We start from the raw sequence: 72,089 nt of genomic DNA, 5'->3' as shown, positions 1-72,089 counted from the left end.
CGTTTTCTCAAAAAAAAAAAATGGTTGTAATTTGTTTAAATGATATGATTTGAATGTTTGTAAGTTGTATTAATCTGGTGATAGACCATTTCCTAATAATGATATTTTTTTTTGCACAATCATTAGCATCATATAACACACTATGTATTATACAATATATATGGTACTGAAAGGAAAAAGATTGATATCATATGTGTATCAAAGATTGCATATATTGTACGATCTATATGTGTATATCGTATGAATTGTATTGTATCATTATATTGGTGCATAGTCCAATTTTATTTTTTAAAAATAGAATTATTTTAGGCCACTGTAAATTTATAAGATCCACATGGATTTTGTTGAGCTTAATCACTAAAATATATAATTATTTCTTTCCAAAAAATATATATAATTATTTAATCAGTGTTTTTAGGAAAATAGCTAAAAATATGTACACATTTAAAAAAAATGAAATTAAATAAATAGTCCATTTGTCTCATTTCTCGTCATCTGTTTTGTTTTGTTTGAATATATTTTTTGTCATCTCCTTTTGTGATCAGGGTTTTTATTCTTGAGATTTACGAGACCACAGCATCGCAATCAAGTCATAACTTTGTAGCTTGATCAATTTGATTGTAAATAGTAAATACTATAGATAAATTTTAATTAAAATATTTAGTTTGATTTATTAAATATTATTGTATAAGTGATGATACAATAAATTATTGATTGAAGATGTTAGGGTCATATTTTCTATGTATTGACTTATCATTTGACGAAACGCATTTTACTTGTAATTGAGTAGATCTAAGTTGAGTTTAATATATTAAGAAGTATGTAAAATTTGCATTCTAAGTGATATCGTTAAAGACATGAAGATTGATCCAAGAAACAAGTGAATAAAAATAGTTTCAATATTTCTCGACATTTGTCTCAACATTAGCATCTATCGAGATTTAATGGAGAAGCTCGACACAAGCTCGATTTATCGAAATTTACGTTTTCAGAATTCTCAAATTTGAATTTTGGCTCATGATGACTTGGATTGCAAGGGTTTCGTTCTCCACAACCCTAGACCATATAAAAGGCTTATTTTAAAAGTCATCAAAGACACAAATACTCAATTAGAGAACTTATACACTCTGTGAAAAGTTATTGCATTTTGTGTGCCTTAGGCTTTTGTAACCAAGTGCTTTTAGATCTTCAACATGCTTTGAAGTGAAGAACTTTGCAACCAACAATAATCATTTAGTTGTTTGGAGTTAGTCATGTATTGGGATCCGTGTATGCAAAGAAGTCTTCCACAAGATCAAGTCCAATTGGGTATTGGAGTAAAAGTTTAATTGTAGGTTGGTATTTTGGAATAGTCTAGCGTAGTAGTAAGATTCCTTATACTTATAACCGCTTGTTCTTGATTAGTGGATTATTAGGAGTAGTGATCTGAAATTCACCCAATGAGATTTTTGCCTTGCGAGAGGCTTTCCTCATTTGTCAACAAATCATCATGTCATTTAATTTCCGCTTCATATTAGTTTATTTGGTGATTTGTTAGTGCCTCCACGATTTGTTTGTAATTTGACCTGATTAATCAATTTGGGTAATTGAATTAATTAACTGGGATCAATTTATACCCAGTAAAAAATCTCCTAAGTTTCTAACAAATATACCCTAAATATTTATATATTTTTAATAAATTTATTTAATGTCCATATATCTTACGATATACTAAAATAAAAAATCAATTCATGATACAATTCACATTCTAACAATTATGTTTTTGTGCATTATAAGTACACTAGTGTGCATTGCAAAAAAAAAAAAAAGTACACTAGTGTGTAACTCTGTGCATATACATGGGTACAATTAAAAACAATCATAATTATACTATTCAAATTATATATTTTTTAGTTAGAAAATATTGAAATTATACATGGTTAGCTCACAATTTTTTAAAACAATGATTTCAAAAATATGTAATGGCTTCTCATTATATATATATGATTTAGAATTTAATTAAATTTAGACTTTTCAGTTTCACCCAGTAATATACTTGTCACAAAAATTGAGAAATTAGATGGACATATAATGCAAAATTAGACTTCAATTGAAATATAATTTAGAATCTAATTGGATTTGGACTCTTTGATTTTTATATTTGATAATTCACTTGGCATAAAAATTAAAAATTAAACGGGACACATGATGCACAATTGGATTCCAATTAAAATTAAATTTGGATTCGAGCTTGAATTTATATTAATATATATATATATATATATATTTATATATATTTAACTTGGTACAAAAATTAAAAATTAGATAGAATATGTGGCGCAAAATTGAGAATCCAATTGAAATCTAATTGAATTTTCTCTAAGTAATGTATATATATATATATTGTAAGGACTCAATTTGTAACGATCCCAAACTGATATTGGGTTCGTACGATAGAGGCCCAAACAATAGAATTTGTAGAGAGTGGGCTGAAAGGCTAGGCCTTGATCACCGGATAGTGGTTGGTCATGGCGTTCATGGTAATCGCACAAGGGTGAACCGTGCTTGTCCAAGAAGTCTTTCTCCTAGGCACGGACTGGGAGGCTCTGCTTCTTGGCCTTTTTTCCCAACCCCTTTTTTACTTGATTTTTTCTCCTTTTATACTAGCTTTTAGCCTCCCTCCAATGTCCACGTGTAGGTTCAGCTTTCCAGGGTTAATACTTGTCCCATCAGCCCATACCCAAAGTGGTTAGGGGTGGTTGTAAAAGCTGAAAAATATTGTTCTGTCAGGCGCAGAATACTTAATCGCAGTAATGGTAGCCCTTCCCTTGTCCTTTGTTGCCACACTGTTCAGGGGTCATTTTCCCATCAATGCAGAGGTGTTTAGCTTTTCCATGAACTGTTCATATACCGTACTTCCCCTTTCTTCCAGGAGCGCTTTGGGATGCCGAGGACTCGGTTTTATCTTTAGGCCATTTGGACTTTCGTTGCATGTTCTCGGCAATATCTTTCCTCAGCTCGGGCCTTGGGCCCTAATGTAAAGTGGGCCGGGGTCACAAATTCTCTGGCCCCACATATATATATATATATATATATATATGTATGTATTACTCTCATTTTGATTGTAATTTTTTCAAATTATTTGATTTTTTTTAGAAGAAAATTATTTGATTTAAATGGTCATAGGTTGTATTAATCTCGTGAGTGGATATATGAGTTGATGCTAAAATAAATGGTCCTAAGTTTTGACGCAAACTTGATTATAACCCGAATCCGATTCATTGCTAGGTAGTAGGGAGTATCTTATATCATTATATGAATACATTTTTTTTATTTTTATTTTTTTTAATGAAATTATATGAATACCTTTTAGTGAATATTTCGCAGTTGGATCATTTGATTGTCCTATGTATCAATAGACCATTAACCGAAACTATTGCAAATACGAAATTGGTCATCAACATAACTTATCATAATAAAAATACCAAAATATTCTCTATTAATAAAGTATAGGAATTGGGGTTTAGCAAAAGAAAAGAAAAGAAAAGGAATTGGGTTTAACTTTTAAGACTTATTAGGGAACTGCCAAAGACTAGTGACCTTTGCTGCGGTCTAATAGTTTCATACTGATTTTTTTGATGAAATAGTTTCATACTGAATTTTTTTTTTTTTTTGCTAGGTGATTGCGGGGCTAGAACCCCCGAGCATCAGGTCAAACGGGTACCTGGGTGCCAATAGGCTAATGAGGCCAATGGCAGTTTCATACTGATTTGGTTGTGCGTGTCATATACATTTTTATGTCAATTATCTAACTTACAAAATGAAAATGATGGGACTGATTTGTATATGTGAAAATATCCAAGTGTGACAATTATGACTACTGAAAAAGTTGACAAATTTCTGGCAGAATATGACATTTTTGTTGGTGAGTTTACACATCTTGCGAAATTTTCATGAAAGACTCATTTTAAGGCGAGTTCAGGATTATATCTAATGATTAATGAACTTCATTTACATCCCTCATTTTTCAAATTACAACTTAAGATATTGCTGTTGAAAATACTAGAACGTGCGTTCATAATTTTTAGGTAAAGGATAAATTAAATAATTTAAGGGTAAAATAAAATATTTATAGACAAGTCAAGGACAAATGGGGAATGTTATCACTTGATCAAAAAGATAAGTTAGTGAGTAAAATTAGAATAACTAGGATAAAAATGTAAAATGAGAATTTTAATATATTTGTTATGTTTATCTCAGAGTTTGAGGTGGAGACTTTCTTTCGAAAAAACTTTGGCATGGTTGTTGTAACAAAGCACAGTGTGTAATTTTCCAAAAAGGAAAGGAGGGCGGGGGTGGGCGAATAGCAGACACGTATTTCTAGTTCCCAAGTTGTTTACCAAATGTGAACAAAGCATTGCAGTGTTTGTACTATTTATTTAAGCAACTAGCCAAGTAAGTTGACAATAAATGCAAGGAAAATGCTAATGAATGCTTTAATCCATTTAAAGAAAGTTTTTATGAGAAAAAAAAGTAATTAATATTTTGTCAATTTTTTTCATTTCTCATAAAAATGGTGTTAAAATTTTTTTAAAATAAATTATTAACCAATGTTTTAATAGCACTCGTTAGCATGGCTCTACAACCAAACTTTGTTATAATGTTGATAGTGATGGTTCACCATCAATTTCATACAATTGTACTTGATTCTCGAAATTTTTTTTTTCATACAATTGTACTTTTTAGGACTCAATTTACAACGTTGATGGAAGTGTATAGTGTATATGATTATGATATAGGACTATGAAAATATAAATATCTTACATAAATCAATCAATCAATCTGTAAAAGAAGAAAATTAAATCAATCAATCTTTAAAAGAAGTAAATTAAGTCAACTACTTGTAATACGGTAACGAGCTCTTAGAAACCCACACATTCTCTCTCTATCAATGAGGGATTTAATTTTTAAACCTCAAAGAGTTTGAAGGTTTTATTATTATTAGGAAAATGTTAATGAATTTTTTAAGAGTATTGATTTAAGAACTATTTTTAGAAATATTTTATGAGTAAATGATAAAGCAATTAATTTTTTTTGACAATTTTTAATATTTCTCTAAGGGTAGCAATTAACATAACCCTTAGTATTAATATTATTATTGTTGTTGTTGTTGTTGAAAAAAGAGAGAATACAGATCATTAAAAGGACTATTTAGCTAGCAAAAGACACCTATATATATATATATATATATATATATATAAAATCCCATGAATTCTCTTCTTATTTTGAAAAGGCAAAAAAAAAAAAAAAAAAAAACCTTCAAACCTGTGGACTAAACTAGTAAAACTACTGAAGTCCCAAAATATGATTGTAATTAGCCCATGGAGATAAATGAAAAGCCGAATACGAATCCAATTCAAGTCAAATGACACGAAACTCAATTTTGATTGGGTAATAACAGAAAGACAACCTAGGCATCGATCTACATATAATGGCCTGAGAATTATTTTCCATCAATTTTGACAGAAAAAGCCCACCCCAGAAAGTTTAAGCAATAAAGGAGCCCACCCTCCACAAACTTTGTGGACAAATAGCCACAATATGCTTGATGACCATGACTATGATGTATTTGGTAGCAACGCATTATCAAGCATCATTTCAACACTAATGGAATGATCTATCAAATTTTACTAAAACGAAGTTGCAAAGTTTCACTTTCAGTGGAATAATAATTGCACAAATTGCAACAATAGCACGCGATTGTAAGCCCCACACCAATCCACAGGAGCCTAAGGACCACGCTTTGCATGTGGTGTGTTCAAACTGAGAGTGCTTCTTTCCATTTTGGTGAAATTAGCAAATGGCTCTTGCTCATGCCCATGCCTCTTCAAATTGATTCATCCAACAATGCATGTGATTTCTTTCTCCTGGCTACACAGGTCTCATCAATCATTCTATAATTTGCAAAAACTTTAGCCTAAGATAAGTTATGAAAAATATCTAAGAAACAACCGCTTCTATGAATCAATTGGGGAAGAGTAACTATATAGCAATTATCGTTTTCAATGAATGAATTAGAGTAACTATATAATAAGTGGAGGAATGAGAGAAATGTACTCGTAAATTCTCAAGTGTTTGACACAATTTTTCTATCATAGTGAGAAAGCAGCCAAAATAGCTGCAGTTCACTGCTGTGCTATATATAGATATGCAGCAACCACATTCCATTTCATAAACCCTGAAAAGGATATGAATGAAATATGCAAAAAAAGATTAAGATTCTGAACCCGGAAAAAGGATATAGAATTTACATAATGGTTAAAAAAATAATAATAATAACAATATTTCAAGAATCACAAGTATAATTGCTGCTTGGCTCAAGGCATGGATTCAATCCATTACCATTGCTGGTCCCGTATCATTGAAAGGCAGCAGTTAAAACCAGCCACAATATCCATAAGCAGAGAGATTATTTCAGTACAATTATTGTTGCCATCAACATAGTGCAGAGAGCATTCCCTGTCAATTCTTTTAATGACTTAAGCACCAAGTACCAATTCTTGTCTTGCATGTCACTAGTAAGGTGATAATCATGATGAGACTAGTAGTGGCAGTAATGTTGTACAAGAATAGAGCCCCATACCCACATCTTATTAGTGAAGGAATTTAAGTGATTGAATGCAGATTCATTGATTCTGCTAGGCACTGTATGACCCAAAAAGTACTGGGAGTAAAGTTTGTAGCTAGTACTCTCTTGACATTCAACTTTCAATCTACCCCCAGATTAATTTAAGGCCTAAACAAGGGCACACATGCCACAAATTTGCCTTTGTAGGTGTATCCCCTCTGTAATTCCAAGCATTTATTGTTGCTGCAAAGAATTCATGTAAACATAAAATTTTCATTTCACCACATTTTCCTAAACATCTTGAAAAATGAAAAAGAAAAAAAGGCATTGATGCTACTATATGAACTTTTCCTAGATTCCGCTAAGGTTTGATTTTGGGTTTTAGCCACTGAAAATCCTCTTAAATGGACTTTGAAATTAGTCTTGTGTTGAGGAGGTATGGTTTAGAAAAGAAAAAAAACAAAGCAACAATGAACCTGTTAGGATTAGTATTTGTTCCAAACATAGGAAGAATCAATGCAAATCAAATTCGAATCTGACCAAAAGAAAGAATTTGATGCATGTGAGTTCCAAAAGTTCAGTTGATTTAACAAGATTTATAAGTTATAACCCCATTAATTAAGCCTATTTCACAAATTTGGCCCATTAGCAGATGTTAGCTCACCTGTCTATTTCCTCAACGGCCCAGCCACAAGCCCACCACTTGATCCTCCACCTAGTATCATATTCATTTTAGCTAAACTAGCGTTAAAAAGTTAGGATGCAGTAGTGTAATTCTTTTAACACAGACCATTAATTCAAAATGGCATGAAGCCATTGCTACTTAAATGCTCATTAAGTGTATCTTGATAGAATACTAGTTTTTTTTTTTAAGAAGAAAAACTAAGAACTTAATTAATGAAAATTGGCTATATTAGCCTGAAGTATATTAAAAAACTGAGGGAGAACTTCCTCCATCTGGACAACACAATTTGATAGAATAATTAATAGTTGAATGATTTAAATTCATCATTTTTTATTAGTTTAAGCTTTTATAGCAAACTTTGAAACTTGAAATGGTGGAGTATTATAAATTTTATAATAATAATTAAATATATTCTTTCCTACCATATATCTTAGACTTTTATCACAAGTGTTGAGTATCAAGAATGGATAAGTTTCATCCACTCATTTTCTTCTATACTTTATATGTAAGTATTTAACACACACACACATATATATATATATATATATATAAAGAATATTTATATGAAAAAAAGAATGCAATATCCAAATAATAAAAAAAGAAAAGAATGCATTATCTGATAGAAATCATAACCGAAAAAGCAATAATAGTCAATAAATATTGCAGCACCAACCACATGGCACAGGCGACAATATGAATGTGAAAGAGTTATGATCTGAGAACACACAAAAAAAAAAAAAAAAAAAAAAAAATGGAGATAGGAAGGTTTCAGGTTACTTGCTTTATGATCTGATAATCTTTATTGAAAGAATAAATCTGCAACTTTTTCAATTCTGTGTACCACCCACCCCATCAGGCGAAAGGTGGCCTCTCACATCGGTTCCTGTTAATCTGTTAGTAGTTAAATTGTCACGATCTTATTAATTAATTAAGGCTGATTAATGAAAAATAGAGAAAGGGAAAAGAATGTAGCAATGGGAAAAGAAGGATGAAGAATAAACGAATGCAGTGCTGCAGCAACTCACTATACATACATACCAATCTGGTTATCTGCATCTATAAAATAAACATCTTAAGTTCTTAACCATGACACAAGTTGAGGAAAAAAAAGAGTTTAATTAATGGGGTGAGAGAGGCTCGAACTCTCGACCTCAGGATAACTCGAAGCTATGAGACCTACGCGCTAGCCAACTGCGCCACCACCCCAGTTTGACTCCAAGAAACACAATATTGAATATAATATTTCGTACAATTTTGGGCTCTAATAAATACAAGAAGGAGCTCTTTACCCTTTTAGACTTCTTCGTCGTGGACTAGTCTAGATTCTAAGACTTTTGTTGGACCTCTTTTTGGATGGGGCAATATAGGCCTGATAAGGTCTTGGGTTTGGTACTTTATAAAGGTAGTTATTCGGTTCGGCCTACTCAGTACGACAATAAGAGGGACCCTCCATTTTGTGGCACTAATGAAATTTAGCCAGCTCATACTTCCTGAAAAAGTACAGATTTTGATAAAAAAAATACTTGCACGTTTCGTTGGAGCGCTTTGGATATGTTGGGCTTTGTGGAGTCTAGTTGTGTTTGATTCAGTTGATGGCTCGATTTGACCTGAATAATATTGCGTGGTTTTTAATGAGAAATTTATTGAGGCTTAGTTTATGGAGCGGAGGCCCAAGCCGAATTTTTTTTTGGGCCTGTTTTGTGTAGAAAACGCAATATGGTTATTAGGGTTTTATTGTGGGGTTGCTGTGTTTTTAAAAGTGAAGAAATATTGTAGCCGCACTTTGTACTTTTCCATGATAATAGTGAAATCTTTGCAACTTCGTGGACGTAGGCAAATTGCCGAACCACGTAAATATTGTTTTGTACGTATAATTATTTTCTTTAGCGTGTGTTTTCTTTTTTTTTTTTTGTTTTTCACAGGTTGGAAATTCGGGTTAAATTCCCTACAAACTCATGTTGTCAAAACGTGCTTTTTTTTTTTTTTTTTTGGGTGTTTGTAAAATTTCATAATCATGCTTATTGTGCGTTTTTGCACAGCCCCCTGAATAGTAATTCCAAAATCACAACAAAAACTTAATAATATGAGCTGTGTTGCTAGTAACAGTAAGGTTAATCTATTTTGGCATTGTCAAACAATACTAAATTATGTGTTTTTTTTTTAATTTTAATTTTTTTTTATAAATTTTTATTGAGTGTCTTAAAATTGTAATTAAAGTTTAAGTTGAAGACATAAAGTTAGTTTAAGAAGCAAAAAAAGAGTGCATTTTTAGCATGTACTTTGATAACTGGCTCCATATCTCTCAATCTATCGAGATTCCCGTTTCAGTAAAAATCAATAAGGCGAAAAAGTTTACAACTTGTCCGTTTGAAGCCTGATTTGAACCAGTATTTAGAAGATGTTATAAGTCATCTATTTGAAGGCTTTTTTAGAGAGAGAAATAGTGTGTTTTGTGTGGCTAGAGCTTTTGTAACCAAGTTCTCTTAAATTCACCATACCAAAGAGTTTTAAAGTAAATCTAAAGTTCATTTGGTGAAGAAGTTGAAGTTATAACAACCACCACAGACGGTGCTGTGAAGAAAACCTTCAAGAAGTTCTTGGAGTCAATCAGATGTTTAGGTTGTGATTATAGGTGCGTCATCTGTCAATACGTATATATATTGAAAAGTTTAGAGTTTCTGATGCGGTAGAAAGTTTCTACTATAAGTTTGGGATTGTAAAGTTTAGGGACAAATGTTTTGTACTAGATCTTAAATTTATCTTTATTATAGTGGATTGTTTTTTGATAAATCTAATTAACAACTTGACTTTAAAACTTGTTAATTCTATCAATTGAGATCTAAATTTCCCAACAGTAACAAACGAACTCACCTTGTTGGACTCGCCATGCCACCTTGTGCCTTGCCGAACTTGTCTCGATATCGCTACATCATGCCTTGTTGTACTCTCTAGTTGCAGCTCTCTTTCACTCTTTTGTCTTTTTTTTTTTTTTTTTGGGTGATAGATCTTTCCTATAATTACTCAATTTGTATGAGACGGAAGAATTATATTCACTTGGAGATTAATCAGGTGCTCTATGAATCCTAATTAAACGACACAGCAAAAAATTTCAATTCAATATTCAATATTTTCAGTGAAAAGTCAGCCTTCAATTTTTAATTTGAGTAAGTATGAAAATTTAGACCCACCCCCACTTCCACGAATCACACTGCCACTGGAAACAATAATTGGGCCGACGCCGAAGCAGTTTTTTAGCAAATATGAAGACCGCTGTCTTCGAATGAGACTTATAGGCCGTCATCTTAGCCATCAACAACATCTCTCAAGAAAAGTGGAACTTCACATATGTGAATGAAGATAGTCTCTCTTATTTTGATGTCTGATCTTTTTACTACCAACCAACAAAGTAACAAGAACTCAAACTCTTTAACCCACTTTGCAGTAGCTTGCTTTTGCTTTTGCCCAACAGCCCCCTCCCATGTCCCCTTATCCTTTTGTATGGGATGGATTGGCCCCTTTGGGATTTATTTATTTATTTTTTTTAATTTTTAATTTCCAATATCAAAAGTAACGCACAATATAGTGGGTCATGTATTGGTCAAAGGAACGCACAATAACAAATCATAGGTGTTTAATTGTTATTAATTATAATTTGAAACCACTATTGACATTACTTTTTTTTTTGTTTGGTTTGGAGTGTTATGACTGTTACCACCTAGCCTAGCATAGCTTGTGTAGCTCAAATTTGATTGTATTCCTGCTTTGTCTTCAATAAAAGATCTCTTAACGGATTCTTAAAATAAAAAATAAAGTAAAATCCCACCATTTATTTAGAAAAAAAAATTAGGTACAAATTTTAGAGCTTCTTGTCTCTTAACTTATGAGCTATATTGGGTCCGCTAAGGGCACATTCTTCTTCCAACAGATTTTACATATTCTCCTCCTAATAGGTCCAGCAATAGCTTTAAGCCCATAGGCCCAAAAGAAAAAACAGAAAGGCTAATAGGTACATAAACCATCCACCCCCCATTATGCTAGACCTGCTGGTGAATAGATATTCCGTATTCGCTTTCAGTCATGTTCGTGAATAAGTTACACTGTTAAAAAAAAAAAAAAAAAAAAAGGCTCATGCATTCCCTTTCAGTCATGTTCATAAGTAAGTCACAAATTAATTAAAAGGAATAAAAAAATTAATTGCGATTAATTGGCTTACTCGTGTGACTCCATACTCAACAATATAGCTATAGTGATTAGTCTTAGAATGAAAGATAGATAGCAATGGGCTTTAGAGCAATGTTTTCCATCAAGAATTTCCCATTAAAATTTTTCACAAGACCTTTTTTATTTTTTATTTTATTTTTTATTTATATATATTTTATTTTATTTTAATTCACAAGACTTTTTATTTATTTATTTATAATTCACAAGACATTTTATTAACTTACTACTTTTGGAAATTTTGTGGTAAGTTAGGCAAAAAATAGATGGTAAAATTTAAGTAAATTAATGTCCGTTTGATAATATTATTCTAATAACATTGTTTAAATATTATGGAAATACGTGTATGTAAAAAATTATTATAAAAATACGTATGTTGTTTAAATAATACAACCAAATAGACCCTTAAGCATTCCCATTTGACTTCGCAAAATTCTCTATTTTAGACTATTAAAATGTTAATTAATCGTTAGGCTTTTAATTAATTTATTTTTTATAGTAATTTTTATTCTTGTTATAACTTTTATTTTAAAATTTAGAATAATGTCTCGAATGTCATAGGACATCTCCTAGAGATCATAAAATTTAATTTTGCAACTTTCTTAATTTTGCATTTTTTTGGGGGCAATTTTTCCTATTTTCAATCTAATTTTGTGCTTAATAAAAATTAGGGTTTTCTAGCCACTCTAAAAGTGTTTTAGAGTTTTTTTAGCACCGCTCAGCAATTCTAAGACTCGTTTTCTATTTAAATGCATTATAGTCTCTAAAGGCAAATAAAATTTTAAATTAAGAAAATTTCAGAGAAATTTTCACTATTATTTTTCTTGATGGATCTTGAAAGTTCACCATACAGATTCAAGGGTTATTATCTTGAAGTAAACATCACTACTTCTTATGGCTTTACACGGTTACACCTGCGTTACTTCCAGTTTTACAGTGTCAACCAAAGGAGGGAAAATTGATGTTTTTCATCCAAATTTTGCATACTTCTTGTTTTCACTCTAAATAAACAAAAACTAAGAGACATAATCATGGGAAAAGGGAGCATAGATTCTATGAAAGAGAAATATTTCAGCTTTGTGAATCATCTCATGGCCAGGGACTCAAAATCCGAAGCAAAAAAAAAAAAAAAAAAAAAAAAAAAAAGAACTACTACTTTTTGTGATACGATAAATGTAACATGAATGCCATAAGTGGGGAGAGTTTGAGGAAGAATACTAGAGACTGCTTTATTTGGGGTTGGCAAAGGAATTGGTCTCCAAAGAAACTGTGAAGCTTTAAATAGTCATTGATTGGTGGGTATTGGTTGATGGAGCCATGTATAAGTGGGTCGCCCTAAACTTGAAAGTAAAAACTAAAAAGAGAGAGAGAGAGAGAGAGAGAGAGAGAGAGAGAGTCCTAGGGGTAAAAGAAAGTAGATGGAAATCCAGCTCATAGTTCTCAAAGAGTCATAGGACCCCTCGTGGAAGGGACTGCCAGTTCACATAGTTGCAGGGTTTCATAAACTACAGGTCCTAGCTGTCTCATGGTCCCTATAGCGCTGGCAATAGGACATTTCTTTTTTTCACATCCTCTTCGCGTGTGTTTGTTCTTATAGCCTCGTAAGGGTTGTTATTGCATAGCCTCAGACTATGCTCCAATCCCTCTTACAGAAAGGTAGGTCTTATCTATTATGAGTCTCACTCTTTTGTAAGAGAGAAAAAGAGAGTATAGTCTGAGAATATACAATAATTTTTCGTCTCACAAAATCATAAAACTAAAAACTTATTAAAAGAAATTAAGAGAAAGTTAACGTACGTGATAATTTAAACTAGGATTTTACATGGCAAATGACAATCATGTATATATGAATGTGGAGGAATGCTTTAAAGTCATAAGCTAGGCCTTGAGACTTTGTGGCCTCTCCCAATGTATGTACTGTCATGTGGTTATGGACAAGTTAATGGTCTTCCATTAAGCATAAAAATGATTATAAATTTGGCTTCACATTATATGATTTTTTTATAATGTGATTGACTAGGGAATGATTCCATGTAGTTAGATTTTTGTTTTCATCGTAGCCGCCCAAGGCCTCTTTCACGTGATTTTCTATCACCACTTATTTGAGTTTTAAAATAATCTTGATTTTGTTGTTGTTGTTATTATTATTATTATTATAATTCGTTGGGGTTGGAAGTTGGGTTTTTACAGCTTCTGCGAGAGGGTTATGAACGTGGGCTCATGTGGGGGAATTTGATAATGAAATGGGAAAGGAAAACAGTAGTACTATGATAAATTTAGGTACAAAATATCTTAGATTCTTTAATTATATTTAATAGTAGTACGTCACAAGATTTAATTCAATCATCATTAAAAAAGAAAACATTTTTTTTTACAATTAATGAATTTAGTTGGAGAATCTTAATTACAACACCTAAATAAATCTACCTAAATTTTGTCCAAAATATTAAATTTATAATTATTTTCTAACGGTCTACATAACAAGAAACGAGAAGTGTGCAGGGAACTTTGGAGCACTAATGGAGCTGTTTTATTCAAATAGTTTTTTTTTTTTTCCCCAGAGAAGCAAACGTGCATTAGTATAAGAAAACTACCATGAGAATCAAACGCAGAGAGCCAAAAATTGAAAATTTGTGGTCCATTGATTAAAAAAAATAAAATTGACATCTTATCAAGCACCAAGCCAAATTGCTCCTGAGAATCATTAAAAGTGTGCCAACAATCACATCCGTTATTATTTTTAATTTAAAGTGTCAATCTGACGATGATCGGAGTGCTAGTATGGAGCATAAATGTGGGGGCACATCTTGTATATTCAGAAACCTTGTATTATATTTATATCACTAAGGGGTACGTTTGGTACATTGAATGTGGATTACAATAGGAATGGTAATCTTTATTATCAGGAATAAAATGTGTTGTAATAGAATAACTAAACCTATTCATTAGTTTGGTTGTGAGTTGTAACATTAGAATAAAATTTATGATCTATCTTAGAAAATATCTCATTTATACAATTATATTTCCTAGAAAATAATATATTTTAAATTTTAGAAAGATGAGTTATTTTTTGATAATTTTTTATTTCCATAATTGTTAGGTGGGTATAGAAAGTTTATTTATTTAGAAATATATTAATATTAGAAGTTATTACATCTACTAAAGAATAACTATTACAACCCTTTTAAAGAGGAATAGTTATTCCTTATTTTAAAGAATAGTTATTTATAAGGAATGACTATTCCCTGTAATAAAAATATAACCAAACTATTGAATAGCTAAACCATAGGAATAACTACTACATTACAATGTTTATTACAGTCTACCAAGCGTGCCATAAAAGATAAAAATAGTGTGCTATGGTACTGAAATAAATAGGTAAATATTTGTTCACTTCCTTTGCATACACAATATTTACAACTTCATACCCGATACACACACTTTGACCGTACACGTTTAAAATGTGAAAAAAAATTATGTATATAAACAATGTAAAATAAATTGTGTGAGAGAATCATTATCCGATTGAAATTAACAACATAAAAGAGATTTAAAATGTGAAAAAAAATAATTATGTATACAGATAATGTGAAATAAATTGCAATTGAGAGAGAGAGTCGTTACCTGATTGCAATTGAGAGAGAGAGAGAGAGTGAGAGAGAGAGGTGGGGGAGGCCAAGCTCAAAAGACAACAATGAAAAAAAAAAAAAAAAAAAAACGAGAGAAAAGATGGGAGATGATTATTGATTGGAGGGTGGGAGGTTATATTAATGCAGAGACAGAGAGGACAGGCACCAAGTGCGTTAGCCACGCAGCTGTCATTCATTTCTACAAAGCCCAACTCCTTCTTCCTCTTTAAGCCAGCAAATTAGCGTTTGCAGCTGTCGGATCTTTCTCTCTCTCTCCACAATTTTTTTTTTCTATCCTCTTATAATTGACCTAACCCCACTGTTCCAAACAACTCATCAAACATATAATAACAACAACAGCAACATCATAAACTATATCCACCTCTTTCTCTGTCTCTCTGGCCCTCTTTTAATGATTCTTCTGCTGTAAAAAATACAGGGTGGGGATGGAGGTTGAGGCACATATAGAGCTCAAAGCAAAGAAGATGAGGAGGTGGAAAAAAAGATACAGCTTAGTACTCCACTCTTGTCAAGCACACAAGTGATCGATACATACCAAAGACTTCATGCACACACAAGATACCCAATATTTGACTGATAATATTCATGATTTTGATTCCATGGCTTACCCTCATTACCGTTCACAGTTCGGCGACACCACGTTTACCAAAGTGTTTGTTGGGGGACTAGCTTGGGAGACACATACAGAAGAAATGCACAAATATTTCGAGCAGTTTGGAGAGATTCTTGAAGCTGTAATCATCACGGATAAGAATACAGGAAAATCTAAGGGATACGGATTTGTAAGTACTTCTCTAGCTAGCTCCCCACATTGTAATAATAACATTCTCATATGACCAAATAGCTATATGATGAGGTTATTTTTACATTTATTAGGTGACTTTTCGTGACCCTGAATCGGCAAGGAGGGCTTGTGTTGAAGCAAACCCTGTGATTGATGGGCGGAGAGCCAACTGTAATATTGCTTCGTTGGGACGACCACGACCTACACCGCCCCGAGGTCCATACGTTTTGTACTATGTTTTTTGGGAATTATTTTCTTTTATTACATAATAATATGTTGCATTACACTTTGGGCACGTGTTTAACTGTTGTTCATATATACAGGAAGAAATCAAGGTGGTACTAGTTCTTATAACCAAGGGGGTGCTAGTGTACCACAAGGTGCACCACCCTATGGCGGAATGGCGCCGCCCATACCTCCCCCACTGCCGCCGCCACCACCTCCTGTCGTTTACCCACCTTACGGGTGAGTTGCTTTCTATTTACTTATGCTTTTAATTGATTGTCATCATTATAGGATATATAGATGGTCCATACCATAAACCAAATGGCTATATATATGATGTGATGTCTATTTTTTTGGTACAATTATTATAGTTGGTATTAGTTTGTAAAAGGGCACTAGATTAATTATGATTATTTTAGGACACATGTCATGCTCATATTTCTTTTAATCCACAAAAATATCAAGGTAAGCTAGGTCTTTATCAAGAATATTATATTGTTTTGTTGATGTGCCTAATCTTACATGTGTGTGGGAACATGTACCTTGAATGGTAGACCCACACATCTTTTATGTATGACATACCTTAACCATGTCAAATGATCATGGACCTTTTAGATAAATCATTTTTTCATCGCAAAGAATGGTATTTGTAAATTTAGCTATGGCAAATTGTCCAATAACCTTGTCGTAAACGAATGACGAAGATGAAAGTATTATTGCCACTTTGTCACTATCTTAAGAAATTAATGGAAATGTGCTGGCTTTAAAAATTGGTGATAAAACATCCCTTCTTATAAACAATGCATTTGAAATTAAATTTTGTGTTTTTTAGAATCTTGACTTTTGTGGTTTTTTTTTTCAACTTTAATTATGCTTTTAACAACAAATTATATGTGTTAGATAAATTAAGTGATAACTTTCGAGCATTGACAAGAAAGAAATTGACACTTATGTCTGTATGCGCGCAAAGTCAAATTTAACTTATAAAAAAAAAAGTCAAAATTTATATTGCAATAAAGAAGACCTTTGAAATTCGTTATATTTAGTTTTGTGATATGGTTGCATATATCAACAAAATTAGGCTACCAATATTGTATTTGTATTTTTTTTTTCATCTTAGGACCATCTATGTGTAAGCTATTCCTATAACTAAATAAATAATTTAAACAAACCATGTAACATGATTATTAAATAATTTCCCCAAACCAATTTGACAATTAGAATGATCAAGTAGTCACGTAGTAGTGGTACCGGTAGAATTTCCCCAAACCAATTTGACAATTTGCAACAAAATTCTGTCTTTCATTGCCGGCCTAACTATATAGATCATAGATGGGTAATATTTTTATTACTTAAATTTAATAAAGCGTGTATGTTATACGCGTGGGACCAATTATTTGTTGGGCAATGGCTGATCCACAATTATATCACTCTGACATATATTTCATCCAAAATATATGGAGTGGGTGGAGTTTGTAAACTTATTATAATTTGACCCACCTTAACTAACAATATAATATTGTTGCTAAAAGTTACTATCACTGTAGGACCCAATGTTGGCATTACAATAAATTCATCGTGCTACCTACCATTCCTTAACTAGAGAAGCATTCTAAATTGAGCCATTACTTCTCATGGAAATAAACATTGAAGTAACATGTAATAATAATTTTCTCTCACCAGTACTTATAAATGAAACTCCTTGTGCAGGTACCCAACCTACGCAACTCCTGATTATGGCTACCATCAAGTTAGTCCCTCTTTTGTGTGTATAATTTAAGGACACGACATGTGATCGGTGTATCAGTATATTGAACATATTGAGATACGGACTTGTGTTTAGTGTAACCGAATCACTGGACACAAGCTCTTCCCATAATTTAATACATGCATTTGAATGAATATAATTATAATAAAAGGTAGTTAAAGTTATGTGACATTTTTGTGTCTTGAATGGACAGGCATTGTATAACCCACAAGTACAACAGCCACAATATTACCAGCAATTGTATGGAACATCTTCTTCTACCATGGGCTCTCCCTATTACTATGGTTATTCTTTTCAAGCCCCAATTAGGAGTACATATTCTACTACACCACAGCCACAAGGGCAACAACGCTTACCCGGATCATCATATATATACTATCCTATGCAAATGGAGGGATCCTTCTCCACCTATCCTCCTCCACCTCTTCAAACCACAAGGCAATCCTTTCCTTCTTCTACAGGTAACAAATTAATTTTCTCTACTCTTTTTGTTAGTTTGATATTTTGAAAATATTCCTCACACATATATAAATTACTCTTGCACATATACATGTATAAACAATATGATATATATATATATGATGAATAATGACAATAACATACTTTTTATTATAGACTCATTGTATACAAAATGTCACATGGACTGAAATCGTGTTTTAGAAACACAATTTCAAAATAAAGTTTTTATGAAATATGCTATAGCGAATGTGAAATAAGATTTTTTCCCACGTATAAATATGATGTACCTAAGGATTTTGTATGACATGAGACTATAGAGGGGCCACATAAGCAAAAAAAACCCAACCCATATGAATGAGCTGTCTAGACTTATGTACACAAAATGTCCCATAGACAGAAATTGTGAGACTATATATAGTTTTACCATATATAAATATGGTGTACCTATTAATTTTGTATGACAATGAGAGTCGTGAGACTATATATAGGGGGGCCACATGGGTGGAAAAAAAACCCAACCCATGTGAATGAGCTGTCTAGACTTATTCTATGACCCATTACATGGGTCAATGGAAAAGTAATGACAGGAGAGGCTCGTGTAAACTAATAGTGACTGCATGTGGTTTCAGTATGATAGATAATGGTTGTTTCTGAAGATACAGTCAATAGGTCGATGAAAAGCGGCCCACATTGCATGTTAGGGACTGTCATCCCTTTTAAGTACACTTTGATTTTATTGGAAAAAAAAAAAATATAGCATAAGAAGGGGGCAAGAGATCATGTTGTTGCGTCATTATACTTCACTAGTTAACATGCATGAAATTATGATTTGGTGGGAATGAGTACAACTGATCAAATTATGTAAAAAATAAAATAAAAATCCTATTTTTTTCTTCAATATTGCCACTTTATATATGTTCTGCAGTCACAATCTCTCATACATCTTTTATTTCCCCCTTTTGTTTTATAATTCAAACACGTGACATCTTGCATTGATAGAACATTAAAAAAAAAAAAAGGAAACATTAAGAGTTGGACAAAAATTTTTGCATCCTAAATTAACCAATATATATATATTCATGCATGGCTGTGGTTGAGTTGTCATTTCTTAAATGTGTACAGAAAAATCCTAGTAATAATAGCCTAATCTTTATTGGAGCATTCTCATTGGTTATGCATTATCAATAAAAATGCAAAATATATAACATATTCACCAAAAATGCACAAAAAACACCCACATTCGGTGATTTAAAATGCAAAAAAAAAAAAAAAAAAGTTTTCAACTTACTATAGTACTTTTGAAAATATATACAAACATTATAGTAAGATATAAAAATATTTTATTTTATTCTCTATCTCCTCTCATGTCTCACTTTCTCGTTCTTCTCTCTTCCACTATTATAACATTAAAGTAGAATTATTTTAATATGATGTTTTGTAATTTTTTTTTTTATTATTAAAAGAAGAGATATAGGATGCATTTAAAAGTGGTTAAATAAAATAGAAAAATTGAATTTTTGGCAAGATAAAGTGCAATTTTTTTCTTTTACACAAATTGATATAAATACTCTAAGAAGCATGAAATACTAACTTTTCTTAAGCAAGCAATAGAACACATCACTGTTTACTTCGAGTAATTATGGACCAGGTGAGGTTTGGGTCCAGCGTCCAGTTGCACTGGACCCGTTGAAATTATAACACGTATTCACTTTTGAACACATGCCACCATCTTAATGTATTTAGTGCATTACATGCACTGGACCTAATCCTCACCCTTATGAATCCCCCTTATTTAAGAAAAACTCCTTCTCTCTTTTTAATTTTTTCAACACTTTAGAACAACTTCAATACTTCATGCAGCAGGGCCCGCGGCCACTGCTTCCTATGTTCATAGAAAAAAGAGAGGGGAAAAAGAAAAACAAGAGAAGCGTAGTAATAAACAAATAGTACCGAATTTATGTGGTGTTTTGCCTGGGCATTACGTACCATTATCATTATTTGAGAGGTTTCCTTGCCATGCAATATGAAAAATGGTGTTTCTATGCATATTATATTAGAAAAAACATTTTATGTACGTAAAAATTGCGTATTCACTATTCACTAGATCACTATGAGCACGGGTCGAACGACTAGAATGGTCCCACTGTACATGACTCCAATATGATTAAAACAGTACTACTTCTGCGTATCAAAATAACACAATCCATGAACCTACTTATTTAGCTGGAAATTAAGTAGAGTTTCAAATCTTAAAATTAAAATAACAATGGTAGTGAAAAGTAATAACACATATCATAAAGAGTTTGCAGCTAGAAATTTTGATGCTTAATTTGGCTAGAAATAGTGTTAAAACTGTTAAAACTTTAGACTCTCTCTCTACCCCAGACTATTGCAAGTGCTAATAACAATTTTTAACTGTGATGGTGTGCTTCAGATTCACAGATGCCACAGCAAAATACCTCCACAGAAACAGAAGCTGCAGTTGTTACTTCAGATAGTCCAAATACCTAAAAGAAGAACTTACCAATATATACATGGCTTGGATATAAGTTTCAATTGTATAACCTTGACAAATTTATGTCAATCAACTCTCTTTTCATTTCTGAAATTCTCAACAGCTTATATAATTCTTTGGTTCAATCAAAGCTGTAACATAAGAACTGCTTCGACAGACTAACTTTGTTCTTCTCAGCTATGGCAGGAAAAGATGGACTATCAACTACCTATGGAGATTTTTTGCCCCAAAAAATAATTCTTCTATTTTTTTTCATAGGTTTTTATTTGATTTATTTATTCTTCAAGTATAACAGCTTAACATCTTTCACAAAATGTATGAACAAGAGGGCAGTCAGCCCCTCTAAGAAATTTTGAATTTTAAACGTGCCCATCTATGAATTTTTTTTTCCCTCTTTGTTAAGGGGAAATTCTATGTGGAATTTACATAGAATTTATGCTACAAATCATTCACTGTCAAGCATTCTCAATTTCAGGCCTTTCTTTTTTGGTTTGAAATTGCACCAAACCAACAATCCAAAGAGCCAGGAGTCTCCAATTTTTCCTACTACGTTACAGCCTGATGAAAACGAATGAGACCTCTGGTGGTGGTGCACACGAAAAGCCAGTGTCTAAGAAACTCCCATACGCACAAAGAATAAGAGATAATTTTTTGTTGATGCCCCAATCGGTCTCAATGGGGGGCTCATATATAACTACACTTCATTATGGCCATGCAAAGAATAATGCCTATGCATTACTCCATTTGGATGTTGCAAACTTTGTGGAGTAACACCTCAGATGTTACTTCATTTAATCTTGGCATGCCTAACTAATAGTTGCTCATAACCATTAGCATCTCCCACCCCAACACAATGGGCATGTATCCGGCCATGTATCTCTCAATATATTCTCTCTAATGTTCATACTAGTAAATAGACTGCAACCATCGAGCACCTTCGCACTAAAATTTTGGTAGCATTACTATATATATATATATATATATATTAAAATCTTCCCAAAAAGACTAGCATATATAATAACATCTAAAGTGTCTAATTATTCCTAGACTTATTGATCACATTAGATATATAAGTATCCTTTATTCCTCTCAAGGTCAATACTCAAAGCAATGTTTGACCACCCAAAGATATCACGATGTACTCACAATTAACTCATCATCGTCATAGAATGCCGGCCATAACCTGCATCAACACAAGATAGTTGTCAAAACTCCATGCGCTATTCATCTTGACCATTTCTTGTCCAGAGGCTTATTGAACTAAAAAAGAAATAAGTTTTCCCTTTACTGGTCTCCACAAATTATACAACATTGTATTCTTAATTTGCCTCCACATTAAACATTCAATGTGTCAATAAGTTTGAGATATATATATGTGGGGCCCAATAATTCGTGGGCCAGGCCCATTTATTCGTTGGGGTCTAAAGGCCCAAGCCGAGGAAGGTGATGGCCCAGGCTTGGCAATACAAGTACGAAATAGCCTTGGGACACAGCCGAGGACGATTCAGTCCTCGGCATGTCCGAGATCTCACAAGAAGAAAGGGCAAAAATGGTATAGAAACAACTTGGGAAAAAATCTAAAATATCTGTGCCAATAGAGAGGGGTATGCTGGAAAGTGTAACGACCAAGGAAAGCTGCCCCTACTGCCATTCAATACTCTGCACCTGACAGAGCCATACTCTCCAGCTTTTACAACCACCCCCAACCACTCTGGGTATGGGCTGATGGGACAAGTATCAGTCTTGGAATGTCGATCCTACACGTGGACGAAGGATAAAAAACACAGGCTAGTATAAAAGGAAAAGTAAGCAATTCATAGCAGGGGCTGGGAAAAATGGCCAAAAACCAAAGCCTCCCAGCCCGCCTCTAGGAGAAAGACTTCTAGAGCGAGAATGCCTTAGTTATGTATGAACACCACGAAAAACCCACCGTTTGGCGATCAAGGCCCAGCCTTTCAAACCCACGCTCTATAAATGATATTGTTTGGGCCTTTTACGTGCGAACCCAACACCGTTACGGTTCGTTACAAATCGTGTCCTTACAATATATCTATATATATATATATATATATTTTGCATCCTTTTCAAGCTTACACCCTTAGTCAAACCTTTGTCTACCATTATTCTTTTTTTTAAAAAAAAAAAATAAATAAAGGGATCCTTTTATTTAAAATATATCCATTTTATATCTAAATTAAATATTACAAATTTAAAAATATTCAAACTATTATGTCATTTAAAATTATAAATGACGTGACAATGAGTGCGTTTGGATTGCACTGAAAGTTGCTGAATTTGTGGCTGCGTTTTCCAGTTTTTTTTTTTTTTTTTTTTTTTTTTTTCTCTCAGCCGCACTATTTGACCAAGTCCACTGTGAACAGTGCATTTGTGCACTGTTCACGGACCCACAAATTCCACTTTTCATCAACTTTTTCATTAAAAATGGGTCCCACGATATTACTTACACATTTAAAAATTATTTTGCTACAGTGTTTTCAGTTTCAGTTTTCAGTTTCAGCAAAAATAAGCTCAATCCAAACGGACCCAATATATGTTAGATTTAGAAAATAAAATTTGAATCATGAATGAACTCAAAGAGTGATAGGACATTATTAAATTTTGAATAAAGTTAGAAGTTTAATTTATAATTTTAACCTAAAAAAGTTGCAGAAATAAGTTATAACTTTTTTTTTCCTTTTCAAAATGACAAAATGGCTAAAAGAAAAGGATCTTTATGGTGGATTTCTCTTGCTCCTGTTTTGTTCCCTTCATTTCGTCAGAAATATGCAAATAATTTTTTTTGTTTTAGAATTTTAGTTGATAGCCATAATCCTTGCACGTCAGAAATATGCAAATAATTTTTTTGCACAGCCATAATCCTTGGCTTAACCGAGAGAGAGAGAGAGAGAGAGAGAGAGAGAGAGAGATAAGTTGTAGAAATAAGTTATAACTTTTTTTTCCTTTTCAAAATGACAAAATGGCTAAAAGAAAAGGATCTTTATGGTGGATTTCTCTTGCTCCTGTTTTGTTCCCTTCATTTCGTCAGAAATATGCAAATAATTTTTTTGTTTTAGAATTTTAGTTGATAGTCATAATCCTTGCTCGTCAGAAATATGCCAATAATTTTTTTGCATAGCCATAATCCTTGGCTTAACCGCGGGAGGGGGGGGGGGGGGGGGTAGAGAGAGAGAGAGAGAATTATTTAAAATATTTATTAGTTTTATTGAAAATGTGGATGAAATTCTAAATAAGAAGTGGTAGAAACAAGATATGCCAATATAAACATATCTTTTAAACCAAAATTTTGTCCTGAATGTTCAAATTTGGACAAAGTTTCAGACGGGGTCACAGCTAGTAAATACCAAATGGCTCTTTCTAGTTAATGGAAAGAATTGAAGGAAGACTATTATGAACCCATTGGCTGCCCCATAGCTTTTTAGGTTAGAGCCGGTGGGGTTGAGACTGCAAGTTAATTTTGTAGTTTAGCAAGACTGTTTATCAATTATCATTACCTAACTGCGACCACAGCAATGGCTTGATTTATGCTCAATGCATTAGCTGGTTATGATTTCATTGGCCAAGTCAATATACAAGTGAATCACATCCTTGTAACCTTGTACTGCAGTGATTTCTTCAAATAACGTAGAGAACGCTAGTAAAACTGCGGGGAATATTACTTTTAATTTCTGAATTAAGGTAGGAATAGGATAAAAAAGTATAAAGAAGAATTAACGTATACGGAAGATATATTAATTTATGAATGGTACATGCACGTTCCAACACAGAAATCCATCTATTTCACACTGCAATATGCAATCTAGCGTAGATACACAGTCTATTGTAGTTAATGTGAATACTGGTGTGACTGTTGAGAGCAAAGCATACTAAATTGTGCTTTGCCAAATACTATAAAGTTATAAACTATCTGTGGAACAATTCTTGCTAAATTCAGAAGCCATGGGCCACCGGAATTATGATATTTTGCTTCAATACCAAAAACAGATAACCAGTACAGTCAGGAGAGAATTATGACCCCCACAACAATGGTTCTTTTCGTTCAACCCCAACATTCTCCACCCACCCCCCCCCCCCCCCCCCCCTCTCTCTCTCTCTCTCTCTCTCTCATGAGCTTTGAATTACATTTTACATCATCTTTCAAGCAAGGCTACAATCTCACTAACTATAACAAGACCCTCTTTGCATCTGAAACACACTCAACCCTTTATGCTATCTAGTATACTATTGCGCTTATATCATGAAGCCCTTTGAAATTTCATTAAGCATTAATCCATTAGCTTCTTCTTCTTCTTCAGATCATACAGATACTGAGCCTCTCAATCTTTTCCCAAGCATGGACCAGAATTCTCTTCATCCACGTTCATCGCTAAGCAATCTACCTAGCTGGCCTACTGTATCAATGGAAGAAAACCTTAAAGCATGCAGTGATGATAATGAGGATGTCACCGTGGCCTTAAACATTGGCCTTCCTAATCATTCGAGTGGTTCCATTGATGCAAATACAATGGAAACTGCAAACATAGCAGCTAATAATTATTGGATACCTACTCCCGAACAAATACATATTGGTTTCACTCATTTTTCTTGCCATGTCTGCCTCAAAACCTTCAACCACTACAACAATCTTCAGGTGCAATTCTTCTATTTTCCTCAAAAAAATTTCAACTTTTTCTTATATATACATACATATATATATTTCCCATTCAATGGCTTTTTAACTTTTACCTGTATTGAACCAGATCTTAATCCGTAATTCAAGTACCTCTTGTGGTGCTTGGATATTGGGGTTTGAACCACATCAACCCCATAAAGCTAGCGACAGATTTGAGATTTTTCCAATAAAACTAATATAGATTTTCATGGTAGATGCACCTATGGGGGCATGGATCACAGTATCGAAGAGGGGCAGATTCGCTGAAGGGAAGTCAGCCACAACCCATGTTAGGCATTCCATGTTATTGTTGTGCTGAAGGGTGCAAGAACAACATAAGCCACCCGAGAGCAAAGCCTCTAAAAGATTTCCGAACTTTGCAAACCCATTACAAGAGGAAGCACGGAATGAAGCCCTTTGCATGTCGCAAGTGTGGGAAGCTCTTGGCTGTGAAAGGTGACTGGCGAACCCACGAGAAGAATTGAGGAAAGCGCTGGCTTTGTGTCTGCGGTTCTGACTTCAAGCATAAGAGATCTCTCAAAGACCACATTAAAGCATTTGGTTCTGGCCACAGCCCATGTCCTCCTATATTTGAGGGTTTTGATGAGGTACTCAAGGACACCTTCCCCTTTTATCTTCGTCTAGTATTGCTAGGGCACGCTTAATTAATCTTCACTTATAATTGGATTAATCAACTATACGTGAATTACGATCCTAATTAATCTATTTGAGTATACTACAGCTTTTTAATTTTTTTGAGAAGATTTTTAACTAGAGTTTGATTTTTGTTGTTTTACATATCCTATACTAAATGTATATTTAATATTGATGTATGTATAAAATGTTGCACTTGAAAGCATCAAATGTAGCTCAGATTGGTCAATTTGATGCTAAACTAGTAACTACCCAATTCCCACCGTTTTGCTAGGACATGCTCTATCATTGTCCCCTTCTTTTTTCTTTTTCCTTTTTTTTTTTCTTTTTTTTTTCAAAATAAAAAGATTTGAATAAATAATAATAGACAACACAAATTGGATTTTGGGCTACAGAGCCAACTGGAATATTTGTTGGTTTATAATCTCTAACTCTTTCTTAGATTGTATAAATAAAAAACTTTTTCTTGGATTGCTAATCTATATTTGTAGTAGTTAATGTTTAGTTGCAATATTAGTGTGAGTTTGGGTTACGATGAAAAATGACAATTATTTTATTATTCGGCTTATTTTTGCTATTATTCATAAGTCCCACTGTATTTTTTTTTACACTATTCATAGACTTTACTGTATTATTTTAACTAATTTTTACATTTATTTATAGTACTTTCAGCAATAATTTTTCAGTTTCAGCAAAATAAACGGTATCTAAATACACCCTTAGAGTCTTCCCACAGTTTTAGCCTAAATCCTTTTTTTTTTTTTTTTTTTTTTTTTTGAGAAGGGCTGAATCGACTAACATTTGGAGGATGGGGTGAGAGCTTATTTTATACTAACATTTGTTTTGTTTTGTCGTAGTTTACTTTTGTTATTAGATGCTGCTGCAAACTCAAATCAACCAAGGGGCATTGATGTATAATTGCAGTTTTTTGCCGACCTAAATCCTCATGGACATGCAAATTATGCAATACCCCTTCCACGAGGGCAACGAAGTGGCAGATATGTCGGCAAAGGAAGACCAAGGCAACAAGTAGAACTTTCTCTCTTATTTCTTGGGTAATGGTTAAACTTTAATGTACTCCGTGTGGTTGCCACGAAAGTCCGAAACACAGGGCCTTAGTTTGTCTGTTTGTGATGAAAGAAAAGTATTAAAATTACTATAAATTTTATAACAAAATTTCACAAAAATAATATGGTAATGAATATGATTGTTAGATTTGTTTTTATATATTTTTTAATTTTATATAGAATCAAGTCAAAGTATAATTTAACAATATTCTGGATTGAAAATATTGATTTTGTAGCTTCCATATAAACCATGAACAATAAGCACAAATACAATTAATTAACCACTCTATAAACAACATGGTAGGTTGAGGAACTTTTATCCTTACCAATCATTTAATACAATTCAATAATAAATAACTTTTATTGAAAAAGCATATGTGTGCTCTAGATCTATCACCATCCTCATCACAATTTTAAAGAAAAAACAGAATATAAATGATATATTACTCACTTATAAGTATATACTACATATCAAGGAATAATGTACAACTGACTGAGCGAGATCGATGGCTTTTCATCAAAAAGTTCATTGTGTTGTTCATCCATTTTGGCTGATATAACATGTCTAGCATGTTATCAAAAATAAAAAAATAAAAACCATGTCTAGCATAAATTTCAAACGATTTTTAATACATATAAAGACTTCAACTTTAGACTGCCAAAAAAAAATCTATAACTTTAAGGCATAAATAATGTAATAATAAATAAATTAGATAATAAGATTATTATTTATTGGAGAAATTTACAATGAGTTAAAAGTCACAAGTAGTTTTTGACGTTGAAGAATAAAAGGCTTATAACTTTACAGAATAAAATAAAAGAAATAAAAAGTCAGAACAAAGAAACCAAAAGATCGAAATAGTATATGAGATTTAATTCTACGAGTTCTAATCTACACGATACGGTAAGTTTTTTAATACATGTAATAAGTAATAACTTATATTCTTAAGTCGGTTGGGTAAAACTTACCGTGGGTTTTTCATTTTCTTAAATGCTTTTTGGTTTTTTGTCTAAATATTTTTTGGCAAATAACCTAGTTTTTAATTTTTTTTGGAAATATTTTAGATTATTTGCAAAAAATAAAAGTAAAAATAACTTATAATTTTTTGTCACACATATAACATAAAAATTACCAAAAAATTATACCTTTTATTAACATGTAATAATTAGTTACCGAAAACTATTAAATTTTGAAACGGAATTTTACTCCATTTATTGGCAAGAGAAACGGCATGTAATGACTTCTTACTGACTTAGTCAATCTTTGATTGCCTAGAGAAACGACAATTGATTGTTGTATAATAATAAAAGGAAAAATGTTTCACAATTCTTAAAAAAAAATGTCTTGTTAACAAGTGCTTTTAAAATAATTGTTAATGAACAATTTAAATAAAATTTTGACACTACTTTTATTTAAAATATAAAAAACTGTCAAAAAAAGTAATTATTTTTTCTTTTTTTATAAAAAGTTTCTAAAAATATGTCATAAACTAATGCTTTAGGGCATCCATTAACTTACCCTTTAAAAAAAAGGACGCTTAGAGTCTTGTAATCTCACTAGTTAACACTTTTTATTATTTTCAATGGTGACATATCTAGAGTTTGAATCTGTACTCTTTGTTATAACCATCTAATTATAAATTTTTTAAAAAAATGCACAAGTGAACTCACACATTTTTTAAAGATTTTTATTTTTAATTTTTCTCGGAATAAAATTACTAGATGAATTCTATTGGTGTAGATATATAGGAAACTTTATCACTAACTACTATGTTTCATCAAAAAAAAAAAAAAAAATTATACTACTAGGCAACACGAGCTGGTGTGTTTTCCAACAAAAACTTAGAATTGCGTCAATTGGCCCTATCAGTTATTACGAGCTTTCCTCCTTATAAGCTAAATATCAATGCTGCCATATTACATCTTTTAAGAACAATGCTAAACTCATATGTGTAAAAGGTCTCTCGCCTCTTCTTGTCCTGTTTGATAAGGTCATAAGTGACTAGAGGTTAGAGTTGCCGAAAGTGGACGAGTTCACGTTCATCGCTTAGAATATTAAAAAATGAAAATATCATTTTGGACGTATCCTCGACTTGTTCGTTATCTGTCCTCCACGCCTAGGTTTGACTTGCACCATGAATCGGTAGTTTAATGGTTCAATCAGATATTTCACTTTATCTGAGTTGTCTCCATCGTCAAAACTCAAGAATTATCTGTGCTCCAAACTTCAATCAAAATGACAACTTGTGGTAGAGACGGGTAAATTACTTTGTACTTAGAGAGTCCTGACAATTAAAGTGGCATAAAAAAAGTCACAACTTACTGATGTGGTGAGTTGTGGTTAGTGGAGGGGTGGTGGTGAGACACTCCTCCACCAACCACAACTTGCCACATGGGCGAGTTGTGGCTTTTTTTGTACCACTTTATGTGGCACAAGATTTTTTCGTACTTAAAATTTAAGGGCCTGTTTGGTAAGCATATTTAAACATATGTTTTCAGTTTTGAAACAACATTACACGTATTTCTATACACTTTTTCACCCACACGTATATCAAAAAAATACAAATAACATTACTCAAACTCCTCTACCAAACAGACCCTAAGTTATTGAGATATGGTAATTGAAATATGATAAATTTAATAATTTAATCATATAATTTTAAAACTCTCTCTCACGTGTGGGCCGAAACTACTTCTTACTCTGATACCATGTTAAATTACTGATTGTCCCTAAAGTTTAAACTATTGAGATAATTTTAAAACTCTCTCTCACGTGTGGGCCGAAACTACTTCTTACTCTAATACCATGTTAAATTACTGATTGTCTCTAAAGTTTAAACTATTGAGATATAGTAAATTTAATCATACAATTCTAACACGGGTCTCAGCCACTTGGGACCAAGGCGGCTATGGTCCCTCTAAATTAAAATGTTTTTTTAATAACAAATTTTAAAAATTTGTCATCCTGAAAAGTCAATCAATCCAAATAAGTTGAAAATTTGATGTACGCATGATCCTCCTCTAAATAAAAGAACTTTTGACCCAATTTTTTTTTTTTTTAAAATCCTTTAGCATATGTTAAAAAATGTCATATTTTAATCATTAGAAAATTAGAGGTAAATAGAGAAATAAAAGATTAAATACCTTTAAGTAAGAAAACGCCCATGATACATATTTCATTTATCGTGATTTTTTAAAATTATACTTAGTGAGAATTAAGATATCAAAAACCTACTAACTTGTTTATAGAATAATTGTACTTATAAGTTGCAATTATTATTCTTATTTCTACTTTAATAATAAAATGAGCATTTAAAAAAAAAAATTGTTAAAACTAGGCTTCACAAAAAAAGGTGATGTATTAAAAAATAGTGTGACTTTTTTAGAACTATTTGATTCTGTACATGCATATATTTAATATAAGATAAATTATGGAATATTAATTAGATTGAAAAAAGCTTACAAATGATTATTTTAAGTTGTATTAAAAGACATTTTTTTTGCATTTTTTTTATTTGTATTTTGTCAGCATTGAAGAAATACTATAGTTTGATTTGATTTTTTTAAATATTTAGTGTGCGCTTGGGAAGTGCGTTTTGCGCTTCCCACGTCCTGCGTTTGCCTTTTTTTTTTTTTTTTTTTTCAGCACCTCTTGCATTGTTCATGGGACATGAACAGTGTATTTAGGCATGTAAACAATGCAACGCATGTGAACAGTAACTTTTTTATTATTTTCAGTTTTAAGCAAAATAAACGATATCAGACTTAGTTATAAAATTTATTATTTTCTTAATTCTAAAAATCTTTTGGTTCATGTTTTGCCTCCACAAACATCACATCTTGAACTTTCATAAACATCGTATCTTGACTTAGAGAAAGAAAAAGGACAAGCCTCCAGAAAGATTAGCACCGAAAAAATAAAAACTATAAAAGAATAAAGTGAGGGACAAGAAAAATAGGAGGATAAACCAGAAATCGCCTAGTACTTGCAAAACGTATAGATCTTAGCAAAGGAAAAAAATAAAAGAAAGGAACTGGATGACAATAAGTTACAACAAGAAGCTTCTATAAGCATATTATAAACACCCTTTAATTAGTCTAATAAAACCTAATTTGTTGAGGCTAGAAGCACTTGATTAATTATTTTGTCCAAATTCACGAAAGATGACCCAGTAGGGGCTGTGGCTTCCTCTGTCAATTTCTTCCATTCGATAGCTTTCTTCTTCAACTTTTGTCCCTTCTCTCCCGCCATCAGCTCTCTAACAAGGCTCTCTATTTCAACTCTCTTTGCATCACTCACTATCTCCATGCCTATGCCCCATTCAATGCAAGTATAACGACAGTTGGTTTGTTGGTCGGCAAAAAAAGGCCAAGAGATCATTGGCACTCCTCCACACACGCTTTCAAGTGTGGAATTCCATCCACTATGAGTTAAGAACCCACCAATAGATGGATGACTCAAAACTTCTTCTTGAGAACACCAATTTGCTAAGACGCCCCTTTCTTTAGTCTCTTCTAAGAACTCAGGAGGAAGAACAGCCAAGTCACCTCTTACAAGATCAGGCCTTATGATCCACAAGAATGCTTGCTTGCTATTTGCTAGTCCCCAAGAAAACTCAATTAATTGGTTGCTTGTCATGACAGTGATGCTTCCAAAATTCACATAAACAACAGAGTTTGGTTCTCTTTTGTCTAGCCATTCGATACACCTTTCTTCTTCTTTCCAAAGGCTTGATCCAATCAATTTATAATTGTTATCAGGGATCTGATTTACGAGAAGTTGTAGGGGGCCAATGGAGCAAATAGAAGGATACATGGTTGAAAGTCCTTCTAATACTTCATGCTCTAAAGCATCAAAAGTATTTAAGATGACAGCAGAAGCTCTCTGAGCTCTCTCGGCTTCAACCATTGGAAATTTTAGCATAACATCATCAGGGTTCGTGGTTACAATGAAGCTCGGAAGATCTCTCAAACGGATGCCTTTCATGCCTGGAATCCAATCTATGATTGTATCTAAATGCCCATTTGTCAAATAACTCTCATCTGCACATAGAAATTGCATAATCAATATCAAAATTACGATAAAAATTCATACAAGTAAATATATTGGTACTACGATATCCGGAAATGGATTAATTACATGGTTTATGTTAGATTTTATAAATCTAAAAATGTACTGACTGTTATGTTATTCAAAATTTTACAGCAAAATAGATTAATAATATATAATTTTAATGAGTGGAATGGAGAGGATGATCATAATATACAATTTCCGAGGTGACTTTTTTGGGTGAATTTATGTCATCACAATTTTATAAAGAGTTTAAATTCAGTCAAGACTTGGCGTAAACCCAAGTATTTATGCCTTCCAATGAGATAGTGCCATGTTAGCACTTTACCAAAATATGAATATTAAGCACCCGCATACAATAACAGCTTATAATATCAAATTCAAAACAAAATCAAAATTCAAAACACAACCCTCCTCCTCACGTTCAAACCAAACCTCCACGGCTCTACCCCCACCCCACCACACATGCCACCACGAAAGCCAATGGAGTCACTTCTGGAGAAAAAAAAAAAAAAAAAAAAAAAAAAAAAAACACCGAAGCCACCACACCACTATGAAGGGGAAAATTAAAGAAAATGAAACATGGCTGAGAAATCCAAGCACCGTCACTCCAATGAGTCTATTTTACAAACAAAAATTAAGACCCATCTCATTTCTAGTGCTCTTCTCAAAGAAGTAACCAAACCCAAAATCTATAGAAACACCAATATCAATAACGGAACAAAAACCCATCAGCTTGTTTCAAAAACTAGACAAAACCCAAATGAGAAAATACATAAGTTAAAACAAAAATGATGAGGAAGATGGTCATGGTTGGTGCTGGGTCCTTTGTTGGACATTTGATGGATGCAGCGTTTTTTTTCAACCCACCCCATAGACCCTCACTCGGCCTCTAATGAGTGAGAGTTTGAGGTTATGGGTTTGATCACATTGAATGAGAGGGATAAGACGATTTTGGTTTTGAGAGTCAATGTTTGTGGCTCAAGTGATGGTGGAGTAATAAAGCTCCATTACGAATTCCGATCCATGGTGGTTCTGATAGTTTGTGATTTTCTTTGATTTTTTTTCCTTAAAATACAAATTATTAATGATTGTGTTTGGTAGCTGAGTAAATCATTAGGAAAAAGCCACAGAAATTTTCTCCACTCTATATTTGGTAGCCTAGAAAATTAAAAGGGAAAGCTAAAAAAATTTTCATCTTCATTTAGTGTTTGGTAGCCAGGAAGACCAAAAGGAAAATCCTCATGTTCTTCACAAAGAAACCCAAAAACACCCAATGGCCTTGATTCAACCATATTGGCCAAGGACCTAATTGCCATCAACCACCACATTAAACTCCAAGTGAACACTTCAGCCACACCTAAAACCCAGTCAACCCAATTGCCATTGTAAAAGGATAAAGAAAAATACTGAAAGAAATGAGGGATTCAAACGTTAGATTAGATCCAAGGAAAAGGAAAAGGAAAAGGAAAAAGAAAAAGAAAAGAGAGACATATGGTTAGCAGCTCACGTGAAACAGAAGTGTAATAAATTTGGGATTAAATAAAATATTATATTCACTTAGCTGACATGGAGATCTATTACTGGTGGGCGTAAAACCCATGTTCTACGCCCCATCCGGACAGAACATGCATTCTTTTATAAATAGTGTCCCACTAAAATAAGGTATGTTAAGTCGAAGCTAATTTTAATTGATTGAGACAATACCCTTGAGTGGAGTTAGACCCTTCTCAATGAGATGGCGATATTGAGCATAGCCCATGAACCCACATGCACTAGTTGTCCAGAAAAGAACATCAGGGATGCCCAGTTCAGCTGCTGCGTCTAGAGTGAAGCTCATGACACCATCAGAAACAATGCAAGTGACTGGAGGGACATGGGAAGAAGAGGTGTCATTCAGTTTCAAAAGAAGGTTTCTGAAGGGAGCTAAGCAATGTTTATTTATGGAGGCACTTAAGGATGGTATGTCTTGGGTGGCATCAATATTAGACTCAGGAAGACCATCAGGAATGGTTTCGAACTGAAAGGAGGGAAGGGCATTGAGAGAGTCGGGACCTCTGGATTTTAACAGACGCTTATGGTTGTACTCTGTGTTTACAAAGGTGATATGAAAGCCTTTGTAGTGAAGGATTTTTGCTAGCTTTAGCATGGGGTTTATGTGGCCTTGAGCTGGGTAGGGGACACAAACTGCATGAGGTTTCTCTGTTAAACTGAGGGAACCCATTACTCTCTCTCTCTCTCTCTCTAGTGCCTTAGCAATTAAGCAGAATTGAAAATGAGAAAGATATTTTTTTGGGCAAGAGAATTGGCTTTATTTATAGGAATGAGATTAAGGGTCCGTTTGAATTGAGTTTATTTTTGCTGAAATTGAAAATACTATACCGAAATAATTTTTAAATGTGTAAATAGTGCTGTGGGATCATTTTTAATGAAAAAGTTGCTAAAAAATATAATTTGTGGGACCCGTGAACAGTGCACAAGTGCACTGTTCAAGTCAACAATTGCGGGCTGAACAAAAAAAAAAAAAAAAAAAAAGAGGAAAACGCAGAACAAAAACGCAAACGCCACAATCATTAGTATCCAAACGGGTACTAAGTGTGGTACCCTTAAGCAATTTTTATGAATGGTTGTGATCGGCAGTTGCAAAAAGCAACTTTCAATCTCACTTTTGCAACTTTCAATCTCACTTCTTAGCTATAGTAAATAATGATGAATTGGCAGTCAAATAAATCATATGCGCATGCCGACGTTTTTTTTATTCTTTTTTTAACATTACGTACAGCTAAAAGCGATGGTCATTTACGCCTCTTACTGAAACTGAAAATCGAAAATTGAAATCAATCATATTGTTTTATTCACATTCAAGCAATTGTTTCAGATATTCAGAAAAAAGAGTGAATAAAAAAAATATTTTGTATAGTAATAAACAGTAAACACCAAGGCGGCTCGGTGATGTAATTGATATGCAATCGCCTAAGGCCTCAAATAAAAGAAGACCCCACTTGTAAAAAAAAAATTGTATATATAATATATTTATCAATATATTTTAATTAAAATTTTTTTAAGTATTTTTATTGGTCAATAAAATGCATTAAAAATGCCTCATTGTATCTTAAAATGCCAAAAATTAAAAAAAAAAAAAAAACAAAAAACAAAAATAGTCAAATTTCAACTAACAAAATTAAAATTAAATTTAGACAAGGTAACACGTTTTCCCACAGTTACGCGCTACATAGGTTGCACAGCCCAGTAGCCCACATTCACAGTTCAACAAGTTTTCTTACTTTATCAACTATTATAAATTATCACACCAATTAATAATTTGATGCGTATCATATCAACTCATTTGTATTATAGTGACACTAATTTATTGAAACATGTAATAAGTTAATTTTTATTTGAAAAAAGTGATTAAGTGGATTAGCTATATTAAAATTAAAATTAACAAAATCTTATTTAAGATTTACTATGTCACAAGAAAGATTAAGTAGACCTTTCAAAAAAAAAAAATTAAGTAGACTAGCTATATTATCAAATGAAAAAGAAATGTTAGAAAAACTTAAATTCAAAAACTTAATTAATAATTTTGTATCTTAAAAAACAAGAACAAAAAAGATTTTAAATAAAAAATTCAGTAAATATGATTTGATTAATATTTAAATTTAAAAAACACCCCACTTCCCATTTTCGCCTCCCCCAAAGTTGTTGATCCGCCATGAAAAGGTCTTGCCTTTTCTTGTCCTTTTTGATCATTAAGGTCATAACTCTGAGTTGCAGAAAGTGGATGAGTCATTAGTATTGTTTTGAAAATTGGACCGGACCGGACAGTTGAACCCGGTCAACCGAAAACCGGTCACAATTCGGTTTTTTAAGCTCAGAAACCCGTATAATGCATTTTTTTCGTGGTTGGACCTACAAAATTTACAGATTGGACATATATAATCGATGCACAAATAGTTTACTTTTGTTATTAAATGCTGCTTCAAACTCAAATCAACTAAGGTATTGATGTATAATTGCAGTTTTTTGCCGACCTGCTAAATTCTCATATGGACATGCAAATTATGCAATACCCCTTCCACGACGGCAACGAAGTGGCAGATAGACATGTCGGCGAAGGAAGACCAAGACAAAAACTAGAACTTTCTCTCTTATTTCTTGGGTAATGTTTAATGTACGAAAGTTACACAGGGCCGTAGTTTGTCTGTTTGTGATAAAGAAAACGTCCTTCTACTGTACCCCTTATATGTTTTAGTCGGTATCCACCCAAATCTAAACAAATATGTAGTGTCACAAGAAATTTTTTACAATAAATTTTACGTGATTGGTTGTTGTTGGTTGTTATTATTGAGATAAAAAATAATCTTAGTATTAAGTACAATTTGAAGTAATAACAATTAATCATTTGTGATTTGTTGTGAAAATATTATAAAATTGTTATGAAAGTAACGTCTCTCTTAATGTTATTTTAACAGTGACAGTTGATTTAAGTTTAGTGTGAAACCTGTTATCGGTAAGCTAGGTCAGTATATAAAAGCCAGAAACAGAAAAGAAAAGGAGGTGGGTCTCTCTCAACTACATATCCTCTCTCTCTCTCGTATGCTCCTTCCCTTAAAAAAACTCCAGATTGCTTCTTCTCCCATGTACGTCAATTTCTTCACTTCATTCCATCGGCGTCCTCATTTACTCACCGCTGAGGGTTTCTTAAAGGATCAAATTGTTTTGATTTTGTTTAAGGTAAGTATCAAACAAATCCCTAATTTCTCTGTCATTGTTTTGTTCCCCTTGAAAGAATTTTGGAATTTTGCTCTTAAATTTCATTTCACGGTAACACGTTTGCACACTTCTGCGCTGGTGAGGTACCAATTTTGTTCTTTATTATAAGTGGCACAGAAAGTATTTGTTGAAATGCTTCTTAGGGATTCAGTTTTTCCAAAACTTCTTGTTGTGACTTTGTGTTCTGCTCATTAGGGCGTGTGGGTTCTTGTTAGTGTGGTGTTGAATTTTTTTTTTTTTTTTATTGGTTAGTAGAGGAAAAAGGCAACAACTGTGTAATCAAGGTGGAAGGGTTTTTATAAAGAAATAATTTTTTTCTTTTATGTCCTAAGGAAGACACGGGTATAGAGTTGCTATTTCTTTTCTTTTCCATGTGATGTACATCTAAGTTGTAATTCTGTAGCTGTTGCAGCATCTTGGAATCAAAATTTGAGTGTTTTCTAGTTTTAATGTTTGAGAGCTTTTGTGTTGCATTTTGGCTAGTACAGAATTTGGTTTTTTGTACTTTTGCTTGCTATTTGTCTTGTTTTGAGAATAGCGTCTCAGGTTGTTTCTGGTGTCTATGCTAATAAAATTTTCTAATTTATCAATTTTTTTTTAAAAGAGATTGTAGATGAAAATAACGAAACTTTTTTAAACATCCTGTAATTTTATATTAACATATTGAATCAGTCAATAGCATTTTCGGATGGTTAACTAGGGTAAAACGGACTGCTACTTTTGATGCTAGTGCTTACTTAATGGCAAGGTTTTCTTTATGACTGTCTCACTAGGTAAATTGGGTTGTATCATATTCATAGCTTCATATCAACAGATGCTTATTTTATTTCTTGAAAATTTGTTCATATGAAATAAAGAGAGCAGGATACTGGGGCAAATGCTGTTGAGAACATTTCTAATGCCATTAGTTATGTATTGTGCTTAGTCCAGCGAGTTGATACACAAATAAATTATAGAACTTGAAAGATACATACTAAATTTTCTTTTCTTTTCTTTTCTTTTCATTTAGCACTCTGAGGTCAAAGCACCGGACGGATGATTTGTATTTTAATTTTAATTAGGCAAGATAACCAAGAATGAAAAAGAAAATTTACAGGAAAATTAGGAGCAATATCTTAACTAGTAAGTTTTTCTTACAATTTTTTTTTTCTTAACTAGTAAGGAATTCTCTTTTGTTTTGTTTTTTACAAAATTATCGTTTGGCTTTGTTTTATGCCCAGAAGCTGCTTGATTATTTCATTAAGTCATTCATGTAATTATACTCATGGCCGGCTCAACAACTTTGGGGCGTTATGCCAAAATTTTAAGTGGGGCCTTTTTTATATTTAAATATTAATCAAATAATATATATTGAATTTTTTTATTTAAAATATATTTTTCTTGCTTTTTGAGATGCAAAATTACTAATTAAGTGTTTGTATTTAAGTTCCTCTAACATTTCTTTTTCATTTAATAATATAGTTAATCCACTTAATCTTTCTTGTGATGTAGTAGACCTTAAATAAGATTTTGTTAATTTTAATTTTAATATAGCTAATCCACTTCATCTTTCTTTTCCAAATAAAAATTAATTTATTACATGGTTCCATAAATTAGTGTCACTATAATACAAATGAGTTGATATGATACACATCAAATTATTAATTGGTATGATAATTTATAATAATTGATAAAGTATGAAAACGTGTTGTCCTATGACTGTGGGCGGACGACTGGGTTGTGCAACCTATGTAGCCTGTGCAGTGCGCAACTATGCTGCCTATGCTGCTGTGTAGTGTGCAACCGTGCAGAAAACGTGCTGTCCAGCCTAAATTTAATTTCGTTAGCTGAAATTTGACTATTTTAGTTTTTTCCCTTTTTAATCTTTTGCATTTTAGGATATAATGGGGCATTTTTAATGCATTTTATTGACCAATGAAAGTACTTAAATTTTTTTTAATTAAAATATATAGATAAGTATATTATATATATAACTTTTTCTTACAAGTGGGGCCTTCTTTTATTTGAGGGTCTTAGGCGATTGCATCAATTACATCACCTATTGAGCCTACCCTAATTATACTATTAATTATTTTTTAACCTGCTAGTGGACATTTTGATTATTAGCTCTGCACATTCCTTTTATTTAGATTTGTATTGTTGAGGTTTCAAAAAAATTATTTGTAAAAGCAAAGTAACGTTGTTTTGTAGAATTTTGTGCACTTGTTGCGAAGCTCTCAATTCTTGATTTTAGTTTAACTTTGCTGTGCGTATAATCTTAGCATTGATCTATATACATTAGATACATAAATATATTTTATTTTAATACTAATTTTGGGAATGCATAGGAGATATTTGTGAAATTGTCTAGTACAAACTTTGAAGTGATGTTAAGCTATTTTATATGCACGTTGTGTAGTCTTGAGGGTAATTTGTTAGATTGAGAAATGCACCAGGCTGCTCTCTAAATTGGCTAATTCCCTTCACTTCCCACTCACAAAAAATAAGGATCCAATTCAGGGGAGCGATGTAATAGTTTTTGAATTTCTTTTATGTGAGGGATGTATTATAATGTTTTTGCTTGCCTTTTTCAGTAGCATGTCCTATGATGTCCAAAAACACACTCTTTTTGACATATGGAACTTCTCCGTGTGCTTATTTGACAGTAAGCTTTGCGTAGCTTACTGCATTAAAGTTTATGGCTATAAACAATCTATGTTGAACATTGCACTCTATCTTGTTTGACAGAATTTTATGAAGTGTATTGTAACAGTAACCTTGGCTAATTAATTCCTACTCTTTTTAGCTAAGCACCTATGACTAAAGGTATGTATTAGATAGCTCATATTGCTATTTAAACAATACAAGTTGGACCTCTCAGGTCCTCTATATTAGATAGCTCATATTGCTATATTTAAATAATACAGGTCCTCTTTATTTGTTACGAGAACTACAATGCTAAAGGGTTGCTCTCTTTAGGTGGATACATCATATAGTTGTCAATTGGTGATTCATAACATGTAGCTTGACCTCTCTTTCACAAAAGTCAAAAGTGCCAAAAATGAGTTATTTTGACTCTCTGTAATCGAAATTTTATATATCATTTTTTTTTTTTTTTTTTTTTTTTTTGGTGCTGTTGTCCGAAAAATTGAATTGTTTTTAGGTATTGGGAACCTTATTACTTTGCATCAATAGGATTTGGGAACGGTGAAATTAGATGATGAGATGAGATTGAAGGAGAAATAGGAGGTGAGAGCTTGAAAAAATACCGTGTTGATTTTGTTCTGTACCAAAGGGAAGCTTTTTTAGTATTCCATTGATTTCAGGTTTATACTTACATTACAACATTTTTTTTTAATTACTATTAAAAAGAGCAGTGTGCATGAAATTGTCGGATTGTAAGCAATTTGGCACAAGTTAAGCTTGGAGAAAGAACTTAGTTTCCATTACATGCTCATTTCCTTATAATTTATGGGTGTCATCCTTTATTTCTCTTAGATAGTTATGAAGAATCTGATTTATAGTTCTAAATTTTGATAAGAGAGTTTTAACAATGATATCATGTATATTTTATGCCAAAGTCTCCAACCCCAGTGAAGATGGAATATTATAGATTTATGGGTTTGTATCAATTATCTTTGTAATTAATAGAGAGATGATGAACTCCACTAGGGTTTTTTATTTTTTTAGTAAGCATTAGTTGGTGCAGCTTTGTAGTACAGTTTTTTTTAAAGAAATAGAGCATATATTGATAAGATTTGAATATAAATTTTAAAAATTACCTGAAGGTGTTTGAAACTAATACATTAAACAAATATCAGTTTTTCCTTTGGCATCAAAGTTCAAACTTCAAAGAATGGCAAGAGAGAAGTTTCCGTTAAGATGGTTTCCTTCCCTTTATGGTGCTGAAATACCTGTCCTCTCTTATTTGGTCTGCAGGTTGTAGTGCTAAACTTCGCTCATCTTACTTGTCTATGATTCATAATGTTGTTATCACCTCCTTGATATTTTCCCCCTTCAGTTCTGATTTGATAATACCATTCTATGAAATAGAGCAAGGAAAATCCATTGGGAGTTCATGCATTGAAGTGGTGCTAAAGGACTCGGCTTTGTCATATTGCTGACAAGAAGATAAGCAGCACTTATGGTCATATTGGGTCAGGAGAGAGGACTCGGCTTTGTCATATACTATTAATTATTTTTTAACCTGCTAGGGGGGGGAGCATTCCCTTCTTTATTTTACATTACGTAAGCTAAAAGGATGGTCATTTACGCCTCTGACTGAAACTGAAAATCGAAATTTGAAATCAACCATATTGTTTCATTCACATTCAAGCAACTGTTTTAGATATTCAGGAAAAAAAAGTGAATAAAAAAAAAATATTATGTATTGTAATAAACAGTAAACACTGAATTTGGATCCTCTAGGGGGGCAAGGGTCCCTGACTTTTTAAAATTCTCGTATAATACTAAATTTGTAAGAATAAAGAAACCAGAAGATGAAATAGTATGAGATTTAGTTCTACTAGTTCTCATTCACACGATACGGTAAGTTTTTTAATACATGTAATAATGTAGATTCTTAACTTGGTTGGAGTAAGACTCACCGTGGGTTTGGCATTTTCTTAATTATCTTTTTCTTTTTGACTAAGTTTTTTTTAGCAAATAAGCTAACTTTTACCTTTTTCAAAAATATGTTAGATTATTTGAAAAAAAAATTATAACTTTTTGTCATACATTTAACATTAAAATTACCAAAAATATATCTTTTATAAACATGTAATAAGTTACTAAATATTACAGGATACTAAAACAAAACTTTACTCTACTTTTGGGTAGAATAGTGACATGTAATGATAATAACTTCTTATTGACTTGGTCAATCTTTCATTGTCTAAAAAAGTGGCTTTTAATTGCCTTATAATAATAAAACTTTTTTTTTTTGCAATTCTATTATAATAACAAAAATGTTTTGGTTAAGGGTGCCTACATTTATTAATATGAAAGTTTTGATATCACCTATATGGGAAGTTTAAATAATTGTTAAAAAATTAATCACTTTTTTATTTCATAAAAATTTCTAAAAATATATCATAATGTCTTAGGGTATCCTTAAACTTATCCCTTAAAAATAATAACACGCTAAAAATCTTGTATCCTCACTTATTAACTCTTTTTAATGTTTTTAACAAAAACATATTTAAATTTTAAAAATCTCCACTTCCCATTATGGTCATCCAATTATCAAATTGAAACAAAAAATGCACTAGTGCGCACCCTCATTTAGGAAGGATTTTTGTTAAATTTTTTTTTTTTTAAAAATCAGTATATGAATTCTATCAGTGTAAATAGGAAAGTTTATCATTTATATACAAGAATATAAGTATATAACACTATTCATCACAAGTTGGTGTTTTCCGGTGAAAACTTATTTTATTATATATATATATATTTCTGTGAAGCTCTGCCATAGAGATTTAAACTCTACCCCATATTCCGCAATTACTTACACGCTATCATACCAAAAGTATACCGTAGTAGCGAAAACTTAATTAGATTTGACCCAATCAGATATTAGCTATTACGGCCTTCGTCAGTGCTGCCATATTACATCTTTTGAGAACACAGCTGTGTAAAATAAAAGGTCTCGCCTTTTCTTGTCCTGTTTGATAATAGAGGTCATAACTCTGAGTTGCAGAAAGTGAATGAGTTCACGTTCATCGCTCATATTATAATCATAAAAATAAAATAAATAATTAAATATATCATTTTGGAGGCACCCTCCACTTGTTCGTTACGTCCAGCACGCCTATTTTGTAGGTATGACTTATATTAAATAAACAGTTTGGTAATTGGTAGTGACCTCCTATCTTATAAAAAAAATTGGTAGTGACCAGTGCTAGTGCCATAAAGTGGCACAAGCATTATTCATCTTCCATCGACGTCAAAATGACAACTTGTGGCAGAGACCAATGGGGCATGGTCCACCTGCCCCAACGCTAATAAAACTAAAACTAACTTTTCTGTCGAAATTAAAATGTCTTTTAATAACTCTTTTTTTTAGAATCTTCTTTTAATAACAAATATTTAATATTTGTCAACCTAATTAAAAAGTCAATTAATAAATAAGTTAAAAATTTGATGGACACATGATCCAGATCCTCCTCTAAATAAAAGAAATTCTGGCCCAATCTTTTTTTTTTCTTTCCATACTTTAGTATATATTAAAAAATATCTCATTTTAATTATTAGAAAATTAAAGGCAAATTTATATATATAGTTAAAGTCAAAGTATATTGAAAATTCAATTAGATTCTAAAATAAAGTCCAATTTTGCATCATATATTTTATCTATTTATTTAAAATTGTGTAAAATAAATTATTAGGTGCAAAAATCAAAAAGTTTAAATCCAATTAGATTTTAAATTGGATTTCAATTGAAATTCAATTTTTGACATGAGTCAATTCTTTTTTTTCTTTAAATTTTTGTGACAAGTGAATTATTAGGTGTAAAAATCAAAAAGTTCAAATTCAATTAGATTCTAAATCATATATATATATATATGAGAATTTATTTTATATTTTAGAAATTCTTGACTTAAAAAATGTGTAAGTTATAATTCTGCTATCAGGTATAATTTGAACTTATATATATAGGTAATTGTGACTATTTTTAAATGTGCTTGTATATATACACGAGATTATGCACTAATGGAGAAATAAAAGACTAACGACTTTTAAGTAAGAATACATTAATGATAGTAAATCCTCACACATTTTTTATTTATCATGATTTTTTTAAAAAAATTATACTAAATGGTTAGTAAGGATTAAGAAAATCAACAACCTAAGAACTTGTTTGTTTATAGAATAATTGTACTTGTAATTAATATTCTTATTTCTAGTTTTCTACTTTAACAATATGATGAGCATTTTTAATAATAAACATTGTCAAAACTAGGCCTCACCAAAAAAGAAAAATGATGCATTAAAAAACAGTGATTTTTTAATAACAATTTTATTTTGTACATTTAAAAAAAAATATATTGCATATTTAATATAAGATGTATTATGGATTATTAATTAGATTTAAAAAAACTTGAAAATAATTATTTTAAATCGTATTAAGAGAAAATAATTTTGTCATTCTCAAAAAAAAAAAAAAAAAAGAGAAAATAATTTTGCATTATTTTATTTGTATTTGGTCAGCATTGAAGAAGTAGTAGTTTTACTTTATTTTTTAAATATTTTGCTACAAAGCTTATTAGATTTTCTAATTCTAAAAATCTTTTGGTTCACGTATTGCTTCCACAAACATCGCTTCTTGAAAAAGACAAGTCATTCATGAACATCTTATCTTGACTTAAACAAAGTTAAAAAGACAAGTCCACAGATTTGCACCCAAAAAAAAAAAAAAAAAAATACTAAAAGAAGGATTTTACTAAGATGTCAAGAACAATCGTAGGAGATAATGCAAGATGTGCTAGTAGTTGCAAAACATACGGAAGGAACTGGATCTTAGCAAAGGAAAAAACAAAAATCAAAAGAAAAGAGAGAGAAAGAAAATAACTGGGATCACAAAACTATCTTACAATAACAAGCTTCGATAAGCATATCAAATGTAAAACCCCCTTCAATTAGTAGCCGACGCTAGAAGCACTTGATTAATTATTTTGTCCAAATTCACGAAAGATGACCCAGTGGGGCTAATGGTCTCCTCTGCCAATTTCTTCCACTCAGCAGCTTTCTTCTTCAACTTTTTCCCCTTCTCTCCCACCATCAGCTCTCTAACAAGGCTCTCTATTTTACCTCTCTTTGCATCGCTCTCTATCTCCATGCCTATGCCCCATTCAATGCAAGTATAACGACAATTGGTTTGTTGCTCAGCAAAGAAAGGCCAAGAGATCATTGGCACTCCTCCACACACGCTTTCAAGTGTGGAATTCCATCCACTATGAGTTAAGAACCCACCAATAGATGTATGACTCAGAACTTCTTCTTGAGAACACCAATTTGCTAAGAGACCCCTTTCTTTGGTCTCTTCTAAAAACTCAGGAGGAAGAACAGCCGAGTCACCTCTTACAAGATCAGGCCTTATGATCCACAAGAATGCTTGCTTGCTATTTGCTAGTCCCCAAGCAAACTCAATTAATTGATTGCTTGTCATGACAGTGATGCTTCCAAAATTCACGTAAACAACAGAGTTTTGTTCTCTTTTGTCTAGCCATTCGATACAACTTTCTTCTTCTTTCCAAAGGTTTGATCCAATCAATTTATAATTGTTATCAGGGATCTGATTTACGAGAAGATGTAGGGAACCAATGGAGCAAATAGAAGGATACATGGTTGAAAGTCCTTCTAATACTTCATGCTCAAAAGCATCAAAAGTATTTAAGATAACAGCAGAAGCTCTTTGAGCTCTCTCGGCTTCAACCATTGCAAAATTTAGCATAATATCATCTAGGTCCGTGGTTGCAATGAAGCTCGGAAGATCCCTCAAACGGATGCCTTTCATGCCTGGAATCCAATCTATGCTTGTATCTAAATGCCCATTTGTCAAATAACTCTCATCTGCACATAGAAATTGCATAATCAATATCAAAATTACGATAAAATTCATACAAGTAAATATATTGGTACTACAATATCTAGAAACAGATCAATTACATGGTTTGTGTTAAATTTTATAAATCTAAAAATGTACAAATTTTCATGTTATTTAAAATTTTACAGAAAAATAGACTAAAAATATATAATTTTAATGGATGAAATGGAGATGATGGTCATGTTGTACAATACTGAATATCGATCCTAGGTGACCTTTTGGGATGACTTATGGTCCCAGTTTTATAAACAGAGCGTCTCACTAATATAAGACGTTCTAAATTTGATTAATACCTTTGAGTGGTGTTAGACCCTTCTCAATGAGACGGCGATATTGAGCATAGCCCATGAACCCGCATGCACTGGTTGTCCAGAAAAGAACATCAGGGATACCCAGTTCAGCTGCTGCGTCTAGAGTGAAGCTCATGACACCATCAGAAACAATGCAAGTGACTGGAGGGACATGGGATGAAGAGGTGTCATTCAGTTTCAAAAGAAGGTTTCTGAAAGGAGCTAAGCAATTTTTTTGTGTGGAGGCACATAGGGATGGTACGTCTTGGGTGGCATCAATATCAGACTGATCAGGAAGACCATCAGGAATAGCTTCGAACTGAAAGGAGGGAAGGGCATGGAGAGAGTCGGGACCTCTGGATTTTAACAGGCGCTTATGGTTGTACTCTGTGTTTACAAAGGTGATATGAAAGCCTTTGTAGTGAAGGATTTTTGCTAGCTTTAGCATGGGGTTTATGTGGCCTTGAGCTGGGTAGGGGACACAAACTGCATGGGGTTTCTCTGTAAAAGCTAGGGAACCCATTTTCTTTCTCTCTTTCTAAGACCTAATCCTGTAAGCAGTATTGAAAATTAGAATGATGTTTTTTTGGGCAAGAGAATTGGCTTTATTTATAGAGCCCAAAGAGGCAAAGATTTTTTGACCAAAGAGGCAAAGATTTGCCCTTACTTCTTGGCCGTCGGCCCATCGCAAGTAATGTATTGGAAGTCAAATAAATCATACGCGCATGCCGACGTGCCTTTTTTTTTTACGCCTCTGACTGAAACTGAAAATCAAAATTTGAAACCAACCATATTGTTTCGTTCACATTCAAGCAACTGTTTTAGATATTAAGAAAAAAAAAAAATGTATAGTAATAAACAGTAAACACTGAATTTGGATCCTCTTGGGGGGAAGGGTCCCTGACTTTTTAAAATTCTTACGAAGTATAATATTAAATTTGTAAGAATAAAGAAACCGGAAGATGAAATAGTAAATGAGATTTAGTTCTACGAGTTATCATTCACACGATCCGGTAAGTTTTTTAAGGAAAAAATTGACTTTTGTCCCTTTAAAAAAAAACAATCCAGTATTTTGTCATATTTTTCAAATTAAGTAAGGAAATACTCCTCTTTTGAAACTCGATTTTCTCAAAATCGAGTTAAACTCTATAGTGACGTTTTTAATGATCCTATAGTAATGTCTTATAATCCGATTTCCATGAAATCGAGTTATAGGTTAAAAAGAAAAAAGAAAAAAAATGGCATGTAACTCTACTTCATGGAGATCAGATTACAAAACGTCACTATAGGTCCTTAAAACGTCACTATAGGCTTCTTAAAATGCCACTATAGGGGTTTAGAAATTTTTTTTATAACTCGATTTTGAAAAAATTGAATTTCAAAAGAAGGGTATTTTCTTAATTATTTTGGAAAATAGGGTAAAATGCTAGATTTTTTTTTTTTGAAGGGGCATTTGCCCATTTTCTCCAGTTTTTTAATACATGTAATAATGTAGATTCTTAACTTGGTTGGGATAAGACTCACCGTGGGTTTGGCATTTTCTTAATTACTTTTTTCTTTTTTATTAAGTTTTTGTTGGCAAATAATCTAACTTTTATCTTTTTCAAAAATACCTTAGATTATTTGAAAATATATATATATAACTTTTTGTCATACATTTAACATAAAAATTACAAAAAAATATATGTTTTACAAAAATGTAATAAGTTACTAAATATTACAGGATTCTAAAACAAAACTTTAATCTACCTATTGGGTAGAGTAGTGGCATGTAATGATAATGACTTCTTATTGACTTAGCCAATCTTTCATTGTCTAGAGAAGTGGCATTTAATTGCCCTCTAATAATAAAACAATTTTTTTTTTTTTTTGCAATTCTATAATAATAATAAAAATGTTTTGTTAACAGTATCAACATTTATTAATAAATTATTTTATGAAAGTTTCGATATCACTTTTATTAGTAATTTAAATTATTATTAAAAAATTAATCACTTTTTTATTTCATAAAAAGTTTCTAAAAATATATCACAATGTCTTAGGGTATCTTTAAACTTATCCCTTAAAAATAATTAAACTTATCCCTTAAAAACAATAACATGCTAAAAATCTTTTAACTTTACTGATTAACTTTTTTTAGTATTTTTAACGAAAACATATTTAGATTTTAGATCTCCACTTCCCATTATAGTCATCCAATTATCAAATTAAAAAATAAAAAATAAATAAATGCACTAGTGCACACCCTCATTTAGTTAGGAAGGATTTTTTTTTTTTTTTTTTTAAATCACTATATGAATTCTATTAGTGTAGATAGGAAAATTTATCACTTATATACAAGAATATAAGTATATAACACTATTTATCACAAATTGAGATGTCTTCTAGCAAAATTTTTTTTAATAAAAAATAGAATTTTTATTCTAATCTAATTTAAATATATATATATATATATATATATATATATGTGAAGCTCGTCTTGGAGACTCCACTTCTAAGCCTAACCCCGCATCTTACGAACACACTTGTAAATCACTACCGAACCAAAAATAAAAAATTAATTGGATTTGACCTTATCAGTCATTAGCTATTATGGCCTTTCATCAGTGCTGCCATATTACATCTTTTGAGAACACAGTTGTGTATAATAAAAGGTCTCGCCTTTTCTTGTCCTTAGTTCGTGTTCATCGCTTAATAATTATAAAAATAAAATAAATATATCATTTTGGAGGTACCCTCCACTTGGCAATTGGCAGTTTATTAGTTCCGTCAGAATGACAACATGTGACAGAGACCAAGGGGGCATGGTCCACCTTCCCCAACGCTAATAAAACTAAAACTTACTTTTCTGTTGAAATTAAAATTAAAATTTTTTTTTTTCTGAGAAACCGCCCCCTACAAAAGGGAGGAAAATTAAAATCAATATAATAACTAACAGTAAATATATTTGATTTTTTATTGACTATGTCTCATTGTATCATGTGATTACATAAATTATTGACATGTCTACATTTAAAAATAAAACACTAAACAATTGTTTCTTTTGGGATTTTAACTTGCCGTTTAGTGCAATTCGTTTCACAAGATATTAACTTGAACAATTGTGCTTTTTCATTTTGTTGATTCAATTTTCAGTAACTAACTAATTACGTAAGATATATCTTCTGTATATATTAAGAGGATTTAGAGAGTTAATTATTACTTTTTTTCCTGTTAAAAATACCTCTAAATTAATTAACCAACAACTTAAAAACGGGATTAAAATAGTAAATTGGCAAAAGAAAGTTAGTTATTACTTTTTTTACTGTAAAAAATATCTCTACCTAAAATTTAAAAATGAGGTTAAAATAATAAATTGACAAAAATAATAAATTCCTATTTCTATGTTGAAACGCCTTCTTGTTTCTAATAAACTCTACTTTTACGTTAATTTAAATTTCTACTTCTACTCTCTAACTTACTATAAAATAAGATCACTTTTTTGTTAGTTTTAAAATTCCTTCAACCTACAAAACTCACCTTACATATATATATATATATATATATATATTTTTTTTTGTGATTAAAAATAGTAGAAATCTCAAATTATAATAAATGTAAATTATTAACCTTTACCAAAAGTATATATTAAAACAAAAAAATTGTCATTGAGATGAAAACATAAGTACGGCGTAAGGAGAGAAAAAAGAGTGAGAAATTTGAGGGCACTACAACCGTCAAGCAAGCATGGGCCAGCATCCCACAACCGGTATTGGTAAAGGCATTCTGAATAGAAAAATTTAGATTTGGTTATTTTGGTTAGATTGATCTAACAGCGTCTGTGACGATTTTAGATTTTTGGTCTCTCCCTTCTTTTTGTTTTTTCTTTGCTTTCAGATTACTTCTTCTTCATTTTTAGTGGCATCCATTGGCGTGTTTTGCTCTGCATCTTCTTTTATACTTTCTCCCTCCCTCTCTCTCTTATTGTTTTTCTCACTTTTTCATGTGAAAGTTGAAACTAGACTCCTCAGTAAAAGACGTGAAGCATTCAAATCTACTTTTTGACAAACGTGTAGCCATCTAAAGACGATAATACAGAATTTTGATTAAAAGATAAGTAGAATGAAATATGAGAAGACAAAAAAGAAGGAAGTAGGTGGAACCGTGGAAGAGATAAACTAAAACAAGGAAAAAAAATTAAAATTAAAATAATAGTGAATGCCTGGAGCCATGGAGGAAAATAAATGAGGGTTTGTTTGAATATAATTTATTTTGCTGAAATTGAAAACTGAAAACTGAAAATACTATAGCAAAATAATTTTTAAATGTGTGAATAGTATTGTGGGACCCATTTTTAATGAAAAAATTGATCAAATGTTGCTGATACTGTTTATGTACAGTACATAAACAGTAGCCGCTTGTGAGAGAGAAAACGTGTGAAAAAAAAAAAAAAAAAAAAAAAAAAAAAAGAGAAAACGTAGAAACTGAAACGTAACGCAGCAGACGCGAACCCAAACACACACTGAGAGTTGAAATATGGGCAGATTGCAATATAAGAAAGACACACGTTAGGATTAGGATTAAAAATAAATAAATAAATTTGGATTAAAAAAAAAACGTATCAAAGTAAAATTCAAAACCAAATAGAAAAAGAAATCCCTCTCTCTTTGGGACATTTCCTCTCTCTCTCTCTCTCTACATATATATATATATATATATATATACACTAAGCACTCTCAATCTCTCTCTTTCTCTTTGAGTGTTCTAATCTCTCCGTTGAGGTAAAAATTCTTTCATTCACGGTTTTGTTTTTGAAATAGTTTAGGCATATTTTGATTACAGCTTTAGCTTCTTTGTTGGTTGTTTATTTCAATTTTGTTTATTATTGGTGTTATTTTCATTTTTATTTTTGGTATGAGTGGATCTAGAGTTTAACATTTGTATTCAAAGCTAATGTCTTTCTTTATATTTGCTTTGTAAAGATTTTATTTTATTTTGTGCCTATTACTGTTTATGGTTCCTTTTCGTTGTTTAGAATATAGAACCAATAAATCTTAATGCAATTTTTCTCTAAATAAATAAAAATCAAACCAAACCAAATTTTTTGGGACAGTGCTTTGATGTATACTAATAAAATTTTGACTTTTTGATGAGGACGACTCTGATTTGCTTTTTATGTAAAAAAAAAAAAAAAAAAATCTCTATACTTTTATTTATTAAATTTTATGTTATAATATGTTCATGAACTGTGAGGTTTTGAGGTTTGTAAGATTTGTTGTTGAAGTTTTTTATTTTTTTATTTTGTTATTTTGAGAAACATATTTCTTGTTGAAGTTTGTGAAAAGTATTTGGTTCTGATTTTTTTTTTTTTTTAAATTACCGTGCATATATGTAGATTTGAATTTTGATTTAAATTATGAAATTTGTTATCAGTAATTCCTCTCTTTTTGTTAATGTGATTGACCAAGAATTTAATATCACTTTATTGTCAATTCATTAATATTAGTGGGTCTCTCTCTCCAAAAAAACAATGGTAAATTCAGTTTGATTTTTAGACAATTTCCTAATTATATAGAATTTTTTTTTTTTTAAGAATACTAAATATTTTTAACAATACGGGAGAAGGTCTTAAAGAAACTTATAGTGATCTATATCTAAATATAGATTGTGTTTAAGTAGGATATATAACAATGTATAAAGAAATATATAGCGATGTATAGATACCATAGGCAAATATTATGCACCTCTCTGCAAGGTAATATATGAACTTAACTGAAAATTTACATTATTAACATTATTATAAAAAATGTAGAAAAAGTTATTATTTAGTATTTGATGGGGAATCAGAAAATAATCCATCTCCGATTCGTCCAAACGGATCATCCAAAGTTTGCAGTGCAGGTTTTTCCAAGAGTCAACCCAGAAGAAGGAAAAACTCCCATGGACAATAGCACTACTCTATAAAGTCTCCAATGGACGACATGATCGTCCATGAGGGTCGTCCATGAACAATCACCAAATATCCTTGGGCGACCAAATCGTCCTACACCAGACGGACGAAAGAGCAACACTTGGAACTTTCGACTGTCTGTAGTGGTTACAATTTTGTAGCCGTTGAGGAGGTTAACTCCGGACTTGTTGGCTTCCACAAATCTTGGGGAGGTTATTGGACAAATAACCGCCCCAAGCTCCCTATATAAAGGACCGGCCTGAACCCGACAACGGTAAGATTTTTCTGAGACACTTTTCCCAAATACTTGGAACTTCCTTCTCTGTGAGACTAACTTCTCCATCGGAGGGGGTTCGATCGGTCTTCTCCGGTCTCCTCTTTGATTGTGCTTTGTTCCTTGCAGGCCTTCAACCGTTTCGATAGCCCACCGAAGCCAGGCCATCCACCTTACTGATTTGGGGCGATATCAGTATTTATTTTAGAGGATACTTAAATTACATGGATTTTAATGCATTCTAATACCATAATTTTCTGAATAATTTATTTTGGATCTTACTTTTAATAGTTTGCCCATGCATCGCACGGGTTAGCAACTAGTATCTTTTAATAACAAATATTTAATATTTGTCATCCTAATTAAAAAGTCAATTAATCCAAAAAAGTTAAAAATTTGTTGGACGCATGATCCAAATCCTCCTCTAAATAAAAGAATTTTTTACCCAATTTTTTTTTTCCATCCTTTAGTATATTTTAAAAAATATCTCATTTTAATTATTAGAAAATTAAAGGCATATATATATATATATATATTTATATAGTTAAAGTCAAAGTTTAGATAAGATCAAATTAGATTCTAAAATAGAGTCCAATTTTGTACTACACATTGCATCTATTTTTTAAAATTGTGTAAAATGAATTATTAGGTGCAAAATCAAAAAGTCTAAATTCAATTAGATTTTAAATTGGATTTTAATTGAAGTTCAATTTTCGCCACGAGTCAGTTCTAATTTTTTAATTTTTGTGACAAATAAATTATTAGGTGCAAAAATTAAAGAGTCCAAATTCAATTAGATTTTAAATCATATATATATGAGAATTTATTTTATATTTTAGAAATTCATGACTTAAAAATGTGTAAGTTATAATTCTACCATCATGTATAATTTGAACTCATATATGTAGGTAATTGTGATTATTTTTAAATGTGCTCGTGCATATACACGAGATTATGCACTAATAGAGAAATAAAAAAACTAAAGATTTTTGAGTAAGAATACGTACCCGTTTGTTTCAGCATTTGAAGCTCAAAATGCACGTTTTCAAAAAAGCCAGCCCAAAAATAGTGTTTGGTAAGTATAAAACGCAACATTTTGGAAAAAGTTACGTTTTATATTTATGAAGAAACGCGCATTTGAGTTTATGGAGCTCTGGAGGTCCATAAACAAAAAGCTCATGCGAGTTTTGATTTTGATCCGTTGGGCTCTTCCTAAAATTACCAAATTACCCTTGATAAATCATCAATTCTCATCTCATCTCTCTGCTCTCCTAACAAATTTCCAAATCCAAACACAAAAAAATTTATAACAAATTCCCAAATCCGCTAAGGAAAAAAAAAATCAATCCCTTGCAAATTAGGATTCCTCAAAATGCAAAACAAAAAAACATCAGAATGTAGCAAAATGATAGAATTACAGGACAAAATCGAAGCCGAATGTGTCAACAACACTGAGCTTTGGGTTCGACCAAATCGGCGAACCCCTCCCAATCAAACCCTTCGACTCTGACTCCGACTCCGACCCCATTTTCGATCTCCAAGCCCTTCCCTCTCAGCCACTTGCCGTCTCCGAACTCCACCGCCTCATCTTCGTCATGCACTCTGATGGATTCTACGTCACCAGAACCTGAGTGGGATGCTATTGATTCTGCCAAGAACCAACAAATGAAGTGCTAAGAGAAAATGGGAAAAAAAAAAAAAAAAAAAAAAAAAAAAAAGAGACGAAGAAGGAGAGCTTTGAATGTTCTGGAGTTTGGAGGAATGACATATAAAAAAAAGGAGGAAAGAAGGATAAAAAAGAAAAGAGAACGGGTACGTGTGTGGAGGAGAAATTTAGTGGGGAAAAAAAAGGAAAAGAAGAAGAAGAAAGAAATGCCGTGTGGAGGATAAAAAAATGGGGGAAAAAAGGAAAAAAGAATAATGAAATATTATCACAATAAATTTTAAGGGGTCGGTTATTATTAGCTAATATTTGTGAGAAAAAAATAATTTTAATAGTATGTTAAAATTAAAATAATATCAACTTTTATCACAATATTTTCACAATATTTTTACAATAAATCTTAAGTGGTACGTTATTATTAGCTAATATTGGTGAGAAAAAAATTATTTTTTTAGAAAGAGAAAAACATAATTTTAATAGCACGTTAAAATTAAAATCAGTATCAATTTTTATCACAATAAATCTTAAGTAGTAGGTTATTATTAGCTAATATTGGTGAGAAAAAAATAATTTTTTTAGAAAGAGAAAAATTGACTTAAGTATGATGAAGTAGTTGATTTTTAAGTATGAACCAAACTCACATAACAAAATAAAAAAATAAAAAAGTATAAAATAAACTCTCTTATATATACATTGTCCTTTTTGGTAATTTATCCCTCAAACTGTCACTTTTATAAGTGTTAGCCAAACACTCAGTTTTTTCAAAAAGTACTTTTTAACAGTTTTTACCAAACACTCAGTTTTTTAAAAATGCACTTTTTCATTATGCACTTTTACAAAAAGCTAAACCAAACTTACCCTATATCAATGATAGTAAATCCTCACATAGTTTTTATTTGTCATGATTTTTTTTTTTAATTATACTAAATGGATAGTAAGGATTAAGAAAATCAACAACCTAAGAACTTGTTTGTTTATAGAATAATTGTACTTATAATTAAGGTGAGTTTGGTTCAGTTTTTTAAAATTTGATTTTTTTTTTGAAAAAGTACTGTATGAAACTGGGCTTTTTGTAAAACTGAGTGTTTAGTAAAAACTGTTAAAAAGTGTTTTTTTTTTAAAAAAAACTGAGCATTTGACTATCACTTATAAAAGTGGTGGTTCGAGTGGTAAATTATCAAAAAAAAAAAAACAATGTATATATAGAGGAGTTTATTTCATACTTAAATCAATATTGTGAAATTATTTTTTTCCCACCAATAGTAGCTAATAATAACCCACCACTTAAGATTTATTGTGAAAGTATTATAAAAATATTGTGATAATTGATATTGATTTTAATTTGAACATACTATTACAATTATTTTTTTTCTCTTTCTAATTTTTTTTTTACCAATATTAGCTAATAATAACTTATCACTTAAAATTTATTGTGAAAATATTGTGATAGCATTTCCTTATTCTTTTTTTTCCCTCTTTTTTTTTTTTTCTTCTCCACACACGTACCCTTACTGTTTTCTTTTTTTCTTTCCTCTTTTTTTCCCTACCACTTCCTCCAGACCCCATAACATTCCTTCCTTCTTCTTTTCTCTCTCTCTCTCTCTCTCTCAGCACTTCGTCTGTAACACCCACACACTTCTTCAGCTTGATCTTCTTTATTCTTTTCTTTTTCTCTAAATTCAACCACTCACAAACGGGGATGATTCAGATTGGGAAGATTGGATCAGAGCAGAGCAAACGAAAGCACATGGTCAATCATAATGCTACCCTCTTCCTCCTTACGCCTTTGCTCATCAATAAGTGCTTGCAAGAACTCATCTGTTCTCTTGGAGAGACTCTTCAACTTCTTCTTCAAACCTCCATAATCCATCCACTACAAGATGGGTACAAACTCCATTTGAAAGATTTTGCTATATTCTGATTTTTTTTTTTTTTTTAGCATTTTGAGGAATCCTAATTTGCAAGGGATTGATTTTTTTTTTTTTTTTTGCCTTAGCTAACTTGGGAATTTGTTATAGACTTTTTTTGTGTTTGAATTTGGAAATTTGTTATTGAATTGAACCTAGGCTAGATGCTATTTTTTGTGGTCTTTGTAGCAATTAATTTATCAAAAGGTTCTGCCCTTCTGGGGCTGCAAACACAGTGGGCAATTTGGGAAATAGCCTGTGGCTTTCCAACGGTAATGTTTAAAAGCCCTTTGGCTTTTGCAAAAGTAGCTAAAAGCTGCCTTCCTGATAAAGTGCTCTTCCTTTATAAATTCAAAACCTAGCTTTTTAGAGAACACAACTTTTAAATCTTACCAAATGCACTTTTAATTTTTTTTGGTTTCAAAAAGTCTGTTTCCACCTCTAAAAGCGGGCACAAACGGGCACTTACTATTCTTATTTATAGTTTCCTACTTTAACAATATGATGAGCATTTTTTTCTAATAAATATTGTCAAAACTAGGCCTCACCAAAAAAGAAAAGTGATGCATTAAAAAACTGTGCGTTTTTTTGATAACTATTTGAATTTGTACATTTAAAAAAAAATATATTGCATATTTAATATAAGATATATTATGGATTATTAATTAGATTAAAAAAAACTTGAAAATAATTATTTTAAATTGTATTAAGAGACAATAATTTTGCATTATTTTATTTGTATTTTGTCAGCATTGAAGAAGTAGTAGTTTTACTTTGTTTTTTAAATATTTTGTTATAAAACTTATTAGATTTTCTAATTCTAAAAATCGGTTCATGTATTGCTTCCACAAACATCACGTCTTGAAAAAGACAAGTCATTCATGAACATCATATCTTGACTTAAACAGAGAAAAAAAGACAAGTCATTCATATGAATATCGTATCTTGACTTCAAAAAAGAAAAAAAAGATAAGTCTACAGACTTGCACCGAAAAAAAAAAAAAAGACAATAAAAGAATAGCTAGTAGTTGCAACACATACGGAAGGAACTGGATCTTCGCAAAGGAAAAAACAAAAAAACAAGCTTCGATAAGAATAACAAATGTAAACACCCCCTTCAATTAGTAGCCGACGCTAGAAGCACTTGATTAATTATTTTGTCCAAATTCACGGAAGATGACCCAGTGGGGCTAATGGTCTCCTCTGCCAATTTCTTCCACTCAGTAGCTTTCTTCTTCAACTTTTGGCCCTTCTCTCCCACCATCAGCTCTCTAACAAGGCTCTCTATTTTACCTCTTTTTGCATCGCTCTCTATCTCCATGCCTATGCCCCATTCAATGCAAGCATAACGACAATTGGTTTGTTGCTCAGCAAAGAAAGGCCAAGAGATCATTGGCACTCCTCCACACACGCTTTCAAGTGTGGAATTCCATCCACTATGAGTTAAGAACCCACCAATAGATGGATGACTCAGAACTTCTTCTTGAGAACACCAATTTGCTAAGAGACTCCTTTCTTTGGTCTCCTCTAAAAACTCAGGAGGAAGAACAGCCGAGTCACCTCTTACAAGATCAGGCCTTATGATCCACAAGAATGCCTGCTTGCTATTTGCTAGTCCCCAAGCAAACTCAATTAATTGATTGCTTGTCATGACAGTGACGCTTCCAAAATTCACGTAAACAACAGAGTTTGGTTCTCTTTTGTCTAGCCATTCGATACAACTTTCTTCTTCTTTCCAAAGGTTTGATCCAATCAATTTATAATTTTTATCAGGTATCTGATTTACGAGAAGATGTAGGGAACCAATGGAGCAAATAGAAGGATACATGGTTGAAAGTCCTTCTAATACTTCATGCTCTAAAGCATCAAAAGTATTTAAGATAACAGCAGAAGCTCTTTGAGCTCTCTCGGCTTCAACCATTGCAAAATTTAGCATAACATCATCAAGGTCCGTGGTTGCAATGAAGCTCGGAAGATCCCTCAAACGGATGTCTTTCATGCCTGGAATCCAATCTATGATTGTATCTAAATGTCCATTTGTCAAATAACTCTCATCTGCACATAGAAATTGCATAATCAATATCAAAATTACGATAAAAATTCATACAAGTAAATATATTGGCACTACAATATCTAGAAACAGATCAATTACATGGTTTGTGTTAAATTTTATAAATCTAAAAATGTACAAGCTTTCATGTTATTTAAAATTTTACAGAAAAATAGATTAAAAATATATAATTTTAATGGATGAAATGGAGATGATGGTCATGCTGTACAATATTGAATATCGATCCTAGGTGACCTTTTGGGATGACTTATGGTTCCAGTTTTATAAACAGAGCGTCTCACTAATATAAGACGTTCTAAATTTGATTAATACCTTTGAGTGGTGTTAGACCCTTCTCAATGAGACGGCGATATTGAGCATAGCCCATGAACCCACATGCACTGGTTGTCCAGAAAAGAACATCAGGGATGCCCAGTTCAGCTGCTGCGTCTAGAGTGAAGCTCATGACACCATCAGAAACAATGCAAGTGACTGGAGGGACATGGGATGAAGAGGTGTCATTCAGTTTCAAAAGAAGGTTTCTGAAAGGAGCTAAGCAATTTTTTTGTGTGGAGGCACATAGGGATGGTACGTCTTGGGTGGCATCAATATCAGACTGATCAGGAAGACCATCAGGAATGGCTTCGAACTGAAAGGAGGGAAGGGCATGGAGAGAGTCGGGACCTCTGGATTTTAACAGGCGCTCATGGTTGTACTCTGTGTTTACAAAGGTGATATGAAAGCCTTTGTAGTGAAGGATTTTTGCTAGCTTTAGCATGGGGTTTATGTGGCCTTGAGCTGGGTAGGGGACACAAACTGCATGGGGTTTCTCTGCAAAAGCTAGGGAACCCATTTTCTTTCTCTCTTTCTAAGACCTAATCCAGTAAGCGGGAGGGAAAATGGGAAGGATATTTTTCTGGGTAAGAGAATTAGCTTTATTTATAGAGCCCAAAGAGGCAAAAGATTTGCCCTCACTCATTAGCTATCGGAAATAATATATTGGAAGTCAAATAAATCATACGCGCATGCCGACGTGCATTTTTCTTTTCTTTGCTTTTTTTATTTATATATATATATATATTTAAATTACGGCGAAAAACGATGGTCAATTACGCCTCTAATTTTTTGTTATCTTAAAAGCGAGGGTCATTTACGCCTCCGACTAAAAATCGCATGTGAAATCAAGATTCAGCAAAAGTCAAAAAAATATATTATAAACAGTAAACACTGAATTTTGATCCTCTAAGGGGACAAGGTTCCCTGACTTTTTAAAATTCTTATCAAATAAAATACTAAATTTGTAAGCTGAATAAAAATTTACTTGTTTGACACTCCTCAAATATTTGAAGTCTTGAAAGGTTTTTTTATTATTTTATTTTATTTTTTTAATAATAATTATAGTATTGGGCAATTTAATCTTTTTGGCAAAAGTGAATATATTTTGATTGTTTCACACTTGATACCATGGTTTAAAAAACCTGACCAGACTGACCATTTTGACATGTTGAACTAGGAATTGGCCACTAGTTTGGTCCTAAAAAAACCCAACAACCGGTCAAAAACAAGGTTAAACTGAGAATCAGAGGCAAATATATATGATTTTTCCTCCGATTCGGTTTTTAAAACCATACTTGACACTCCGTATATTTTATACTCATTATGTGTTAAATATAGATATCCTTAGAAAAATGTAGACATTTGATGTCCTAAATACCAAAAATAACATTATATATAGTAGACAAGCTACCACCGATTGGCTAAACTAAGATTGGTAATTATATGTAATTACAAATAAAATATGTTTTTATCTAAAAAAATTATGTTTTTCTTTTATTTTATATATAATTATGATAGTTATTAATATTAAATATGAATTTAATAATTATGATAGTTATAAATGAAAATATAAAATTAGGCTTAAAATAATAAAAATATTCACAAAATTTTTGTCACTAATAGTGGAATAATAATTGTAGGGGTGAAATTTACAAGTCAATAGTGGGCTTTGGGCCTCGCGCGGAGTCTAGCCATGACAAGAAGGGAAAACGGGGCCAGAAGATTTCCAGCCCAATCCCGTTGGGCCGGACTTATTTAAGGGGCGTCCGAGGAGGAGTGCCTCCTCGGACACACCAAATGGGAGTCCAACGTACACCCTGCACACAGTGAGGAACCATCCCAAGCAAGAGGAAAATGTTAGACGTTCAGGAGGCAACCACAGCTGTCGCATTAAATGCAAGGAAGCTACTTTTCCAGCCGCATTAATGTAGAGAAGACAGGTGAATAGTATTATCTTGGCCAGTGCAACTCACAGAAAGATAAGGTGGATGTCCAATGGGACAGACACTCAAGTGAAAGTCTAGATGGTTAACAAGTGTAAGGCCCTTATCAATTTGAGGGTGCTATATAAGAGAAGGAAATCCCCATGAAGAAGGGATCGAGAAATTGAGGAAAAGAGGGAGAGAGAGAGTTGAAAGAATTTAGTAGTTTGTAACCAGAGCAAGGGGTGCCCTTATACGTCTCCTCGGACCGGTATCCTTTGAACGTGAATGGAATGTTCTCACGTTCAATATGCTGCATGGCATTCATCTAACTGACATGCACTTCGTCTAGTCCTAGTTCTGTAACTCGCTCTCTACAAATTCATTGTCTGGGGACTTTTGGGCCAGAACCATTTATTTGCTAGGCTTGGGCCCCAAAGAGCCGCCCCTACAATTGGCGCCGTCTGTGGGGAGAACTTGTGTCTCGACAAGTGAATCTGTAAGAAATGGAAGGATCAGGTCCGTGCCAAACTGGACGTGCAGATTCCCAACTGCAGGACAATTTTTTGAATCTGGAACGAGGGAAGGACCAAGATAATCAACAAGAGGGCAGTGTGAACACCTCTCACACGAGTAAGAGCCGCTCAAAGAGGAAAGATCATGCATCCCATAAGCAGAACGAGCGAAAGGCTCTACAACAAGAGATTGATGATTTGAAGAAGAAGCTGCGCCGAGCGCAGCGAAAACGTCCTTCACCCGGCTCGGACACTAGCAGTGATGAGGATAACGAATACAAGCGAAGATCAAGAACTTCTCCGAGCGAGACGTTTTCCTATGAGGAAGAGCGGCCTCGCAAACGCAGCCACAAAAACCCGTCTTACCAAGGCCTGGCCAACGATGCCATGAGCAAGGCTTGGATTGCATTTCCCAGTCGCCGTTCACACATAGAATAGAGAAGGCAGTGCTTCCTCGGCGGTTCCATCAACCAACGTTTGCCATATACAATGGTCGGACTGACCTAGTAGAGCATGTAAGCCAATTCAATCAGAGGATGGCCGTCCACTCCAGGGATGAAGCGTTAATGTGTAAGGTGTTTCCGTCCAGCTTGGGACCCATGGCGATGAGATGGTTTGATGCCCTCTAGCCAAATTCCATAGATTCCTTTAAGTAGCTGACGCAGGCTTTTGGTTCCCGCTTCATCACCAGCCCTAGAGTCCCTCGGCCCCTCGATTCCCTCCTATCCTTGTCCATGTGGGAAGGAGAGACGTTGAAGGCCTACTCGGACAGATACTGGGAAATGTATAACGAGATAGAAGGAAACTATGATGACGTCGCCATTAGTACGTTCAAAAGGGGCCTGCCGACAAAACATGGCTTAAGAAAGTCCCTCACTGGGAAGTTAGTCACCAGCGTGCGCCAACTCATGGACCGAATTGACAAGTACAAAAGGGTCGAGGAGGACTGGTAGATTCCCCGGCCGGTATGGAAGGCTTCAGGGCCAAATACCGTATTCCGTCGGAGGTAGGTCTAGAGTATTGTTCTCTGGAGGAGGTCTTAATCAAGAGAAGAACGGGTCAGGTCGCCATTCCAGTGATAGCCTTCGTGGAAGGAGGAATGACCATCCCAATGGGGAGGATAACTAGGGATTATTTGCGTGGTCATAGGTTGGCCCCTCACCAATGTGTCGCGAATATGTTCCGGATCCTGGGGTGCGTAGAGGTCCTGGACAATCAGATGAACCTCGGCCTTACATGGCATGACGTGGTTCATCTGTATGAACTGCACAGCCTCGGCGACTCATATTACTTGAAGTCCAGGTCCGATGAGGTGAGGTTGTTATCCTGCCTTCCCAAGTCCAACAAAAGCTTGGAGGACGACCTTTTGATCGTTTCCGGACAGTGGCACGACGGTATTCACTGCCCAGTCAGGGCAGGAACACCAGGTGGGGCACCATAGAGTTAGATCCCTTGGAAAGGATCTTAGTTTTGATCTTTCCCCCTTTACTCTTTTTATTTTTTATTTTTATTGTTTTGATTCTGACTTTGCTTGTTTGCCTCCTCGAATTAACATAACCCTCTCTTCGGACTTTGCAGACAAGGCACATACGACTCCTCGGCTAAGTTTGGTCAACGTCCTGGTACTTAATTTCCTTCTAAGGTCTGAGATTTACGTGAGTGCAAACGGGCAATTGCGGGCCGCACCTCTGATTTTGGACTACGTACCCCTTACTCGTGCTCTAGTGGAGCCCGGCCAAGCAATCAAGGCTGGTAGTCCGCGATTGGCACGGATCGACGTCTCCGTATCAGGTTTTCTTGCTTTGAGAGATTTACCTCCCGTCCAGCTGCCTGCTCAAGGTGCCTTTCCAGCAACAGTTGCCCTAACGGAAGAAGTCGGCTCCTCGCACTCATCTTTGGAAGAGCAAATAGATCAATTCCATTTTGCCGAGGAGGGAGAGGTGTCGACCAGGCCAGTAGAGCTCTCAGACTCTGACTCAGATTTAGACCGCGCCTCGGCAGCTCCTGACCTTGGCGCAGTAATCGCGCAAATTGATACCAGCCAAGAGCTTGAAGAAGAAGGAATGGACCTGAAACAAAGGTCTGGTCTCAGGAGCCTCCTCTCCAATAGGAACAATGGGCAGTCCTCCAAGGATGTCCCGAAGGAGCAGTCGACCACCAAGGCTCCTCCTTTTCCTCTTCCTACATCAGATGCGGCACTGCAACCTATGCCCAATTTAAGGCGAAAGAGGCCTGTGGGGGAGTTGGAGGAGAGTGAGGTTGGCCAAGAAAAAGCCAAGCCTCAGAAGAAAGGCAAAGAGACCAAGGAGCCTAAAGAAAAGAGGACCAAGTCCATCGATAGCCGAGACGAGGCGGCTATTCGGAGGGAACAACGAATATGGTCGCCGCGGCTTGAATTGGATGGCGCTCCAATTTCTCGGGATGCAACCTTGTGGGAATCCCAACGACGGGAGGCGTCATTCTTGGCTGAGGCCTTGCAGCAGCCTCTTCTTTTGTCTTGCGACATGAAGGGGCTTCGGGATACTCGGCAGCCAGAACTCTTCATGTCGCTGAAGAGGAACATGGCAATGGTAAGTGAAAACCTCTACTATCTCGTTCTCTTGTTACGCTCCCATTTATTCATCATTCTCTTTAATTAAGCCTTTACTTTCCTGACGCAGGTCACTCAGCAAATCTTCGTTGCTGAGGAATGGGCCAGAAAGGCACGTGAGGACCTTCATAATGAGGCTCAGTTCCGCTGCGCTGCCGAGAGGACTGCTGGCGACCTCAAAAAGGAAAACGATAGCCTGAGCCATGAAGTAAAGGAGGCAAAGAAGGGCCGGGCGAGCGCGGAGGCCGGCCTTAAGAACGCTACTAAGTAGGCCGAGGATCTGCGCCTACAGCTCTGCTAGTCCGAGGAAAATCTCGTGAAAGAGAAGCAGGCGGTTTCAGATCTCAAGGCCGAGCTTGCGAAGGTCAAGGGGGAGGCCCGTCTGGCTAGGGAGGCGGCCGAGAAAGCAGTAACAGCCTCTTATGACCGCGGGGTCAAGGACACTGAGGTCAGGCTGGTCAAGGAGGTAGCTACTGTATGCAGGGAATATGTTACCCTGTCTTGGGGTGTAGCCTTGGACCGGGTAGCAGTCCCAGCAGATTCCGACCTCAGGAAAGCTGAGAACATCTTTTTTCCAGAGGACATTCGTGAGATCCCTGAGGTGGCTGCGCCTGAAGAGCCTCTCCCCCAGAAGGCTTTAGCCTCGGACTTTGCTATGCCTAAAGCTGAGGATGCGCAGCCGGCCGTAAAAGACAAGTTGCCCGAGGACAGCCTTTCAATCAGGGAGGTTGTTGCTCAGGCTAAGGAGATTGTTTTGGGGCCCCAGCCAGCGAACGTCCAGCCCGGGCCTGCTTAGGGATCAGATTTAGGGAAGTAGTGTAGGATTTTTTGTTTTTTGTATCTGCTTTCTTTACCCTTTACATCCTGTTCTGTTAATGCTTGTAAAAGAACGCCTTTGGATTTTAATGAATAATGTCATTTTCCTTTAAATTTTGTTGCATTGCTTCCTTTTCTGCTTTAATCATGAATGAATATCTATTTTGTCCCTAACTGTTGAGAACCCAGCGTTGATAGAGATTTATACAATGTGGGCAAGCATGAATGAATGTGTAAGAAATGATAGTCGATAATTAGACAAGACTGCTTCGAGGTTAATTTCCCTCAAGCCTGTGGTCTAAGGAGCCAGACAGGTCTTAGGTTCTGTTTGACATTTAGTGGAAATAGTAGAGTGGTTAATTTCCCCCAAGCCTGTGGTCCGAGGAGTCAGGCAGGACTTGGGTTCTGTTTAACGCATTGTGAAAATGACTTCGAGGTTAATTTCCCCTAAGTCTGTGGTCTGAGGAGCCAGGCAAGACTTGGGTTCTGTTTAACGCATAGCAAAAATGGCTTCGAGGTTAATTTCCCCCAAGTCTGTGGTCCGAGGAGTTAGGCAGGACTTGGGTTCTATTTAACACTTAGCGAAAATGGTAGAATGGTTAATTTCCCCCAAGCCTGTGGTCCGAGGAGCCAGGCAGGACTTGGGTTCTGTTTAACACATTGTGAAAATGATTTCGAGGTTAATTTCCCCAAAGTTTGTGGTCCGCGGAGCCAGGCAGGACTTGGGTTTTATTTAACGCATAGCAAAAATGGTTTCGAGGTTAATTTCCCCTAAGTCTTTGGTCTGAGGAGTCAGGCAGGACTTGGGTTCTGTTTAACGCATTGTGAAAATGACTTCGAGGTTAATTTCCCCCAAGTCTGTGGTTCGAGGAGCTAGGCAGGACTTGAGTTCTGTTTAACACATAACGCAAGTAGCTGTACAGTAATACGGCGTCAAGAATGATGTCTTTCATTAATAACAGTACCTTTTAAGGTTATTTACATTCCATGGGCGTGGCACTACATGTTCATCCAAATCTTCCAAAAAGTATGCCCTTATGCCGGCCACGGAAGTAATATGGTATGGGCCTTCCCAGTTTGGTCCAAGCTTTCCCCATGCAGGGTTCCTCGCGGTACCCAGAACTTTCCTCAACACTAGGTCCCCGAGCACCAATGGCCTTGACTTCACCTTGGCGTCGTAGCCCTGTTTGAGCTTTTGCTGATAGTATGCTAGGTGGACCATTGCACTTTCCCTTTTTTCTTCGAGGAGGTCCAAGCTTTTTTCCAGAAGGCTGTTATTAGCAATGGGGTTGAAGGCAGTAGTCCTCTGTGTTGGGAAGTTTATCTCCAGCGGGATGACAGCCTCGGCTCCGTAGGTCAATGAAAAGGGGGTTTCTCCCGTAGACCTGCGAGGCGTGGTGCGGTATGTCCACAAGACGTGCGCTAATTCTTCAACCCACCTCCCTTTCGCATCGTCCAACCTCTTTTTCAGTCCATTCACTATGATTTTATTGATGGCTTCCGCTTGCCCATTGCCCTGTGGGTAGGCCGGTGTGGAGTATCGATTGACAATTCCCAGCTTATTACAGTATTTTTTGAAGGCTTTACTGTCGAACTGGAGGCCGTTGTCCGAGATCAGGGTGTGCGGGGTCCCGAACCTAGTGATAATATTTTTCCAAACAAACTTCTTGACATCGACGTCCCTAATGTTTGCCAGCGCCTCAGCTTCGACCCACTTTGTGAAGTAATCGGTGCCGACGAGAAGAAATTTCTTGTTCCCAGCTGCTTTGGGGAATGGTCCTAGTATGTCTAGACCCCATTGTGCGAATGGCCAAGGGCTGGACAGCGGGTTAAGTTCCCCGCCTGGTTGGTGTATGTTCGGGGCGAACCTTTGGCACTGGTCGCACTTCTTCACATATTCCAGAGCCTCTTTATGCATGCTCGGCCACCAGTACCCTAACGTCATGGCCCTGTGGGACAGGGACCTACCCCCCGTATGGCTTCCACAAATCCCTTCATGTAACTCCTCCAGGATGGGTTTAGTAGCCTCTGGGTGCACACATCTCAGGTACGGCCCAGAGAACGAGCGTCGGTACAGTTTGGAATCCTCGGACAGCCAGAATCGGGAAGCTTTCCTCTTGATTTTGTCGGCCTCAGCCTTATCGTCTGGCAAGGTGTCGTGCTTCAAGAACAGCACCAGAGGGTCCATCCAACTAGGTCCCGCCTCGACGCTGTGAACCCGAATTCCGCTGGCCTTCTCTGTTGTTGGGCGGCAGAGATCTTCAATTAAAATTACCCGCGGATGGGGTTGAGCCGAGGAGGTGGCCAGCGTTACAAGGGAATCGGCATGGGTGTTCCCACTCCTGGGTACATGCGTTAAGTGGAAATTGTAGAAATGGGTCTTCAGGTGCTTAGCCCGGGCCAGGTACTCTTGCATTCTCTCATCTTTCGCCTCCAATTCCCCGTTTACTTGTCCCATGATGAGTCTTGAATCCGAGAATATATTTACGTATTTTCCACCCAATTTTCGAATCATTGACATCCCTTCCAATAGCCCCTCATACTCGGCTTTGTTATTCGTGGCTGAGAATCTGAGCCTCAACGACTTTTCTATGGTTATCCCTTCGGGAGAGACTAAAATGAGCCCCACGCTTGAGCCCCTCTGGTTCGCTGCACCATCGATGTGTGCTTTCCACCAATTATGTTCATGCTGAGAGACTGTGCTGATCAATTTCTCACCAGCACTCGGTGATTCCGACACTTCCATTCCTTCTAGGGTGGGCTCTGCAAATTCAGCTACTAGATCGGTGAGGACCTGACCTTTTATGGTGGTGTGAGGCATGTATCTAATGTTGAAGGCACCCAGAATCGTTCCCCACTTAGCAATTCTGCCTGTGTAGTCAGCGCTACGGAGGACGGATTTCAACGGAAGTTGGGTTAGCACAACTACTGTATGTGCCTGAAAATAGTGGGGGAGCTTCCGCGTGGCTTGTACGACGGCCAAGATAGCTTTTTCGAGGGGGAGATACCTTCTTCAATTTCTCGATCCCTTCTTCATGGGGATTTCCTTCTCTTATATAGCACCCTCAAATTGATAAGGGCCTTACACTTGTTAACCATCTGGACTTTCACTTGAGTGTTTGTCTCATCGGACATCCACCTTATCTTTCCGTGAGTTGCACTGGCCAAGATAATACTATTCACCTGTCTTCTCTACATTAATGCGGCTGGAAAAGTAGCTTGCTTGCATTTAATGCGGCAACTGTGGTTGCCTCCTGGACGTCTAACATTTTCCTCTTGCTTGGGATGGTTCCTCACTGTGTGCAAGGTGTACGTTGGACTCCCATTTGGTGTGTCTGAGGAGGCACTCCTCCTCGGACGCCCCTTAAATAAGTCCGGCCCAACAGGATTGGGCTGGAAATCTGTTGGCCCTGTTTTCCCTTCTTGTCATGGCTAGACTCCGCGCGAGGCCTAAAGCCCACTATTGACTTGTAAATTTCACCCCTACAATTATGATTGTGTTTTTGGATAGAAATAATTAAATATATAATTATGAAAATCATTAATAGACCCTAGATTTTAAATGGAACTAGAGTTATTAGTTTTTATATGAATTGGCACGATTTAGACCCTAGATTTCCTTCACCTTAAATCATGGCCCTTAAATTGAGTTAAATGGAGAGAATCAAATCTGAATAGAATGTGTCCCTAGCATGTGCGTTATCTCTCAATGCACATGCCTAATATCCCAATACCAAAAATAACATCATAGTAGACAAGTTACGATTGATTGGCAAAATGAAGATTGGTAATCATAAGTAACTAGTCAGCAAATAGTGCCATGCATGTGCGTTATCTCTCAATGCACATGCCTAATATCCCAATACCAAAAATAACATCATAGTAGACAAGTTACGATTGATTGGCAAAATGAAGATTGGTAATCATAACTTATGCCGGCTCTATGGTGGAGCAAAAAATGCAACCGCCTAAGGCCCCAAGTAAAAAAAAGGCCCCTAAATTTTAACCAATAGGATTATTTATAATCAATAAATAAAATAATTTTTTTTATTAGATGAAAAAAAAATAAAAAATAGAGAAAAATGCAACGTCGTCCACAATATTTTTCACAACACTTGTACAACTAATGCTAAGTAGCAAGTTATTACAGCCTATTGTTGATGGCAAAAAAATAATTATAGTGATATTTTCAAATAAAAAACAAAAAACAGTTTAAAATCTAGGATTTGTTGTAAAAAATATTGTGAATGTTGCACTTCTAAAAAAAAAAGAATAATAATAAGAGTTTAATTAGCAAACTTTTACTAGTTTTCATCTAAATCTACCACTAACACCACTGTTTTACTTACCACTATCAATCTACCACATCAACAAGTATGAAAAATTTTGTCAAATTTTTTTTTCTTAAAAATTCAAAAAAAAAAAAATTCTATGTAGTTCATGTTAATTAGTAGTAATTTTGCATCTAAATAAGATGATCAATTTTCGCCTTAGGCCCCCAAATGCATCAAGCCGCCCCTGATCATAAGTAACTAGTCAGCAAATAGTGCCATGCATGGGAAAGCTTAATAAAATATGTTTTTATCTATAAAAAAAATGATGTTTTTTCTTTTAATAATTATAATAGTTATTTTTTATAATTGTGTTTTTAAATGAGATTATTATATATATATATATATATATATAGATATAATTACCAAAATTATTAATTGATATTTGTGGGGGGATGAGGATCCAAAAACAGGTAAACAGGCAGTCAAGGTTATGATCAAGGAGCTGAAATCCGAGAAATGATCTAGGGCGGTGATCTCATGAATTGACAGGAAATTGGGGTAACTTACTTGGTGAAGATTCCGATACCATACTTCGAACCTTAGAGGGACGAGCACTAGTTGTATAAAGGGCATAGAGCTAAACCACCAAAAAGGAAAGGAAACTGACTTGGCACGGAATGCAAGAAGGATGAAGAGAGAAGGGTATAGAAGCCATCCACTCCGCATTAAATTCAAGACAACCACTTCTTTGACTGCATTAATGAGGAAGTGACCATGAATAGTGGTGGCACAGCTAAGATTTAGGTGTAAAGATTGCTGGTCTGTTCCAGATGGGATGAGAATTCTAGGAGTGTGATCCCAACCCTCCAAGTGTAGAATCCATATGCATTTAAGCTGAATATATAAAGCAAGATAGAACATCTGGGGAGGGCGATAGGAAATAGAGTGTAAAAAAAGAAAAAAAAGAAAGAGAGTTCATCTATTTTGTAACATCTTCCTTGGAACAATATTGAGGATCAACACTTGTGTTTTCTTTTAATCAATTTTCAAACTGAACATCAAAGAAATAAATACTTTTTCTCTCTTAATTCTATGACAAAAGCCTCCTTGATCTTTGTATTAGATATTCTAAAATGGACTTGACTTCCCATCTCTAAATAAATTAATTGTGATAGCAAATAGCAAACTCATCATCTAAGAGTTAAAGTTGTTCTCTCGCTTTTTGCCCGCTGCAATATTCATTATGACCATATTTCTATATGGAACTATTTATTCTATCATTTCATGAAAATATGATGTGGGAGAATTCTAATTTAAGGTTTAATTTTAGAACATAATTTTAACTCAATTAAAAAATAGGTCTCAAAAGCTTATGTACCAAAATATTGAGTTCAACCAAGTGTCAAACATCTTTGATTATATATATATATATATATATATTATGTTCAAAGAATTACAAAGGCCTTGGCCATTTTCCCTTATTAAGATCAACCTCCTTGGTTCGATTGGTATTATTTTTGTATTTATAAATTCAAAAGTTACAATAGACAAAGAGGGATTTTAATCTTTGATATTTCAATTAAAAATAGTAGGGACTGGTTAAACTACAAAACTCGTAGCAAGTATGATTGGTACCATGGTAGGAGGTAAAGTTTTAGCTTTTGGGATAAAAAGTCTTGTATGCCCAAAGTGCTTATGCCCACATTAAAGTTCCACAAATCCAAGCCAACCCAATTAGGTCTAACCCAAGATTGTGGTACTGAAATGGCCCTTTGACACCTCATTAAGCTCAAACTTGTCAAGCCATGTAAGGGCCATAGTGGTAGAGCTATGAGCTGTGGGCAACCTACATCAAATTATATCTGGAGAGACCTACTTGGAAGTTAATGGCCAATCTCTATTGCATACAAAGTAGTGCCGACAGATCAACACTCAGATCATATTTTCATTTATTACTCTTCACCAACTATGGTTTTGCAATGAATATATCCTTCTGTTCCTTAAACACTATAAGTCATTAATAAAAAAAAATCACTTAATTGCTAGGAATTGTATAAGCAAACTAAACCAATTTGGTCTCTAAAGGTCACTAATAGCGACGAAATAAGTTGTCGCTAAAACAAAACACTTAAACACAAGGGTTTGGTCACTCTTATTTTTTGACCAAAACCTATTTTCACTCTCTCCCCCTCACTTTCTCATCTTTTACTCTCTCTCCCATATTCCGTTGATATTGCCCCTAGCCACCGGTGCCACATCGCCTCCCTTTACTACCACTAAGATTTGATCTCCTCCCCTTTCAATCCGACCACTTCACACACACTCTCTCTCTTCCCTATAATCTTTTGCCTTCACTCTCTCTCACCTCTACTGCTGCCAATAGTTCTACCCATACCCACTGATGACACCACCACTTCACTCCTAACTTCACCGATCTTTGATCCCCTCACAATCCCACCTCATACTCTCTCTCTCCCCTCTACTAAAGACCACCAAAAGGTGCCCCTCAAAAGAGAGAGAGATTTTTGGAGTGCCTTTTAGGGTACCTCTCTTTTTGAGTAAGTGGTGTGGAGTCTCCACTTATTTTTTTTAATACAAAAAAATAAGAAAAAACTAAAAAAATACATGACTGAATTGTTCCTCTATCATTGATTGAAATAAAAAAGTACATATTTGAATGGGAAGGTGTTAGGCACCCATTCTGCGTAGACAAAGTCCAATCTTCTAGACTCTTGTGACCATTGTACCCCTTTTATGTATGAGATGAATGATATGTTGTACATGTGACATAAACTAAATCACGCAAATTTATTTATGAATGTATCATCTTCTTTGTTAAAAAAAAAAAAAAAAAAAAATCAGATCTATTGTTGTGATAAAAAAATTGAATTGGTTTAAAAAAAAAATTAGATCAGTTTTTATGAACTTAAAAAAAATGATTTTAGTCTTGTAAAAGATCAGATCTGTGTTTATTAAATAAAACAAAAACTTTTGAGTTGAAAAAAAATTCTCAGATATGTTTTTAGAAACTTAGAAAAAAAATGATTTTAGTACATGTGTAAAGAGGATTTCATTCATGAAATAAATTTGTGCTACATGTATTAAAAAAAAAAAAACCAAACACAACCACTCGTGATCTTTTTCTTTATTTCAAAATCTGCTATGTTAAAAAAATTAAATCTGTATCAAAGGAAGATACAAATCAGCTTTTGATTTAAGAAAAATTCAGATCTGCATCTAAGGAAGATAGAGATCCATTTTTATTTTGAGAAAAATTCAAATCTACATCTAACGAAGATACATATCCGTTTTTGATTTAGAAAAATTCAAATCTGCATCTAATGAAGATGCAGATTTGTTTTTGATTTGAAAAATTCAGATCTGCATCTAATGAAGATGCAAATCCGTTTTTATTTTAAAAAAAATTCAGATCTACATCTAATGAAGATGTAGATCCGTTTTTATTTTATGAAAACCTTAGATCTACATCTAAGGAAGATGCAGATCCGTTTTTATTTAAAAAAATTCAGATCTACATCTAATGAAGATGTAGATTTGTTTTTAATTTGTAAGGTTGAATTTAATCAACCATGTGTTTGCTTTATTCTGTGACAAATTTGCTTGTAATACAACACTTAGAAACCCTGTATTTAGGTGAGAATCATGTAAGGGTAGTGTGTGAGAGAGTGTGAAGAAATGCTCAAGACTGTGCAGTGAAGCAGGGACTCACGGTTGGATCTCGCGGGAGGCTCGCGGGTTGCAAGCCGCCAAAAGTTGCACACGCGCAAAGC

The 72,089-nt window shown here is 33.9% G+C and overlaps 5 protein-coding genes, 2 long non-coding RNA genes and 1 other non-coding gene across 10 annotated transcripts; 4 read left to right on the top strand and 4 right to left on the bottom strand.

Moving 5' to 3' along the window:
* Positions 1-8,414: 8,414 nt before the first annotated feature.
* TRNAM-CAU (transfer RNA methionine (anticodon CAU)) lies at positions 8,415-8,498 on the bottom strand. The gene is given in 2 exon segments: positions 8,415-8,450; positions 8,461-8,498. It is a non-coding gene; the product is annotated as a tRNA-Met (tRNA).
* Positions 8,499-15,269: 6,771 nt separating this feature from the next.
* Positions 15,270-21,291, top strand: LOC126709457 (uncharacterized). Its single transcript, XM_050409708.1, has 6 exons — positions 15,270-15,942; positions 16,037-16,160; positions 16,268-16,409; positions 17,880-17,919; positions 18,131-18,398; positions 20,831-21,291. The coding sequence occupies exons 1-6, from the start codon at positions 15,706-15,708 to the stop codon at positions 20,905-20,907; spliced, it is 888 nt and encodes a 295-aa protein (XP_050265665.1). The 5' UTR covers positions 15,270-15,705; the 3' UTR covers positions 20,908-21,291.
* Positions 21,292-25,166: 3,875 nt separating this feature from the next.
* On the top strand, positions 25,167-26,245 carry LOC126708065 (protein TRANSPARENT TESTA 1). Its single transcript, XM_050407886.1, is given in 2 exon segments — positions 25,167-25,559; positions 25,796-26,245. Coding segments are annotated over 2 exon segments (843 nt in total).
* A 5,012-nt stretch (positions 26,246-31,257) lies between these two features.
* Positions 31,258-34,636, bottom strand: LOC126710102 (7-deoxyloganetin glucosyltransferase-like). Its single transcript, XM_050410481.1, has 2 exons — positions 34,080-34,636; positions 31,258-32,344 (listed from the first exon to the last, which is right to left on the bottom strand). Exons 1-2 carry the CDS (start codon positions 34,594-34,596, stop codon positions 31,410-31,412), a joined length of 1,452 nt encoding a protein of 483 aa, XP_050266438.1. The 5' UTR covers positions 34,597-34,636; the 3' UTR covers positions 31,258-31,409.
* On the top strand, positions 34,364-58,732 carry LOC126710104 (uncharacterized). Its single transcript, XR_007649577.1, has 2 exons — positions 34,364-34,474; positions 58,577-58,732. It is a non-coding gene; the product is annotated as an uncharacterized LOC126710104 (long non-coding RNA).
* On the top strand, positions 36,901-41,455 carry LOC126710103 (uncharacterized). Of its 2 annotated transcripts, none has more exons than XR_007649576.1 (2): positions 36,901-37,109; positions 40,291-41,455. It is a non-coding gene; the product is annotated as an uncharacterized LOC126710103 (long non-coding RNA). The 2 variants fall into 2 exon arrangements; XR_007649575.1 differs by having other exon boundaries at positions 36,901-40,192.
* LOC126710099 (7-deoxyloganetin glucosyltransferase-like) lies at positions 44,550-58,788 on the bottom strand. Of its 2 annotated transcripts, XM_050410479.1 has the most exons (3): positions 58,721-58,788; positions 46,026-46,567; positions 44,550-45,698 (listed from the first exon to the last, which is right to left on the bottom strand). In XM_050410479.1, the coding sequence occupies exons 2-3, from the start codon at positions 46,543-46,545 to the stop codon at positions 44,761-44,763; spliced, it is 1,458 nt and encodes a 485-aa protein (XP_050266436.1). In that variant the 5' UTR covers positions 46,546-46,567; positions 58,721-58,788; the 3' UTR covers positions 44,550-44,760. The 2 variants fall into 2 exon arrangements, with proteins under 2 accessions (XP_050266436.1, XP_050266435.1); XM_050410478.1 differs by lacking the exon at positions 58,721-58,788 and having other exon boundaries at positions 46,026-46,652.
* On the bottom strand, positions 56,722-58,765 carry LOC126710100 (7-deoxyloganetin glucosyltransferase-like). Its single transcript, XM_050410480.1, has 2 exons — positions 58,179-58,765; positions 56,722-57,850 (listed from the first exon to the last, which is right to left on the bottom strand). Exons 1-2 carry the CDS (start codon positions 58,696-58,698, stop codon positions 56,913-56,915), a joined length of 1,458 nt encoding a protein of 485 aa, XP_050266437.1. The 5' UTR covers positions 58,699-58,765; the 3' UTR covers positions 56,722-56,912.
* Positions 58,789-72,089: the final 13,301 nt, after the last annotated feature.

This window comes from Quercus robur, chromosome 12 (assembly GCF_932294415.1).
Source record: "Quercus robur chromosome 12, dhQueRobu3.1, whole genome shotgun sequence".
NCBI classification, from domain to species: domain Eukaryota; kingdom Viridiplantae; phylum Streptophyta; class Magnoliopsida; order Fagales; family Fagaceae; genus Quercus; species Quercus robur.
Note: the sequence above shows the minus strand (reverse complement) of the source record. Positions and strands in the feature narration are given on the sequence as shown.

Coding starts and splice junctions, on each gene's coding strand:
- LOC126709457 (XM_050409708.1), top strand. CDS start 15,706: ATGCACACACAAGATACCCAATATTTGACTGATAATATTCATGATTTT. Junction 16,161..16,267: donor ACGACCTACACCGCCCCGAG/GTCCATACGTTT, acceptor TCATATATACAG/GAAGAAATCAAGGTGGTACT. Junction 18,399..20,830: donor ATCCTTTCCTTCTTCTACAG/GTAACAAATTAA, acceptor GGTGTGCTTCAG/ATTCACAGATGCCACAGCAA.
- LOC126710102 (XM_050410481.1), bottom strand. CDS start 34,596: ATGGGTTCCCTCAGTTTAACAGAGAAACCTCATGCAGTTTGTGTCCCC. Junction 32,345..34,079: donor GGGTCTAACTCCACTCAAGG/GTATTGTCTCAA, acceptor TTCTATGTGCAG/ATGAGAGTTATTTGACAAAT.
- LOC126710099 (XM_050410479.1), bottom strand. CDS start 46,545: ATGGGTTCCCTAGCTTTTACAGAGAAACCCCATGCAGTTTGTGTCCCC. Junction 45,699..46,025: donor GGGTCTAACACCACTCAAAG/GTATTAATCAAA, acceptor TTCTATGTGCAG/ATGAGAGTTATTTGACAAAT.
- LOC126710100 (XM_050410480.1), bottom strand. CDS start 58,698: ATGGGTTCCCTAGCTTTTGCAGAGAAACCCCATGCAGTTTGTGTCCCC. Junction 57,851..58,178: donor GGGTCTAACACCACTCAAAG/GTATTAATCAAA, acceptor TTCTATGTGCAG/ATGAGAGTTATTTGACAAAT.